General features: G+C 45.9%; 2 protein-coding genes across 3 annotated transcripts in view; one reads left to right on the top strand and one right to left on the bottom strand.

Moving 5' to 3' along the window:
* The window catches only part of HPSE2 (heparanase 2 (inactive)), a 638,895-nt gene extending 637,494 nt beyond the window's left edge, over positions 1-1,401 (bottom strand). The window contains exon 1 of the mRNA XM_084754662.1: positions 1,047-1,401. Within this exon, the coding sequence (XP_084610788.1) occupies positions 1,047-1,179 (133 nt within the window). The 5' untranslated portion in view covers positions 1,180-1,401. The remainder of the gene's footprint in view (positions 1-1,046) is intronic.
* A 12,179-nt stretch (positions 1,402-13,580) lies between these two features.
* Positions 13,581-69,641, top strand: CNNM1 (cyclin and CBS domain divalent metal cation transport mediator 1). 2 transcript variants are annotated; one of them, XM_084754524.1, is made up of 12 exons: positions 13,581-15,241; positions 38,496-38,639; positions 41,782-41,922; positions 43,311-43,480; positions 45,546-45,645; positions 46,244-46,291; positions 48,486-48,548; positions 55,894-56,057; positions 63,571-63,754; positions 63,903-64,052; positions 65,986-66,087; positions 67,390-69,641. In XM_084754524.1, exons 1-12 carry the CDS (start codon positions 13,669-13,671, stop codon positions 67,467-67,469), a joined length of 2,919 nt encoding a protein of 972 aa, XP_084610650.1. In that variant the 5' UTR covers positions 13,581-13,668; the 3' UTR covers positions 67,470-69,641. The 2 variants fall into 2 exon arrangements, with proteins under 2 accessions (XP_084610650.1, XP_084610651.1); XM_084754525.1 differs by lacking the exon at positions 48,486-48,548.
* Positions 69,642-71,663: the final 2,022 nt, after the last annotated feature.

Here is a 71,663-nt window from a genome sequence, read left to right as displayed (position 1 = left end):
TCTTCATGGCATTTGCCACCACTGGAACCTTGAGGCGAAGAATCCAGACTTAACCAAGAGGAAAATAAAGAAGCCAGTAGAGTTTTGTCAGCTGTATAATCAGAAAGTTGAATGAGCCCCTAGCCCACAGCCGTTTCCTCCTCAAGACACCTATGGAAAGACGAGCAAAGCGCAGCCTGCCTGCAGTTCCAGATTCTCTTAGAGTTTATAGGCTGGAAAAATCTTTTGACCCAAGAGATTCAAACCACACAGCAGATCCCATCTCAATATATTTTTAAATAGTGATAGAGTATTAAATGTTATTTATACCCAACATCGCTCACAGACCACCAAAATTCTAATGTTAAAAATTCCATGGGGAGGAATTAACACTAGCGGGTAGGGAGGGAGAGGCAGGGGCAGGCAGATCTCGGTAAGTTCGAGACCAGCCTAACCTACAAAGCTAAGCCAGGACAGCCAAGGGTACACAGAGAAAGCCCGTATCAAAAACAAAAAAAAAACAAAACAAAACAAAACAAAATAAACAAACAAAAGAATTTCCGGTTTAGGAACAACAAGATGGTAAAGGCATCTTGCCAACAAACTCTGGTGGCCTGAAATCCGCACACACGACCCACATGGTGGAAGAAAAGTATTGAACCCTTCAGGTTGTTCTGTGACCTCCAGAGCACAGTGTGGCACCTACACACACGAGCACATAATAGATTAAAATACATATTTCAAAAAAGAAAGAAAGGAAGAAAGAAAAGAAAAAAGAATCCCAGAAGTGAAGGAACAAACAAGCAGCCAGCGGAAGGATAATTTGAAGAGCCAGAAAGAAAGGACGGATGGAAGGACTGAAATGGTGAAGGCGAGCAAAAAACGAAATTAATGTCTGGTCTTCGGCTAAGGAAAAGGCTTGAACTGTAGCTATTTCTGTGGGGACTTTATAGTGACAGTTTGTAACCAGGGTCTTGGGTTAGGTCCCACTGTGTCCTCGTTCCTTAAAAGGGTCACCTGGCTGCAGCAGCAACTGCGGGTCCTCAAAGAGGGCGGTACTCACCTACCTTCTAGGACGTCACCTCTGTCACTGAAGGCCCAACTCCTCTCTAGGCAACCGAGGCACATCCCAACTGCTAGAAAAGGAAAATGACAGGGTCCGTGTCCTCTGTGCCCGAGGAGTCTTCCTCTCATGGACATGGAGTTTTCTCACTCCTTCGGGTGTTCCTTTTCTCTTCAGAGGGCCCCAGCCATGACGCGCCCAGCATGGCAGCCGACACAGAACCATGCTGGTCCCCCTCTCCCCCTTCAGCGCCCGAACGAACGTGGCAGGCCTGCTCTCCTCAGGAGCTTCGGTCACCTGACCCATTCCTCCCTTAGCTTCGTTGGCCTTCGAGCCTGCCAGCTCTAGTCATGGAAAGGTCAGGGCAAAGGCCAGAAGCGCGGTTCCAGAAGCGCGGTTCCAGAAGCACGCCTCGAAGACTGACCTGAGAGGAAACTCCCAACTTGCCCTGCGGCTCCTCCGGAAGATGAATGTCCCGGATGTAGAGAGGTTCCGCCAGGTGCTGGCTGAGCCCGCGCTGCCTTCCGGGCCTCCAGCAGAGCAGTGTGCCTCTGCCCTCAGACCTCACTGCCCCAACCTCAGCCAAAATACTGGCCCCCAGCAAAGGGCCACGGGGGAGGGGGGGGCCCGGGGGGGCGGGGGGCGGGGGAACGTCAAGAGCAAAGCAGCCCCAGATTCACCCTGGTCTGGGTCCCCGCCTCCTTTCTCTGGATAGGATGAAGTCTAGTGAAGCTATGCCCAGGCTTCACAGGAAAGCCAAACAAGAAGATACTAGATTCCCTTCTCCGCCCTCAATTTCAATTCGCCAAGACTCCCTAGAGTACAAAACCTTAGTCAGAAGTTTTAAGTCTGTTTGTTCATACAACACACAGCTCAGCACCTAGGGCTGAAGAAACGACGATGGGGTCCGTGAAGGGCCGGGATCCAAGGCCGTATCAGGAAAGTAGGGAAATAAACTGGCGTTTTTAACTCAGACCTGCCCTAGCGATAATGAGGTTATATCTGTGTTAACCTATGTACATTGAAAATACTGTAGACCGAAATTATTTAATACACTTAATCGGTGGAACATCAGTTGAGCAACATAGTGGACGTGAACAAGCATCATGAAGAGAATCATGCTGTTGCCGCTAGCAAGAAATCCAGATCATTCAGGAGTCATTCATTCCTGAAGTGCATCTTGAAGGGGACACCGCAGAGCCTTTGGTGGCCTTCTCTCAGTTGCACATATGTCCCAGATATCTTCCCCAGGACAAAGTTTCAGGAGAGCCAGGATGTGGTTTGGATGAGATGTCCGCCATTAGTGTCAGGCTTTTGAATACTTGGCCCCCAGTTGGTGGCGCTTTTTGGGTAGGTTTGAGAGGTGCGATCTTGCTGGAGGAAGCATGTCACCAGGGGAAGGCGTAAGGTATCAAAGCCATGCACCATTCCCAATCGCCTCTGTTTGATTTGTGCTTGTGGTTCAAGATGTGAGCCTTCAGCTTCCTGCCCCTGCTGGCGTATTGTTACTCCATTACCATAGACTAACTTTCAGGGACCATAAACCCAAATTTATAAGTTGCATTGGCTGTGGGTTAGGGGGTTTGTTTTGGTTGGTTTTTGTTGTTGTTGTTATTGTTATTGTTGTTGTTGTTGTTGGGTTTTTGTTTGTTTGTTTTGTTTTGTTTTGTTTTTGGTGGTGGTGGTGAGAGGTTTGTTTGTTTGTTTGTGGGTTTTGGGGAGTTGATTTTTTTTTGTTTGTTTCGGTTTGGTTTTTGGCAGGAATGGGGGGGTGTGGTGTTGGGATTTTTAAAAAAAATTTTAACTATTGTTATTTTGGGTTTTGGGTTTTGGTTTTTCAAGACAAGATTGCTTTGTGTAGCCTTGGCTGTCCCGGACTCTGCTTTGCAGATCAGGCCGGCCTCAAACTCAGGCTGTGGTGTTTTATCATAGCAATAGAAAAGTACCTAATACACAGAGTGAGACAATGAGTCTATTGTTTAAGCAAAAATACAAGTGGCAGTTGAAGAGAGTCAAGTTGACATGTAGTGGATGGAAGAGGAAAGCACTGAAATGCCTCAGTTGCTTACATATGTGATTTGGGGGCTTTGAAGATACCTAATCTGCCACTGATTTTTGTATCTTATAAAGTATTGCTGGTAGCTTCCTTTTTTTATATCAACAGAATCCTCTTCTTGGTGAGGAAATGTTTAAGGCTTACAGCTGCAGACAGGAGGGCTAGTGGAAATAAAACTGCTCAGAGAGATCTTTGCATATACATTGATTACATGGAGGCTTATGACATAGTTCATATGGACTTAAGACATAGTTCAGTATCTACATTAAGTCTTGTTTAAGATGTTTCTTTTGCAGATGGTCTGCCTAGTTATGTCAAAAGTCCTACGTGTCTGCAAAAAAAAAAAAAAAGAAAGAAAGAAAAAGCAAGAAAATCAGAACCTTTTTAGGTCCCCTCCATTTTCTAGATAACTGTCCTGCCTCGATGCCATATATCGTTAGTCCATAAAAATTAAAATTCAAAGTGTACTGGCCAAACATAATGTCTGTACTCCTTCCTCTAGTCCCATCACTTGGCAAATTGAGGGAGGAGGGTAATAAGTTCAAGACCAGCATTAGAAACATAGCAAGACCCTTCTCAAAAAGAAAAATCAGCCAAGTGAAGATGTGTAGCGCTTTTCACCACTATAAAGTCAAAACACCATAAACTGAACCGTCGTAGGTTAGGAGCATCTATACAATGAGTGGTAGACGCCAGGAGATGAAGGAACTGTTGTAACAGAAGGCACGGGACTTCGACTTCAACGTGAGCGAAATCACCAAAAGCAACTTGAAGAAGCCTCTAAGATGAAATCTGAAGAATACTACTAAAGTGTTTTCTTTTTTTTAATTTTGAAAAATTGCGTTTCTAACATGAGTTTATGGATAAGGACAAGAAACAAATTGCCATGTATAGAGAAGAGAGTGAGCTTACCTACCACCCCTTCAAGACAGATGGGGTGCAGTCCTAAAAGGAAAAGCAAAGAGAATAAAGTCCTAGAAACTTGTCACTTGTTAATATCCAAGTTTAAAGAGGTGATTTTTAAGCAAAATGGTAGCCAATGAGGGGGAAATCCAGGCATAGGCAGCAATATATGGGAAAACCGGAAGACAAGAGAACATTTAACTCATAGAAGAAACTAGAAAAAGTGCTCAAGATGGCTGAGTCCTCAGGCAATGAAGGCAAAGGAATTAAGATTATTGATACATGCCTTTAATGCCAGCACTGGGGAAGCAGAGGCAGGCAGAGCTCTAGGATTTGGAGGCCAGCCTGGTCTACAGAGCTAGTTCTAGGACAGCCAGAACTACACAGAGAAACCCTATCTCAGGGAAAGGAGAGAAAAAAGGATTCTTGGCTCTGGGGCTAGAGCTCAGTGGATAAGAGAATTGCTGCACTTACAGAGGATCGGGGCTCGGTCCCCAGCACATACACAGAGGAGCACATACATAGTGGCTTTATAACTCCAGCTCCAGGGGATCTGACTTCCCCTCCACGGGGCACTGCACCCATGTGACACACATACATGCATGCAGGCAAAACATTCATACACATAAAATAAACATGCTTTTAAAAAAACAATATTGGCTCTAGATGGAGCTTATTCTCAGATCCAGCCTCAGCTCTGCCACTTACTGGGAAATGGAAGGGAAGCAAAAGGCAGAGAAAGCAACTTGTGAAGACCTCTGATTGGTCCTGGTAAGTGCTTGACATTTCATTTCATGAGCATTAAAAGGCCATAGAAAGGACCAAAACGGGACAGTATGTCTATATTTTATAAATATGGCTCTGGGAATTATATAAAAAAAATGATGGAGCACGGAAACAAAAAAAGGACTAGATACAGTGAAATTAAATTTGAATAAACCAAGGCCACTATTAGTAAACTAACAATATTCCTTATAAACATGTTTTCATTCCTGCTAATCAAAAGGAAAATGAATAATAGTGGTTTGTTCAAATAATTTCAATATAAAATCCATGCTGCCATGCCTTTCTTGCTGAAATCCTTCCAGTTTTGACAGGGTATTTACAAACTTGTTCTGTATACCAGCAGGGAGCATGCAAACCAAGGTGCCATTCCTGGTGCCTCCTTCAGCAGAATATACCTTTCTGGTTTTACAACATAGGGTTGTCCTCACCTCCCATTGCCTTGCCTCCAAGACAATAGATACAGGGTCACTTAAATTTTCAATAAAATGAAAAAACCTTGGAAAGACTAAGGGCGTGGCTCCATGGCAGCTCGCATATGCATCGTACTCAAGATTTGGGTTCAGGTCCCAGAAGTTTTTTTTTTTAAGGCTCAATTTTGGAAACACTGTAGCCTGTTTTTCCTAGTTAAGCAAGTATTTCTCAATTCTCACTCCAAAATAGTTATAGGGTCGTTCAAGGTACATGCTACCAATCCTTTTACGCCATCCCAACTCTGCACTTCCTAATAAACCAGGAAATACAACTCTTGTTTTAAATGCCTCTCCCAACACTGTATCCCACAAAGCACATCTCTTATTCCTTCATCTATTCTATATCTGTTTTGGTCCCCATTGCTCTTTCCTCCACTGTATTCTACCTAAATTTTCTCATTTTTCACAATGGGAGTGACTGATAAATTCTCAAGAATGGAGAAGAATTTTTCCCAAATTCTTCTCTGGGATAAAAAAAATTAACATATAACTATACAAGCAATTGAGTTTCAGACCCCGGGCAACTCATACTGTTAAGACTTAATCCTAGCTCTACCTCCTATTTCCTATATATCACAGGCTAGTTATGACGAGGCTAACGATAGTGCTACTGCATAGGATTTCTGTGAGCAATAACCGGGTTGACTCATAAGAAGCAGTGGATAAAGTCATGAATATTGTTAAGAATACAATATTAACTAACACCACATGCTAAGCTCTGGAATCAAGACTGGATGATATATAGAAAAAGTCTTTTCTCTCCTGCGTTTATATTCTACTAGAGAAAGGGCAATAAAGAAATAAAAAATGAAAATTACACAATGTGATGATACTATAAACAGGATAGTGGAGTAGGAATGGAGACTGGAAAGAAAATGCTCACTGGAGGAAGGAAAATATGAGGAAGGAATCCACAATGCAAGAAGCAAGGAGCTTGAAGGGTTCTAGAAACAGTAAGAAGGCACGTACGGCTAAAGACTGGAGAGTTTAGGAGTGGTAGACGCTAAAGTCAAGATTCAGGAAAAAGCTACATGCAGCAGACCCCTCTGGAGCCCTGGTACACAGATGAATTTAGTTTTAATGCTGTAGGAGGCTATTGAAATTTTTAAACGGATAAATAATATTAATATTATCAAGTCTATGTTTTAAGAAACTTTCTAGATGATTGTTCAAAGCATAGCCAAAAGACAATGTGCCTGGGAATGTTGAGGTCCCTAAAAGGTCATCTCCAAAGTTCCTCCCTGTTTCAACAACCCGTGATTCAATGCTAAATTTAAAATGAAGAGACTTCAGTTTTCATCCCTCACGCTAAATGCAGAGCTATATGCCTTTATCCCTCTGCACCATTAGGCTTGAGTGGGTGAGTCATGTCTAATAAATGCTTTTAGTTGTTCCTGTTTCTTGCCTCCAAATTCCCACATGCTAATCAACAATTTTCTCTTAATGAAGTGTCCAAAACTAAAAACAGCATCCCAGGTGCTATCTGTCACCACAGGCAGGCAGACCGAGCCATTGTTTTCCCTGCTTTACGACAAGGGGCCACTGTCATATTTTCCTCACAATATTATGCAGCAATCATGTATGGGATTTGCTGTTCAGCATCACCCTCGGGTCTCTACAACCATTACTATTTTGCAGGTGTTGCCCTCCCTGTAAATTTTTTTTTCTGTCCAATTACTTTTCCCCAAGTACCTGTACTTGACTTTTTTCCAAGCTGAGCATCATTCTCTTTGCCATGCTGCTAATGTTTCCTTTCTTTCCTTCTTTCGGCTTGTCCTAGGTTCTGCAGCACGTCTTCTTCTCAAGTCATCTGAGAATTCCATTAACATATTTGTGAACAGGATGTAGCTAGAAAAGAATTGTTAAGGGATCTTCCTTCTATTTACTTATTAGTTGGGTACCATTTCTAGAAATGTTGAGTAAAGAAGAAAGAATGAGAAAAAAGAGGAGGGAGGAGGGAAGGAAAAAAGAAAGAGGGAACATTAAAATTACAGAGACATTATATGTACAACCATGTAAAACTATATATGTAAATGAACAAAAATACAGTGGACAGTACAATTGTAACATAGTAAAAAATATTATGTGTAATGGATAAATCTTGATCAGACAAATATTTACTCACTCTGTAGCTGAACTCGCCTCCATTACGAATGGAAATGGCAATGATACCTAAATCCAAAGATTTTTCTGAAAATTAAATGATTACTTTCTACCTAATGCATAGTAAGCCTTCTGTCAAAGTTGTCTGGTATTCCCACACTATATTTCTAACTTTACTTTTTATTTGTTATTTATTCCCTTATTTGTGTGTGTGTGTGTGTGTGTGTGTGTGTGTGTGTGTGTGTGTTTGTACATATGAGGTCAGAGGTCTCAGCTCTCCTTCCACCATGTTGGTTCCAGAGACTGAACTCAGGTCTTCAGACTTGACAGCAAGCACCCACACTGCTCAGTCATCCTGCCAGCCCTCTCTCTCTAACTTTTTAAAGATGTATTTATTTAGTATTATGTATACAGTGCTCTGCCTGCATGTACACCTGCAGTCCAGAAGAGGGCATCAGATCTCATTATAGATGGTTGTGAGCCACCATGTGGTTGCTGGGAATTGAACTCAGAACCTCTAGAAAATTGTAGGCCCTGCATCAGGAAAATACAGAACAAAGGGCACTAAGAGTCCATCTTAGCCCAGTCAGAAGAGCTATCATCAAGAAAAACAAGTGACAAATGATGGTGAGGGGACTTGGCAGGCGAGGGAGGGGGTATACATCTCTGATGGAAATCTGGGTATAGACCAAAGGAATCTAAGTCAGCATGTCACAGAAATGCCTGACGATCCCTGGGTTTGTGTCACTGTTCACACCAGCCAAGATATAGATCAGCCTAGATGACCGCTAGTTGATGAATGGGTAAATAAAATGTGGTATGTACACAATGAAGTATTAATTGCCCATAAAGAAAAAATAATTTTGTAATACATTGCATGTGACTGCAGATGCTTATATGAAACAAAGTAAACTAGACACAGAAAGATAAAGATCACACTTTTCTCATATGTGGAATCTAGATTTAAATATACATATACATGCATATGTGACATGAAAGAAGAAAGGAAACTATTTGGGAAGAGCCAGAAAGAGCCAGAAAGAAGGCTCAGCAAGAGCCAGAGAGGAAAGGAAAGGAGTATCCAGAGAGGTTAATGGGATGGTAAAATTTGAGCAATACGCAATAATATATATGTATGAGAATATAGAAATAAATTCATTATCTGTATGCTGATTTTTAATTTTAAATTTATTTTTAATTTATTCACTTTACATCCTGATCATAGCCCCTCAGCTCATCTCCTCCCAGCCCCATCCTCCCTCCCTCTTCCCCCCATCCCCCTCCCCTAGTGCTCAGAAAGGGGGAGCCCTCCTCCCTACCAACTTGACCCCAGCCTATCAAGTCTCATCAGGACTGCCTGTACCCTCTTCTTCTGTGGCCTGACCAGGTCACCCTGACAGGGGGAAGTGATGGACCAGCAGGCAACAGAGTCCATAGCAGAGACAGCCCCTGCTCTGTATGCTGATTTTTTTTTTTAATCACAAAAAGGGGAACTGAAGAGATGGCTCAGTGGTTAAGAGCACGTACTCTCTAGCAAAGTACCGGAGTTCAGTTCCCAGTAGCTACCTCATAAACCCCTGTAGGTCCAGGTCCAGGGATCCAACATCCTTCTGCCTCCACAGGCACTTGTACTCAAATAAACAGTCTCCTGACACAGAAACACATATGTATACACACAATTAAAAATAAATTTAAATAAAAAAATACAATACATTTGTAGGCTTTGGGGGGTGCGGGCAAGATGGTTTAGCAGATGTAGGTGGTTGCCACCAAGTCTGACAACCTTAGTTTGATCTAAGGAACCTTCACACTGAAAGATGTCCTACAGGACACCATTTAAGCACCATGACATAAATAGTCACCCATATGTGAACACACAAAAATAAACAGATACAATTTCTATTTTAACTTCTAGGCTCAAAGCAGACTCAGTGACAATGTAATCCACAGAATTACCCAATCAACCCGTTTTCTCAATTGTTATGAAGGTTATAAGGATAATGTGCTTGGTGTAGAGCAATATCTGTTAACAGACTGGCATTAGGAATGTCATTAATACAGTGCCACAGTTGTAAATGTATTATAAAAAGAAACAGAAGACAAAAGACAATACTTTTCTTGTTCTCCAAATGTGTAAACTTCTGTTTTCACTACATCTAATTTTGACACATCACTGTCCAGACTCTTCTCTATAGATGGGTCTGACGATACAATCATTTCATGTACTTTACAGGTCTCCTTAATTCAGTAAGTACGCAGTTTCTATTCCTGCCTGTCTTCTTAACAGAATCTCAGTTTTAGTGTGGCAAGGATGGCATCAACATCGAGCCCAGGACCTGGCATTTTGCCAATTAATGGCATGAGCCAAAGCACTCTAGTAAGTATATTTTGAAAAAGCACATTTATGACATTGGAGGTAGATATTATTTCCTCCCTCTCTCTCCAAGAAGTGGGGGATTGTTATAAACTAGGAAGAGAGTGCACATTTGCTTTCTGAGGGCTATTTTTGTCAGCTCTTCCTTAGGACAATCACGCTAGCTGAACCTGTCCCCGGGAATCCTTGCAGTTAGAGCAGAGCTCCAGAAACCCGGTATTTTTCCAGGACCTCATGCTCAGCTAAAGGAAAAGTACTCAGGCGCTCTCGATTGTCTTCACCTGGGGCTGATTAGCCCTTAACTTGCTGACTCATGAAGGGGTGGAGATCTGAAAACTCATTTCACAGATGAGAAACTGGGCTTTGAACACTAATTGATTTTCTAAGCCCAACACTTGTTTATAGATCTGATGCAGTATAGATCGTTCTTCTTCCTGTCCTTTTCTCTTCCTTCGCATTATAAACTTACTCTTATGAGGGGCTGTACAGTAGCTTAGAAGAAGAACTCACACTTTATATGCCTGAGGCATTGGTGCGGTGTTTGAGAGAGGGGAGGAGGTGGATAAGTAAGATATAATATTATTATTATTGGGAGAAGTTCATCTTGATATGTTAAGTGGCAGAAGCAGAGTAGAATTTTGTGTGTAACTAGAAAATATAAAAAATGCAAGTGTGTGAGTTTTTATTATTTATATGTAGAATATGCCAAAAGATTACACACTTATCTCTGGTTGTTTTGAAGCTTATTTTATTCATGCTTTTCTGTGTTAGATGTTCTTATCACAAGTGTATGATCCTTTTTAATCAAAAACTTAGGGTTGAAATTCCTGGCCTAATACTTCTGGAAGAATTTATTTTTGCTTACTGCTCCATTCTTCAAGGTGGCAGGGCAGTCAGCATTAGCGTAGGGTTCCAAAAATGTCTAGTTAGCCATTTAATCTACCCTGTAAAATGGGTGCGATTACCTCTACTTCACAGGACTCTGGTGTACGTCTACAGCTTTATAAAAGCGCTGGGTGATACTCTGGTGATGATAAAGTCCTTGGCCTAATAGAGAGGCGTAAGAACCCTTATGATAAACCAGTGTCTTTGTGTTAGAAGTTTTTATTGAGGGGTGAAATTGCAGAGAGAGACGTGAGAGATTTCAGTAAGGATGTATAATTTTGGGACCACATAGAGAGAAAAGCTAGCCATCTCACACACACACACACACACACACACACACACACACACACACACACCCTGCTCCCTCTCAAATTCATGGCCTTTTTTCTTAATATTGTTGCATATATAAATACACCTTGCTGAGTTCATTTCATGTTGCTCATATGTATACGTGTTCAGAGCTAATGGATAGGGATGTGGATAATCTACAGGGGTTCATTGTCCTCTGGACGGCCGATGATTGTCTGTGCTCTTCACCTAAGGATGGGTAGGGCCTTGTGAGGTTTTCTCCATACACGTTAGCATGTCAGTTGGTGCTGGCATTTTCAGTTTTTGTTGAGGCAGCCATATACCTAAGATGGCATTGGCACAGCTACCCAGTCACATACAGTGGATACTAACTCAGCGGTAGGCATCCTGGTCCTCTGGTGCTTACAGGCCTTCCTTCCCCTCTTCCGTGATGCTGAGCCTTAGTTAGGTGTAGGGTTTGTATTGTAGATGGGCACCCAATGCATTTTGACCATTTAATATTACTTTTAAAACTACAAAAAAATGTATTAATAGTCCTAATAATAAAATGTGTTATCATGTGTTGAGCTCTTAGGCTGTACCAAGTCCTTATCAGTTGAAAAAAAAATGAGATTACAATTGGGTTATTTTATGACAGTCACATGATTAATGGGTAGTGGAGCCCAATAAGAAGGGGAAAGTGAGGGGCTGGAGAGATGGCTCAGCAGTTAAGAGCACTTACTGCTCTTGCAAAGGACAAGAGTCTAGTTCCCAGCACCCATGTGGAGCAGCTCATAACTGTCTGTGACTCCAGCAGCAAAAGGTGACACTTTCCATACACACACATACATACACACACACACACACACACACACACACACACACACACACACAAATAGAGCCATAGAGAATCTAAAACACACATGTAATCCAAGGGGGAAAATGAAAGAAAAAAAAATCAAACTCATGGGAGGAGAGTTGAACTGTGTTTATCAGTAGCTGCTGAGGAGGCTGGCCTAGAAAGGGGGATGCCGTTGAAAGGCTACAGAGTGACAGCTCCGCTGACCTGCAAGCTGATTGCAGCTGGTATACTGAACACCTCAAACCACTAAGAGATTTTAAATGTTTTCATTTCTACAAAGATATTTAAGGTGACAGGTGTCAATGACCTTATTAATGTGATCATTCCATATCCATACCTGTACCAATTATAAGTACCATAAATACGTATGACTTGTCAACTGAAAATAAGACCAGAGCTGTAGTAGACCAAGTAACTGCTCAGCACTCAAGAGGCCCTGAGTTTAATCACCAGTATTAAAATAAATAAAATAAAAATGAAACTTAAAAAAAAATGTAACTTCAAAGTACAGGTTGGGGGGATGTGGTAAGTGGGGATCCACGGCCTTACTGCATGTTAGCTAAGCAAGCTAGTTACATGCCCAGTTAAAAATGGAAATACGTTTTACTCCGATGGGTACATGAATAAGCATCTATCTATTTACAACATTTGGGAAGGTAGATGTGCACATACATAACCCTGGAATCAGGAGTTCAAGGTCATCCTCGGCAATTTGGTGAGTTTGGCTTGTGCTACCTGAGACCCAGTCTCAAAACACGATGAAACTTATGCAGCAGTATAACAGAAAAAAAGTGAATTTTGCTACATACACTTGAGAAATGAGGCATAAAAATAAGAAATACTAGCAGATGGTGGAGACAAATAACATGAGCGATTCAGTGGAAAAATCTCCCAGATCTTGTTTGGGAAAGAGTAAGATGTGTATTTTTACTATGGTGATGGTGATTATATAAATTTAGATATGACAAAATGATAGGAGTTTTATACCAATATCAGTTTGCTGCTTTTGATGTAAACCGTGGAAGGAACTGAGCGAAAAGTAAAGGTACTCCTGTGTGTTGTTTTTTCACAACTTCTTGCTAATCTATACATCAAGAGACTAACCCTGTTGTTGCATTTCTTCTGGATCCTTCCCGTTTGAAAACTGGCATACAAGAGTGGTCTATTGCATCATCGTTCTGAACCTTACTATTTTTTTACTACTCTGGTGACTTTTCCGCATTATATATACATTGGATCTTGCACAATCTTTTCCTGGATGCACAGTACTCTATTCCATAATGGTCCCATAATGCATTTCAATTTATTGATGAAAATTGGTATCTTAACAAGAAACTGAATTTAAATGATTTGAAATTTTTTACAATATGAAAGGTTAGCCAGAACTGAGGCCAAATTTTTTCACAGACTCAGGATCAAGCACTGGGATATCTTTTAATTAGAAGTAAGAGGACAAGGAGAAAAGCGCTGGGAAATTTCCAGGGTTAAATAGAAAGCAGTGGGCCTGCAATTCGGAATTACTGCCCGGTAGGAGTTCTTCATTGGGCAGGGAGTGGAATAGCTAGAGACTGAAGGGAAAGGAGGGATCGATGTAGGAGGCCACGCTCCATAACAAGCCTCCCCAGGGCTGAGGCTCATATAAGCTTAAGTGTGTCCAGCCTTGACACTGTGACCGTGACCGTGCGTGGCCATCTCCAGTCTCCCGCAGGGGACCCCTCCCACCCAGGCGGGTTCCTATCACCACCAGTATCACCACCCCCACCCCCGCCTCCAGCCCACGCGCGCAAGGGGAGCACACGTGGTGACCTGCCTGGGGCCGGATTCCCGGCTCCAGCTCCTCCTCCCTCCAGCTCGCGCTCTGCTTGCTGCAGTATCACGTGCAACCGCGCCGGGTGCAGGATGGCGGCGGCGGCCGCGGCGGCAGCAGCGCTGGGTGTCAGGCTCCGGGACTGCTGCAGCCGGGGTGCCGTGCTCCTGCTCTTCTTCTCCCTGTCACCAAGGCCCCCGGCCGCCGCTGCCTGGCTGCTGGGTCTTCGGCCTGAGGACACTGCTGGAGGCCGCGTATCCCTGGAGGGGGGCACCCTGCGTGCGGCCGAAGGCACCAGCTTCCTCCTGCGGGTCTACTTTCAGCCCGGGCCGGCGGCCCCCGCCGCGCCTGTGCCCGCACCCTCCCTGGCCCCGGGGGAGAACGGCACGGGCGACTGGGCCCCGCGGCTCGTGTTCATCGAGGAGCCCCCTGGCGCGAGCGGCGTGGCGCCCAGCGCCGTCCCCACGCGTCCCCCGGGACCGCAGCGCTGCCGCGAGCAGAGCGACTGGGCGTCGGACGTGGAGGTCTTGGGGCCCCTGCGGCCCGGGGGCGTGGCGGGCTCGGCCCTGGTCCAGGTGCGGGTGCGGGAGCTGCGTAAGGGCGAGGCGGAGCGCGGCGGCGCGGGCGGCGGCGGGAAGCTCTTTTCGCTGTGCGCCTGGGACGGGCGCGCTTGGCACCACCACGGCGCGGCCGGCGGCTTCCTGCTGCGCGTCCGCCCGCGGCTCTACGGCCCGGGTGGGGACCTGCTGCCGCCCGCGTGGCTGCGAGCGCTTGGGGCGCTCCTGCTGCTGGCCCTGTCCGCCCTGTTCAGCGGCCTGCGCCTGAGTCTGCTCTCGCTGGACCCGGTGGAGTTACGGGTGCTGCGGAACAGTGGCTCGGCCGCCGAGCAGGAGCAGGCGCGCCGCGTGCAGGCCGTGCGCGGCAGGGGGACCCATCTGCTCTGCACCCTGCTCCTGGGCCAAGCCGGCGCCAATGCCGCGCTGGCGGGCTGGCTGTACGCCTCTCTGCCGCCGGGCGTCGGGGGCCCAGGGGAGGACTACGGCGAGGCGGGGGTTCACTTCCCGTGGCTGCCGGCGCTTGTGTGCACCGGCGCGGTGTTCCTGGGAGCCGAGATCTGTCCCTACTCTGTGTGTTCGCGGCACGGGTTGGCCATCGCCTCGCACAGTGTGTGCTTGACCCGACTTCTCATGGCGGCCGCCTTCCCGGTGTGCTACCCGCTGGGCCGCCTCCTGGACTGGGCTTTGCGCCAGGAGATCAGCACCTTCTACACGAGGGAGAAACTGCTGGAGACGCTGAGGGCCGCAGACCCTTACAGTGACCTGGTGAAGGAAGAACTCAACATCATCCAGGGCGCCCTGGAGCTGCGCACAAAGGTGGTAGAGGAGGTGCTGACCCCCCTCGGTGACTGCTTCATGCTGCGCTCTGACGCCGTACTTGACTTCGCCACTGTATCCGAGATCCTTCGCAGTGGCTACACTCGAATCCCGGTGTATGAGGGCGACCAGAGGCACAACATTGTGGACATTCTGTTCGTCAAAGACTTGGCCTTTGTGGACCCGGACGACTGTACCCCGCTGCTCACAGTCACCCGCTTCTACAACAGGCCACTTCATTGCGTCTTCAATGATACCCGGCTGGACACGGTGCTGGAGGAGTTTAAGAAGGGTGAGCAGGTCTTTATCCTTCCCCAGCTCCTATTCCCTTTCAAAGATAACTGTCCTTTCATAAACATGGGATGCTTCTGGTACCCAAAGCAGTACCTCCGATCTACCGAGCTAAAACTCCAGGAAAGCCTGCTATTGGCTCCCTGATGCTTCTTTCTGCACCTTGCTGGCAGCCGCCTGAGCCCCAGGCCTCTTCCACTATACTTGGCTCACCAGCTAAGCCGTATTTCTGATTCATTCTCTCCCACCTGTAATTCTTTCTGGGATCTACCAGGTGCCGGGTATTGTGAGACTGAGCCTAGGAGAGAGGCTTGGGAGCTTATTGCATACCTCACCACCCTCTGCAGGGTTCCCTCTACAGAGTCCCATAGCCCTTCCCTCACACTCCTGGAGCTGGAAGCTCACCATTTCCAAACAGAATTAACTCCATTGCTGGACAGCTCCAGCTGCTGACAGTGTCTTCCACACAAGGAGCAGAAACGGAAGTCTCCAGAGCTTCCTAGTTCTGCCCCTTTTGAGTGAAGTAGAATCTACACCAGGCTCTTTAGGCATTCTTCGCCATGTTTAACTTAGTAGCAGCCATCATGTGACACACAAAATGGCCAGGTTAGGCATTCAAAGTTAGCCAAAGCCGGGGAGCGTTTGTCCTTCTAGGAGCTCTTGCTCCTCACAGTAGGGTAGGCGGGGGTTGAAGGAAACCCTTCTTCATAGTGACGAAAAACTTGCACCCAACTGAATGAGTGTCTCTCAACACCTCCTAACTCCACCCCTCCTAACTCCAAGCATGGTGCCACAGCAAGCTATATGACGGTTGACTTCGTGTATGGGGTTTCTCTTTGGATAGTGCCTTCTGGGCCTGCGTACGAATTCACTCAAGAAAAACCAACCTGCATACTTTAGAGTTAGCCAGCTCTCCTGGCCTTGTGTTTGTCCCGCCCCTTGTTTAGCGCATCTGTCCCAGAACTGCGCCTGGCTTTTGTTTTCAGTCAGAGCTACTTCCGGGGTCACCATGGAGACTGTTCAAGGCACAGTCTCGTGTTTCCCTGCCTTCCTTGCAGTTGGCTGAGCCTCGGGCCTCTTCCGCTCTGCTCGGCTCACTGGTTTCCCGCAGTCTGCATTCATTCTTTCCGACTCGGTAGGTTTTTTTTTTCCTGAGACTTACCAACGCTTAAGTTTCTGCTGAAAGCAACTCCAGTTAGTTTGAGAAAGTATCTCATTGCCCTGTAGTGCCAGAAAACATCTTTTAAAAATATTTTATTATTCTTTGGTTATTTTATATAATATATTATGATCATATTCACCCTCGTTCTTCCTCTTAACTCCACTCCACCTACCCACTCTCCCAACATCCTGTCTTCTTTCCCCCTACATCCACAAGGATATGGTCATCCTACTGATCCTTCCGGCCCCAGAAGCCATCCACTGTCTGTAGCCCCTCCGTTAAAGGTGGGGTCCCCTTCCTCTCCAGGCCTAGGTGTTGACTGGCTTGATCTTGGCCAGACAACCAGAACTGCTGTGAGTTTATGGATGCAGTGGTCCCGTCATATCCAGAAGACACTGGTCCACCCTAGTCCTCCCCACGCCCTGGCTTTTACAATGTGCCTGCCCCCTCTACTGTGATGGTCCATGAACCTTGGGTCAGGTGATGATATAGATGCCCCACTGAGCACTCCGCTAACACTTACTCTCTGTGCTTTGACCAGTTGTAAGTTTCTGCCTTAACCACCATCTACTGTACAAAGACGCTTCTCGGATAAGGTCTGAGAGCTATGCTGTTCTATGGGTAGAGATACAAATGTAGAGTTCCGTTTGAGACTAAAGCCATTCAGCAGAATAATTAGCGATAGGTTTTCTCTCCCCCACCAGGGCCTGTGAGCTCTCCAACTGTGGGTTCTTGACCAGATTTATAGTTCCAGGTCATGTTTCCTCCTGTGAGGCAGGCCTTAAATCCAATCAGAAAGCGGTGTGTTGTTCCCGTAACAGTCATGCCACTATTGCAGCCATGGTATATCTTGCCATAGGTCATTATTTTGGTTATAGGGTTCACAGCTGGGTAAGACGGTAAGACTATTGATGACTCTTCTCTCTCTCTCTCTCTCTCTCTCTCTCTCTCTCTCTCTCTCTCTCTCTCTCTCTCTCGCAACCTACACAGCACCTTGCAATACTATGAAAGTAACCTGCAAGGAAGCCTCCTAGTCAGTACCAACTTGATTCCATTCATAACTTGTGACCAAAATATGTGGTGTCCTCAGCAATAGGGTGTTACCATAAAATGTTAGTGGGAAACCAGAGCAAAGCCAATAGCCTGTAGAGTTTTGGGGGGGCTCTCAAGATTGCCTCTGAACAACCCCTGGGGGGGCGTGGAGCAGGGTGTCCCACTAGGTGTACTAGAATTTTTATTTGACAGTCTCTGGCCAAAAGACTTTTTAAATGAGAACTCCATGATTTTTTTTTTTTTATTCATCTTCTTAGTATCTCTTGACACACTGTTTTCAGGAACAGCGGAGGAAAGACTGCCTTCAGGAGGTTAACAGACAATGAGTATACAAGGTCAATGAGAGCAGTATTTAGAAGCAAATGTTGTGTTCCAGGAAGATGTTCAAAGTAGCCGGTATTGATTTAGAATGAGTTCACATGCAGAATTTCCAAATTTGGTCTGAAACAAGTTTGCTCACATTCTATTATTGGGTAGGTCACTAAAGAGAAGAAGGCCATGACAACACACATTAGGCCAATATGGATATTTCTGTGTCTTTTCAGCACCTCGGCACGTCCTCAGAATGCTATCCTTGAGCCCAAAGTATGAGTCTCACATGGGAACTTATTGCAATGCAGAATTTCATGCCCTGCTCTAAATCTCCTGAATGAAAATGTGCATTTTTTTTTAACCAGCCCTTGGGTGACTGCAGCTTACATTAGAGTTGGAAAGGAGTTAAACACCCTGAGAGAGCCCTTACTAACAGGTCTTGGTAGACCTACTTCCGGTAGGAGACAAGGGATCGTGAACAAGAGGGGTCGGTTATATCAAGCTCTAAGCCATGGAACCGTGGCCAATTTCTATGGCTTATGCTTGCACCACATGTTAAGAGAAGCAAGCCAAGTTAAACTGCTTTTCTTTATATTTAAAAGTAACGTTTAAGCTAGTCTTTAATAGCTCTTCCATTTCCCTTACTTCCTCAAATCTCAAGTAACCTAACCATCTAAACAAATCCCTTAGGAAGTGAAAGAGGGAAAATGATTATATTAATAGGAGCAACAGTTGCCATTAATTGAGTGACAATTCTGCCAGGCATCACGCCAAGCCCTCTTTATACTCAGAACAGCCCTCCTGAGTAGGTATTATTAACTCCATTTTGTAGATAAAACAACTGAAGTTTAGATTGGTAGCGTGACTTACTCAGCCTTCTGTGGGTGATAATGACTGAACTGTGATTGGACTAGGTCTGTAGATGCCCAAAGCCTGTTTGTCTGCTACACCGACTCCTGCTATCCTAACCTTGTCCCTCCAACCTGGAATTTCTGCTGCCTGGTGTGGTGGTAAAAACTGGACTTTTTTTTCCCTCTGACTTACTGCTCATGGCTTTTGTCTCTTTGGGTTAGGAATGTAGCTTTAATAATTGTAATAACTACTAACATGTATATTCTACTTTAGGGTTCTACCTGCCTTTTGTTATCTGAGCCTATGGACTGACCCTAGGGTCCCATATAATTATTTTTAGGTCACCACTATGCCTGTATAACCCAGATTCAAATGTGGATCACGTGACCCAAATTTTCTTGGTCTATGTAGCATACTATCCCTCTACTTACTGGTTGCAAGTATTTAGGAATAGGGAAACAGTATTTCTTCCCACAGGACTGTGTTCCTTGACGGCAGAGAATGACTTAGTTGCCTTCCTCTTATTGTCTTCCTCAGAAGCACAGAGACTACCATGTAATTATAAATACACATTGAGTAAGTGGTCATAAATAGATAAATTTCATATTTCTAAATTTGACGGAGGGCGAGCGCAAAATAATTGGGGTCGTCCACAGAACACTGCAAATGCCTCTTTTTCCTTCAGTAGAGAGAGCACAGTCCCTCCAGTGTGCCAAGATAGAAATGTCTCCTTGGTCACCCATCCGTACCACATTAATCTCTGACTTGGTGTGCTCCTTGGGAGCTGCCATGCCCAAATACTACAGACTGAGTGGCTAAACACCAGAAATTCCTCTTCCCGCTGTACTAGATAGTAGAAATCCCAGCTCAAGGTTCTGCCTAGCACAGTTCCTGGTACAGACGCTCTTTCCAGCCAGCATCTGGCTGCTTCTTCAGTTGTCCCCACACGACCTGTCCTGAGTGCGTGTGAAGAGAGAGCAAGAAAACTCTGGTCTCACCTTTGGAAAATACCAATTACCAATATTGCACCCAGACTCTTGAACCTACGTGATTTATCGCACTGTTTTCTTCCATGTGAATTATTCATTGATTTTTTTTTCAACACGTAAATACTTTGTACCCAGGGAGTAGCCACAGTAGAGAACACTGCCAATGTAGCTCCTTGTCTATATGGAAACTTCAGTCTAACAGAAGAAATGAACATTAAACAAATGAGGCTTATATTCAGAGTAGAAGTGCAGAGCCAGATGCTGTCTTGGTACTGGTCCTGACCAAATTACTTACCTATGCCTGTCTCACTAGCTGTACAGCTAAGATGACAGTAGTATTTATTCATAAGGTTGATGTGCACATTAAGACTATTGTATTGTGATGCTTACTTAGCATCTATCACAAGTGCTAAGTGCTAGCTGTGGTTAACTATTACTCATTTGTGACAGTGTCTCCTAAGAGGTTACGCTTTCTCAAATCATTGTTTCCCTATACTCTTGTCCTCTCTAGGGCCACTAAAATAATCTCCAGGTTTTAAATCCTCCACTTAAAAGCCTTTGGCAGCCTCCACCATCCAAAGGGCTAAGCAGAGATGGGGCTGTGGGTACCCTGTGACCTGCTGTCTGACTACCTTTACATCCTCAGCACTCCCCACTCCCTGCCACAGCTTCAGGTGCCCACAGCCTTGAACTCCACCGCGGCACACTGCTGTGTCTTATCTGTCCCCTTTCTGAAACTGTGTGAGAATATGATGGGATGGATACGCACGTCCCAACTACCCAGTAACAACTCCCTCTTTAATACTCAGCTCAGGGGCCACCTTTTCAGGAATTGTCTCTTGTAAACTTCAGTTGTATACAAACTTGTTCTATATGCCTATATGCGTGCGTGTGCACGTGTGTATGTGTACGTGTGCGTGTGTGCAGGTGAGAGGATAAATTTGGGCGTCATTCCTCAAGAACACTGTCCACCCTAATTTTGAGGACAGTAACTCTCACTGGGCTGGAGCATGCCCATTAAGCCAGGCTAGCTGACTGGTGAGCCCTGGGGATCCCACTTTGCCTCCCCAGCACTGGGATTACAAGTGTGGGCCACCATACTTAGCTTTCTGTGTGGACCTAGCTATTTCAGTAGGTCCTTGGGATAGAATTGAAGTTGTCGAGCTTACAAGGCAAGCATTTTACCAACTGAGCTACCTCCCAGGCTCATCGTATGTATTCTTAAATGCATGCTATTAACTCAGAATCTCCCTGTGTTGGCCTTCTGAGTTCTGGGATTACAGGCATTTACCACCATGTCTTGCTTAGGACATCGTAAATAGGTTTTTTTGAAAGGCTGAACGGATTAGCAAGGATGTAACAGATGAGTTCTGCAGAGCTCTAGTAAATGAATCTTTAATTGTCTTTAACCTAGTAGCTTTGGACTATTGTGCAGAGCATATTAAACTTTAAATAGCTGAGGAAAACTACTGCCTATATTGTTTTTCTGTCTCTTTAGAAACAGCTGTCCCAATTATTTTTAATATTCAAAATACTGTTCTAAGACAAAGTGATGCACACCTGCAGTCACTCTGAGTTAGAGACAGAAGAACCTCAAGTTCTAGGCTAGTCTAGACTACACAAACCAAGTGTAACAGAATAACTCCCAGAAGCCAAGAGCCTAACACCAAGAATAATATTTCTCTTTGCAAGCTAGAAAGCAGGCTAACTCATCTTTCCCCCATGACTTCCAATGACACTACAATTCATGAGTCATAGCTCCTATACATAAGCCATTAAGATAAAATGCTATAACAGAAATGTAAAGACACAATAGGAACATGGAGGACAGAGCAACTGATTAAGTGGCAAATTTTGCTTTCATATAAGTTGTACTGAAGCTTATAGGTTCCTATACTTTACATAGAAAATTAGATATAAAACAACAGAAAAAAGAAATATGAAAAACATCTTTAAAAATCTCATTATCATGAAATAACTTTGATGATTTATTATTTATTTATTTACATATATATATTTATTTATTTATTTATTATATACACAATGCTCTGCCTGCATGTATACCTGCAGGCCAGAAGAGGGCATCAGATTACATTATAGATGGTTGTGAGCCACCATGTGGTTGCTGGGAATTAAAATCAAGACCTCCAGAAGAGCAGTCAGTGCTCTTAACCTTTGAGCCATCTCTCCATCCCCCTGAAATAACTTTTTAAAAGATGTACTTTTTGGCAAATTTTTATTATATTTTTTACATATACATGTATATTATTACACATAAATACAATAAACTACATATAGCAAGAAGAACCATGAAACAATCAGATATTATATTAATGTTATATTCATAGTGTTTTTGGCTATTTGTATTTGGTAAACTTAAAGAAAATATCTTTCCTGTCTTGGTGAGTCTAAAATTCTGAGTGAAAAATCAATATCCATCATATCTCATCTCTATCAACTTAAAACATCTATCTAGACCTAAAAACATCTTAACCCCTAAACAGCTAAGCTTAATTGTAAAACTAAACTATCTGGTCTTCAGCCCCATCAGAGACTTGAGAAGGAATGAAATTTAATTACTTGAGTGGACCAGCAGTGCAGGTTTAGCAGCTTCCAAAAAAAATAAATAAATAACAGTTTTCTGCCTGAACAGTCACCCAAAACTCTGTAACATTGGAGCATCTTCTTCAGCCTTCTGGACCAATATGTCTCACAGACATATTTGTGAGGCAGGAACTATTGAGGACTTGCTTACCCTATCTTGGAAGAGTTTGGCCATCAACTCTGCCTGCATTCAAGCTTGCCAATTTTTAGTCAGAATTCTATGTGTGGCAGAAATGAGAACATTTTGCCCAGTGGTTGGTTTGCCATATTTGAAGCCATCTCCATAAGGAGGTTTTTTTTTTTTGATGCTCATCCTCTTCTTTGAGGTTGCCTGGGTGTTGCCAGGAGTTAACCTGTCTTGTCAAAGAATCTTTGAAATAATAGAAACATCTCTAAATGCCATATTCTGTAGGTCTCTGAGGCTTTTGAAGACCGTGTCTAACTATTTTACCTTATATATCTATAGAATCATATCTATCTGTTAAACCTAGGATATTTATTCTTGAGATAAAAATAGACTAGTAATCAACATGAACATGATTTGATCAACTAACAATTAGCTTGTATTACTTAATTATCCTAAACAGCCTGCTTTGGTGCATTAGTATAGAGTTAAAATTTAAGATATTCTTCACACACATTATATATATTTCTACTCTAATATGAGATATTGTACCCATGCAACTCAATTATAATACAAGGTTTACGTCCAATAGCTTGAAAAGATTTACTCTTATTTTCTGTGTCTGTGTGTTTGTCTGCTTGTCTGTAGGTGCACCATGTGTGCAAGGATACCCACAAAGGTCAGAAGAGGGTGTCAGATACCCCAGAACTGGAAGTACAAGCAGTTATGAGCAACCCAATATGGGTGCCGGGAATGGAACCCAGGTCCCCTGCAAGAGCACATAACTTTCAATGCTGAGCCCCGTCTCCAGTCTCTCATGAAGTAATTCTTACTATTGCATTAAATACGCAACTGCATATAATCACAGCCTTAAATTCTTAAAAAGAACACAAAAGGAAAACACAGGACCCTGCCACGATCTACGGATCTGATGTTCTAGTATAATCCTGAGAGTGATTGTCTCATATATTACCTTTACTACAGTTTTCTCAAGATTGAGCACTGTGATATGGGAAGCCTGCTTTATAATATGGGCACTTTGGGGTTTATTTTACTTAACACAAAGTTTACTCCCTACTAACCCCGTATAGACACAGAAAAGGAATGAAACTGTATTCTGAAGTCAAAGCCCTGTGGGCTTCATGGTGCCGATGGTTAACTCTGTTAAATGATGATGTATTTCCAAACAGTAGCATGCTATTTGCAACTCAACCCACCTATGCTTGTTACTCCACCTGCAGACTAGCATGGCTATAAAGTAGCCTCTTGCTGTTTTCTGCTGTCTTTGCTCATCCATTGATACATTTAAACACTTTTGTTCAACTCTAAAGCCAGGCACTTTAATATGATCCGAGAATACAGTGGTGGTGACAGTCCAGTATAGGACTGCAAGGTACCCTCTCCAACCCTGGGCCTTCCTTCAAGGGTTTGTGTTTGTTTGTTTGTTTGTTTGTTTGTTTTTCCAGATGGGGTTTCTCTATGTAGTCTTTGCTGTCCTGGACTCACTTTGTAGACTATGATGTCCTTGACTCACAGCAATCCTCCTGCATCTGCCTCCCTAGTGCTGGGATTAAAGGCGTGTGCCACCATGCCCAGCTCCTTCAAGGGCTCCTAAGGCATTTCCAACCATCGAGGAAAAGCTCATGCCCTACTTACAGACTATAATTTTTCACTGATGAATAATTGAAAAGTCAGTATTTTTACCTCATACCCCAAATTCTGATGTGAGATATTTCAGTAGGAAAAGTGATCATTCTGTTGGTTAATTCCATAGAAGTCTGTCAAAACATGACTGCTACAGTTGGTAACCCTGGATTACGACGTTGAAGTACACTGGTTAAAATTAAATGTAAGATGTTATTAAATGGTTAGCCATTGCTAAATAATTAGTGAGACTTGGAATGAACTGGGAATCTTTGAATCACCAGAACAAACAGAAGACAAAGCAGAGTCCATCATGCACAGGGAGAAAATGAAGGGAAACAAGAAAATAACTATGTATGTTGACAAATTGTAGGTTTATTTTTCTTTCTTTAATATTTTTCAGTATGATCTTTATAATGTTTTTCTGTAATATTCTCCCTGCCCATTCCATTCTTCAACCCAGCCTGGCTAAAGAAAAAAGACCACAACATAGTCAGAACCAAAGGAGCATTAAAGAGCGTGAGTGAGATTCTGGTTCCTGGTTGTTTTCTTTTTTTAGATTTGGCATTCCTTTCCAGGCCTTGCCAGCCTTCATTGTCAGGCTGGTTTTTTTTTTTTTTAATCTAATATAAATCCCACAGGCTGAAGTTAGGTTCCATTTCTTCTTTTTATCATCTCTCTTATTCAAAAGATACTGTGTATTGGAGCTTACCACAGTTTCATGGTTTAACCCCCAGATGTACGTGGCCTGCCTCTAGCTTCTTTCAAGCCTTTGGGTTTCTCAGAGGATGCTCTGCATGCTCACGGAGTACTCTGGTAGTCTCTGGAGCTGCCTTGCCTCTTAGGAACCTGGAGTCTTCAGCCCTCTTATCTCCTGGTCTGTGTCCCTTATCAACCTGGGATTCCTCCCCCTTCTTTCCTGTCTGTCTTCTGTGTATAGATGGGCTTTGCTTGCGTGGGGCTGTAGTAACCAGGTAAACATCACTGTGGGCTCTCGGGGCTGTAGTTAAGCAGAGAGAAGAACACTAGCTGACAAACTATTACAAAACAGGATGTTATTAGAACATCCTCAGCTGGTTTGTGGGTAAGAGCAGACTCCTTATTCCCCAAATATTTGGAATGAACTCTAAATGACAGGAAAGCATGTCTCCAAGCAAGAGATCCCCAAAAGACGGCAGCAAATGTGCAAAGGCTTTGAGGGTGGCTAGGGGGCGGCAATATCCAAGCTTTCCTCTGGGCTGTGTTCTACTCACTAGGGAAACCAGCCAACCTTCCCTCTGCCTCCCTGTGACTGTCCACACTATTCCCTACAGCACTGGGACGGTCTGCCACAGACACAGATAGAAATGTGGAAACACAAAGTGAGAGGGGCCTTTATACAAAGGATGGGAAGAGGCAACCTGGGCTACAGGCATCTGTGGGTGAAGAGAGAAAGGAGCAGTAAGTCCTTGAGTGATCTGAGAAAATTTCTCTGAGGAAGTCCAATTTTAACTTGGCCTTGAAAGAAGAGCCGTGATCAGCGATTATGAAAGGAAAGGGCATTCCAGCTGAGCTAGAAAAAGAAAGGCAGCACAGAGCCGACAAAAAATCTTTATGCCGCTGAAGCAATTCTCACATGCCTGAGTCTCTTCTACCAAAGTGGGAAACTAGGAAAAGTAAAGATATTTGTCAAACATAATTTTTATTCCTCTGGATGCCAAAACAGCATGTTTTTATCATTTTGATGGTGATAGTTCTAAAATCGCTCGCACCCACTCTTGCCTCAGCCAACGATCCTAAATATAACTTCATCTTTTTCTTGATGACGCAGGATCGCAGTCATGAGAACCTAGTTATTTTGTGCTGCCTTCTAACCAGCCCTCTGTCTGCTCACCACCGCTCTCTCTGACCCCACTTGTCAGCTGTTAGCTCTCTTTGGGTCCAGCTCAGGCAAATCCTGCCTGACCACGCTCCTGGCAGAAGGACTCTTGTTCTGTGCATCAACTCACAGTTTCTGTTCAACCAAAAAACCGAGTAAATGTGTATGTGTTATAAAAACCGTCTGCCTCAGATGCAACAAGCGCTGGGCAATGCTGCTTGTTAAACAAGTGATGGATTGGACTTTGACTGAGAGCCTCAGGGTCAGGTAGTTCCTTCAGGGGCCGGATTCCAAGCTGTGCAGAGTTGGACCTCTAGATAATGAGGCTGTACCCGCTATTTTTGTACTGTTGCTTAACAAGCCAAATTGCCAACTGGCTTTGGTTCTAGTGACTAACAACTGTTTTTTCATGCCCTGGTGATGCTGGTTACCATGGTGCTCTGGATGACACAGTTGGCTTTTTCATAATTACCTTTTAGTAGCTCAACAGATTCTTCTGTGTGTGATAGAGGTGTTGATTATTATTTCTCTAAAAGATTGTGACTTCAAAATGGGGATGCAATTCCTTGTTATTTTTAACCAGAAAAAAAAGGACCGGGGGGGGGGGGGGTTAGGGGAGTTATTTCTTCAATTCAGTTTGGTTGGTGTAGGATGGGGGTGGGGGGAATGGGGACATTTTTGTGTTCTCTTCCAGATCTGTGAGAAGATGAGTGTATAGAAATGATTGCCTGTTTTACAGTAGTTCATCCTTAGCTCGCTCCAGTGGCTGCTACAATAGTAGAGAAAAATTAGGAGCTTGGAGCTCTGTGTTAACACAGACGCTGTAATTGTCGGCATGATTAAACCTCTAGGGTCAGTAAGGTGGTTCAGCATGTAAAGGTGCTTGCCACCAAACCTGATGGCCTGAGGTCCTCCACCCGAGTAGATCCCTAGGAGCCATGTGGTGGAGAATGAGAGCCAACTCCTGAGAGCTGTCCTGTGACTACTGCACAGGAAGTGTACCATGGTACACACATGCCCACGCACCTCCCTCCCCCAGTCAGTCTATCAAAAACATTCTTCTTTGTTGTTGTTGTTGTTGTTGTTGTTGTTGTTGTTGTTGTTGTTTTTCGAGACAGGGTCTCTCTGTGTAGCCTTGGCTGTCCTGGACTCACTTTGTAGACCAGGCTGGCCTCGAACTCACAGCGATCCGCCTGCCTCTGCCCCCTGAGTGCTGGTTTTAAAGGGGTGCGCCACCACCACCCAGCTTCAAAACATTCTTAAATACATACAACCAACAGAGCCACCCTTTAAAATCGAACTGCTCTTGTAGCCTGAGATTATTTAGACTTATAACACTACTTTAGAAAAAGAAATGTGATCCTGATTTTTAACTTTTAAACTGTCCTTATTTCGGGTTTTTGAGACTATGCTTCACTACATTGTCCAGAGTGACCTTGAACTCTGAGTCTCCTCCCTACCTCAGCCGGTTACATGCTGAGATTTATAGGTGTGCGCCACCATGCCTCCCCAACCTTTAATTCAGAGATAGCAAAAACTGAAGCCTTGAAAGAAAAATAATAAAAATAGCAATGACACTCCCTCTTAGTTGCAAATTCTTTACATTTGAAAAAAAAAATTATTTCAAAACAGAAACTTGGTTTTGCTCACTGTGACCATGAAGTCAGCATTTTTTAAATATCTCCATTATGTGCGGAAGGCATGTGGGACCTGTCAATCAAGTGTCTGGAGTTAGGTTTAGGGTTAATCTGGGCCAATTTTTCTCATACTCAAATGCAAGAACCACCTAGGGGTCTTAGTGATATGCAGATTCTCACACCAGGACTAGGGTGGAGCCTGAGCCGAGGGAGGAAGCCGAGGAAGCCGGGTTTCTGGAGGCCCCCAGTCTCCTGAGCCAAGGACCACACATGGAACAGCAAGTGTCAACAACAGCAGGCCTCAAACCCTAGTGTGTGTTCAGCATCTTCTGTAGAGGTCTTCTTGTCTGCACTCCCACTTCGCCCCCAAGATCCTGATTCTGCATCAGAAGTGGGGGCCCAGAAAAGTACCAAGATAACATTCATGCTGTTGCACAAAGGAACAGTGGCAGCAGGTCACAGAGTGAAGGAACGGAAGATGCTTCAGGGATGCCAGAAAGCGCATAGAGCCTCTGTGTCTTACAGAGTGAAGGCCAAGCGCGCAGCAGAGGCAGGAGGATGATCCCTGCTTTCCTTTGTTCTCAGTTACCAAGCAGTACATTCTCCCAGCTTCTGTTTTCAGTGCTGGAAACAATCACTTTACCAAAGTGCGATGACCGTTTTTGAAACAACAAGGAATCAAATCAATTATTGGCTGTTTTCTCATGGCTGAGAAAGTACGCTAACAAGGTCCGTGAAAGCTCTCTGGGGGACATGCCTAAACCATCTATAGCCCAGGATCCTATATTGTTCAAGCCGTTGAAGGTTATGTCAACTTCTTCCAATACAAACATGTAATGGTTTTTTTATTATAATTTATTCAGATTACATCCAGAATGTTATCCCCTCACTTTGTATCTTCCCATTCCCACCCTCCCTCCCTTTTCTGCCCTATTCCCCTCCCCTAGACCTGTGACAGAAGGGGCCCTCCTCCCCTACCAAAAGGCCACAGCCTATCAGGTCTCATCCCATAGCCTGCTTCCCCTTCCTCTGTATGCTGCTGGGCCTTCCCACCAAGGGGAAGTAATTAAATGGGGGGGGGGGAGGCACCAGAGTTTGTGTCAGAGGCAGTCCCCATCCCCAACAACCATAGAGAATAAGCTGTCCATTGGCTAGATCTGAACAGGGCATCTAGGTTTAATGCATGCATTGTCCTTGGTTAGTGCAACAGTTTGTGCAGACCTGCCTGGGTCCATATCTGCCCGACCTGAACCTAAACCCTCTGGGTCCTTCCATCCCCCCATTCTTCCATCCCACTCTCACCATTCCAAGCAAGTCCAGCAGTGAGTCCCAGCATCTGTCCTGATCCCCTGCTGAGTGAAGTCTCTTAGAGGACCTCTATGTTAGTCTAATATCCACTTATAAGTGAGTATATACCATGCATGTCTTTCTGGGCCTGGGTTACCTCACTCAGGACGATTGTCTCTAGTTCCATCCATTTGTCTGCAAATTTCAAGATTTCTTTGTTCTGATAGCTGAATAGTGTTCCATTGTGTAAATGGACCAATGTTCTTTCTCCATTCTTTGGTTGACGGACATCTAGGTTGTTTCCAGATTCTGACTATTATGAATAAGGCTGCTATGACCATAGTTGAGCAAATGTCTTTGTTGTATGGTGGAGCATCTTTCAGGTATATGCCCAGGGGTGGTATAGCTAGGTCTTGAGGTAGCACTATTCCCAGTTTTCTGAGAAAATGTGTAATGTAACATTTCTTTAACTACCCAAATTTCAGTCTCTTTAAAGCAGGGCTTCCAGCCTAGGCTGTATTAAATTCTGGGGCAGGATAAGTCTTTGTTGGCATTGTGGAAGCTGTCTTGTGCATCATCTGACACTTAGCTTCATCCTTTGTTTCTGCTCACTAAATGTATACCCCAAGTTGTAACAGCCAACCATGTTATGCAGGGGTAGGGAATATGCAAATCCCCCCCAGCTGATAACCCAGTCTTTAAGCAGTCTGTCTTAATATGTAGTTAACCCTTGAAGGGATCTGCCCTGTTACTTTGGATGTTGATGCCAGGTGATGGTAGAAAGTATTCAGAGAATTATCAATTCTCCCCGCATTAGGAGCACACCTTGAGTTCTGGGACAACAAAAAAAGACTAGCTGACTTATAGTAGAGGGGCATTTAATTAGCCTCAGACATGTGAAAAGCCTATTAGTGTAACACCTCAAGTCTGTCTCAGAGGTGATTGGTACAAAGGCCACAGAAGATGCCTTCCTAAATGCAGCTTCAACAGTCACCAAAAGTAACTACCCTATGCTTTGTGAGAGGATGCTGTACTTAGTTTATGGCTATAGCCATTCTGTGTAAATTCAGGAAGTTCTTCTCTTTCCTGTGAAGACAGCATCTTACACTAGATGCACCGAAAGGGTGTAGGGTTTGCTAGGCATCCCAGCTTCTTCACAGCTGTCAGACAATAACCATGGTGACACAAATCCTTCCCCTATATGGGTGTTTTAGCCTGTATTAAAATAACCAGGTTCAAACCAGAGCCCTGAGAATGAATGTATGGCTACCAGTTTAGAAGTAGGATACCAGTGAACCCAGAGTAAAATATACTTTTTACAATTCAGAGACAAATGTAGACTTTGTTTTAAGAAAGTTCATTGGAGAGGCAGGCAGATCGCTATGAGTTTGAGACCAATCTACAGAGTGAGTACCAGGCTACGTAGTGAGATCCTGTCTTACAAAAAACCGGGGTGGGGGTGGAGGATGGTGGGATGGGAGGGAGGAGGAGAGAAGGAAAAAGAAAAGGAGGAGGTTAGAGATTAGATTAGATTAGATTAGATTGGCAGGGCTGGGGAGATGGCTCAGTCAGTAACATTCCTGCCACACAAGCACAAGGGCCTGAATTTGGAACTCCATCACCCAAACGTGAAGCTGCGTGTAGCCGTGGCAGAGACAAGAGGACGCCTGAGGGTGGCTGGCCAGCTAGTCTTACTAAATTGATGAGAAGTTCAGTGAGAGACCTTGTCTAAAAAGAATAAGGTGGACAAGAATAGAGAAGGACACTCAGTGTTGGCCTCTGAGCTCCATATGCATGGGTGAGCTTATGTGGGTGCCCGCACATGCACATACATACACACACATGCACATGCATGTACACACGATGGGGGAGGGGAATATGTATTAGCATAAAACCCACTGCTTATTTACCTTTCAGCCTAGAGGTTATCCATCCATGTCACAGTTGTATGCTCAAGGGACATGTAAAAAAAAAAAAGCCTCAAATGCAGTAACTAGCAGTGAAGAGCTCTCTGCCTGAAGAATTACCTCCTGCCTCTGATGTACCGTAAGCCCACAGACTTAGCTGACTTAAAGATTGTTACGTTGCCTATTTTTAGAAACTGAAGGGGTAATTGTGCCAGGCCCCATCACTTTGAACATGGCAAGGGTGTGCAGAGCAGATCAGCCTGCTCCCCCGTCCCCCCTACCCCCCCGCCCCCCGCTACAGCTGTAGCTCGGCATGGTTTTGCTTTTGTGCACATGTTGTGTTGTTAGCAGTCGTGATTCTAAAAGAACACTGCCTGCCCTAGGAATATGGCCACCACGTGAGAGGGGACTGTTTAATGAAAGTTGAAAGGAGAGTTAACTTGTTAAAGAATATACATGGGACACCATATGTTCCAGTGGGTTCCAAAGCCAAGCTGGGGCCTATAAAATCATTTCTCACTCACTCCTTGGGGAATCAGTTCTCAGTAACGCCTCACCCATCCCAAGGATCGTCTGTACTATCTAGAAAGCCTCTGGACAAACCGGAAAGTTCTATATCATTGTAATCATCACTAACTTAAATCCTCTGACGGATACCCTACTTTTCTACAGAGTTAGGGACAAACTGAAAGGACTGGGCTGGTGTTATGAAGACATCTGACAGTCCCTAGTCAATATAGAGGTGGCCCAGCAGGTCCCAGTCCAAATTCATGGGATCTCATGGGGACACAAAAGAGGTAAGGAGGCCAATGTAAGCCACTCTGCCAAACATAGCAGCGACCCACGCAGCAGAAACAATGCAGGCTGGAGACCAGCGTTTGCCGAGGATAAAAGGGGGTATATTAGGCTATCAGAGCCCTGTTACTCCAAGCTTGCCCCCGTCTGTGAGTTTTAGGCACTTTTAAGTCATCCCTGAAAGCCAATCAAACCTCTGATAGCAGAAACGACCCTCCTAAGGCTCCGCTTTGCCACTGTTTGCTTTCAGATGCTCCCCTTCCCCCTGTGACTAAGACCATGCTCCTGTTCACCATTGTCCCCTCCACAGAAGAGCGTAAGTGGTGTCCTCTCCTGCCTCCAGTCTTCTATGGCCTCACTTATGTCCACTTTTGTCACCACACCCTAGAACACAAAATGACAGAAAATACTGCCAACCACACTCACAGGCACAGTTTCCCAGCTCCAAACCACTATTGCTCTTTAATTTTGATGCATTCCCCTTATGAGGCCGCTTCTGCCTCCCACCTTCATGTGGTTTGTAGCTTTAGACCTTACTAACTTCGTTCAGCCATGAGATATTTGAGCTTTTTATTCAGCTGGCTTTATTCAAAAGAAATTTGCATAGAGATATAATTCACATGTCATAAAATCCACTCTTTTAAATGTATAATTTGCATTTTTAGTATACTCACAGAGCTATGCAAGCATCACTGCCATCTGATTCCAGAATAATTCCTCATCCCAAGAAGAAACTCTGAGCTCAGTAGCAACCCATTTTCTCCGTTCCATCATTTCTGGCAGCCACTAGTCTATTTTCTTCCTCTGTAGATTGGCTTGTCTTGGAAATTTCTCATGAACGGAATCATAGAGCAGGTGGTCATGTATGCCTGGCTTCTTAGATTTATTATGTCTTCAAAGCTCATCTGTTTTATAAAATTACTTTATTCCCTTTTGCAGCCAAACAATACTCCATTGTATGGGCTTACCACATCTTATTTGTTTGGAAATGTGGGTTGTCAAGACTTTTAGGCCATTATTAATAATGCTAACCATACATTTTCGTCTATGTAGCAGTGGGATTGCTGGGCCATGTGATCATTTATGTTTAATATTTTGAAGAGCTTCCTTAGCGCCACAACAGTGATGCAGGATCCTTGTTTTCCGTCTCTTCTGCAACCCTTGTGATTTTTCCTACATTTATTCTAGCAGATACATTGTGCTCTTCATTTCCATTTGATTTGAATTTCCCTAATGACTATGACGTGTGTTCGGCATCTTTTCACATGCTTATTGATCGAGTTCGTATCTTCCTTAGAGAAGCACCTGATATTCAAGTCTTTTGTCAACTTCTGTAACTGAGTTGTCTTTTCCTGAGCTGTAGTGGTTCTTCATATGTTCTAGAGACATGGGACCGATATGTTTCAGTGGCCTCACATGAGACCACTTACAACATTCCCTCCTGGGGCCAAGGGCAAGAGGGATGCTGGGATAGGACTCTGAAAGGCCAACTTCTGTAAGGGAAGGAAGGACCTGAGGTGTCTCCCTGTTGAATTAGCTCAAAAAGGAGTTTTATGACTGCCACCCCCTATTTCCTGTCCCAGGCTGTCCATTAAACAAAGCTGTTTCCTTTATTTGTTTGTCAATTTCTATGGCTGTGAAGGGAAATTCTTACCTTTTATTAGTGTGTATTAATTGTACTAAATGATGGGCTTTTCATATACACATTACATATTATGATCATATCCACGACCCCCTAGGGTATCTCAAAGGCTGGTTGTAAAATGTTTCTAAATGGCTTATATCAGTACTGCATCTCAGTATCTTGATTAGCATATAAGTAAACCTTAAAATTCCTTTATGATCCTCAAATTGACCTTATAAGGTATAGAACATTTTTTTAATATATCTTTGTTAGAGTAGGCATACATATCTTCCTGTGTATAAGCACTATGACCTGTGCACAGTGGTCAGAGTACAACTCTGGATGTCCATATGTAGAAGTTATTTTTAAAACAGTTAATTCTGTTTGTTTATTTGATTCTAGCATATGAAGTAACCACACTAACTGTGGAAAGTGTGGCAGTGTTGTATGTGTTCTTTGTGCCACAGCACAAAAGGCATTCAGTTATAGCAAACAATTTTAAGAAATCGGTTTTCCTAGATTTTCCATGATGTTAGTCATTTGTCATCTGCTAGCACATGTTAGCAGGAAAGTGAGAACAGGTGCCATAAGTTTAAGTTAAAAAATCTGTTGGAAAAAATGTTTAGCATAACTAATTTAAGCTACAAAATGCTTTAGTCCAATTGGGTAGGATACAGTTGTTTCATAGGATAACTTTCTAGTGCACTGTGGGAGGGCTGGAATATTAATCTAATCCTATAGTATTGTATCAGAAATTAAAATGTCTTGGTAACATCAAAATCAGCTATGTGTTTTCACTTGGTTTCCAGCCAAGTTCAGTTCACCAAATACTTATCAGCTGTTGGGTGGGTGAAAGGGCCTGTTTAAAGATGTGATCCTTTGTCCTGAGGAAGCTCACCCTCTGAGAAAGTCCCACTAATGTAGGGTACATGAGTCACTAGTTACAAGAAGCAGAAAGGTGCGATGGCACCCAAGGCTTGAGAGCCCGAGGCAGCAGGAAATTGGTTCTGATGCTAACAGCTCTGTCTGGGAGGGCTTTTCCTGAAGCTGTAACCTGAAGGGCCACCAGAGATGCAGTGAGGGAGGCCACACTGGGAGCTATTAGAAACTTAGCAAGTGGAGTTTATCTGGAATGCCCAGAGGATAGACTGCTGGTGGCATGCAGGGCGGAGGTACAAATACGGGGAAGAGCCACAGTGTGCAGTCTTGATTTTACCAAACTGAGTGTGGGCTTGGTTCTGTAACCTTTGTGTTAGCCCCTGTGTTGCTTGTATTTGTTTCTTGTCCTGTTGCCATGGCAAGGACAACTTAAAGAAACAAAAGGTTTCCTTAGGCTCACAGTTCCAGAGACTGTGTGTGTGTGTGTGTGTGTGTGTGTGTGTGTGTGTGTGTGTGTGTGTGTGTGTTTCCACCATAGAGGGAAGTCATGGCCACAGGAACTTAGTGCTCCTCATTGGCTCCTTGGTTGGGAAATAGAAAGTGCCAGATGCTGGTGCTCAGCTCCCCTCACTGTTTTTAGTCAGTGGTTGGGGTGGGTCTCCCCATTGCTAAGAGCCTCTCTAGGTAATCTCCCACAGACGTATCCAGAGGCTTGTGCTTGCATTTCAGGTGACTCTAAACCTTGTCGAAAGTTCTTGACCCTGGCTATGACATGGCTAGAAGTGTAGACATAGGTCGAAGTTTAGGTAGAAGGTGGGAAAATTTTAGAGATCATTCATAGGTGGTAAAAATAAAATAAAATAAAATAAAATACCATCTTTCAAATTTCATTTCCATTTAAAACCCCAAGGAATAGCTGTGTCTTTAAATTTTGATAGCTGTGATGGTTAATCCCAATAGCCAACCTGGTGAAATCTGGAATTACCTGGGAGATGGGTCTCTAGGGTTACCAGTGAGGCTTATCTTGGTTGGGTCCATGGGAGTGGGGAGACCCGCCTATGGGTGGCACCATTCCCCAGGCTGGGATCCTGAACTGTATAAAGGGAAGAGCAATCCAAACACAGGAAGTCATCTTTCTCTACTTCTTGACCAAAGATACAGTGTTCCTCCAGGTTCTGCTGCTGTGATCTTCACCTTGGTGGGCTGGGACCTCAAACTGTGAGCTGAAATAAACCCTTTCTCCTTTGTTTTTTGGTCGGGTGTTTTATCACAGCAACAGGGAAATTAAATGATAGCTAATTATGCTTCTGGACCACTGACTGCCCCTCTTTATTCATGAATGGTACCTTTAACAATAAACAAACAAAGCCTGATATGGGGCTTATTTTCCCCAAAAACTAACTCATCTGAGTCAGTTATTTTTCCTTATAAATGTCTTAAATATCTCATAGCCAAGAAAGAATAACCACTCAGGTTTGCATTTTAGAAACAGGACAAGGAAATGTGTCTATATTATAAAAGGAAACAGATTGACCTGAAGGAGGGCTGTTAGAAAGAAACTTCAGCCAGGCCTGATGGCAAAGGCCTATAACCTCAGCTTCTCAGAAGGCAATAACATCACAAGTTCAAGGCCAGCTACATAACCTTGTGAGACCCTGTCTCAAAATACAATGTTTTGGGGAGGATGGGGGTTCCCATAGCTAAAGAAAGGGAAGGCTTCGGAAAGGGGCCAAATTCAGCTGCTGAGCTGCTGTCCAGCCCTGGCACGTTTAGGCTGCACAGCTTCAGGCTCATCCCTAACCCATCTTGGGCCTCGGTTCTTCGCTTTGTAAGAGGAATATAATACTGCTCTTCACCCCCAGGGCTCTCTTTAGAGGATTAAATAACTTGATGTGTGCCAAGGGTTCCAACTAGTGTCTGGCATATAGTAGGAATTCCATAAACATTAGTGGTTATTAAGCTGTTAGGCAATAAAAAACAAAATATTGGCCATAATAGTCGGAACGGCTCGTCTCTGTGACAAGTTCTTGATAATAAACACCTTAAAGGAGGATTTATTTGGCTTCTGGTTTCATCCTGTCCCCGCGGGGAGCAGCTCACATCATGGCAGACATAAAGCAGGCAGAGAGTGGCTGTGGATACAAGCTTTCTCCTCTTTCCCCTTACATGACACCTGGGCTGAGGCATGTGGAGGTGCCACAGGCACCCAGAGTGGATCTTCCTTGCTTCAGTTAATCCTTCCTGGAAATGCTTTCATAGATACACCCAGAAGGATGCTTCAATAACCTCCTAGATCTCTCTCAGTCAACCACGCTGACAGGTGATCAAGGTGACCACCCCATCTGCCTGTGCTGCTTTACAGTTTACAAAACCTGCTTACAACCCCACCAGCTGCATGGCCAGGTCATGGGCCCTGGTCCTGGTGACTCTAGTTATATTATTGCAAACAAGTCACCCCCAAACCAGAGGGAGAAAACAATCCCCGTTTTATTGTGCTAATGGATTCTATGAACTAGGCCCTAAGAAAGATACAATAGGATGATATTTCTCTACTTTACTAGGGAAGACAAAAAAAAAAAAAAAAAAACTGTGTCAACTGAGACCATAGCACCCACTCGCAAGGTGGCTTCTTGAACCATGGTGGCCTCAGGGTAGTCAATAGACTCAAAGTGTTTCTACAGCAGGAGGTGTTGTATTTTATGACCCAACCTCAGGAGTAACACCTCCTAAGTATTATTGGTCTGAGCAGCCACAAGCCCAGCCAAGTTCAGGGGCAGGATATATTAGCCACACCCTCCCATGGAGGCAGTTCCAGAGAGCCAGCAGCCTTGTTTATGAATCACCACACTTTACTAGTCCCTGATTCCACGTGAGAGACAGAAACTCAGTGGAGGCTAAACAGTTTGTCCAAAGGCAGTAACGGGTGTGACTAAAGCAGGGAGGCAGACTCCTATTGGCTTGCCCTTTCAATTAGGTTATTCAGCCTCCTTCAGCTAATGTATGCTCATTAATGTGTGAAAGTTCAAAGAAAAAAATGTAACTGGGGACGGGTGTGGTGGTCCATGCCTTTAATCCCAGCACTCGGGCGGCAGAGGCAGGCGGATCGCTGTGAGTTCAAGGCCAGCCTAGTCCACAAAGCAAGTCTAGGACAGCCAAGGCTACACAGAGAATCCCTGTCTCAAAAACAAAAACAAAAAAACTGGTTGTGGATATGTTAGATTGCTTCCCTAAAAAGAAATGTAGATATAAAAGGTTCTCAGAAGCAAGGAGAAGTGGGTGGGAGTGAGGGAGGATGGAGAGAGTTTGGATAGCAGTGGTGTGGAAGACACTGCTTCTAATGGCTCAAACCACAGTACAGCGCCGTACTTGGCAAGACGGCTCACGCATGTCTTGTACTTTCTACCTCAGGAACTGCCACTTCAGATATAGCCCCTGTTGCTTAAAGAATAGAAGACCACAAAGAATACTAAGACCACCTAGCTATCCCTGTTAAAGTACAGAATATGATTTTCAACAATTTCTTAGATAACTAATAAACAGCCAAAGCTTAGACTGACTACTATTTAAGCATAGTGTAAATACTCCATTTTTTTCAGAACAGCTAGTACCCACAGACCTGAGTCAAAAACATGATGAAGGTTGAGATGATAAACATGCCAATTAAATTACCTTGATCTGACCATTATATATTATGTAAATGTTTTCAAGTGTCACATTGTACCCTATAAATGTGCCCAACCTATATGCAAACTGAAGTTATAAAATATAATCAAGTGCCACATGTTGATGTTATGACCAACAATAAAATTGTCACCTAGTGGTGTCATCACCATCTTAGTTTACATAACTGCTGTCTTAGTTAGGGTTTCTATTGCTATGATGAAACACCATGACCGAGTTGGGGAGGAAAAGGCTTAACTTGGCTTCCATATCACACTCCATTATGGGAAGCCAGGCAGGAACTCAAACAGGACAAGAATCTGGAGGCAGGAGCTGATGCAGAGGTCATGGAGGGGTGCTGCTTACTGGCTAGCTTCCCATGGCTTGCTCAGCCTGCTTTCTTATAGAACCCAGGACCACCCGCCCAGGGACACCACCACCCACAATGGACTGGGCCTTCCTCCCAGCAATCTCTAACTAAGAAAATGCCCTGCAGCCTTGCCTACAGACCTATCATTCAGAGGCATTTCTCAATTAAGGCTCCCTCCTCTCTGATGACTCTAACTTGTGTCAGGTTGACAGAAAACTAGCCGGCGCACGTGTACTCTGTGATAGTCACACAGTGAAACTGCCTAACGGGTAGGATCTGAGAACCCGCCCCTATCACTGAACAACACACACGATGTTTCTTCTGTGTATCAGGGTTCCATTGGCAAGAGCCTGCACACAAATTCCCTATTTTCAGACGGCCCCCGGGGTGAGTTCAGTCCTGATTTTGGTCAAACGGAAACGTTGTGTTGCTTTTTTCACAAGCAGAAGTCTCCGGAAATGATCCAGATGCTTAACCGTGGTTTCGTTTGTTCTCCAGGGAAATCTCACCTGGCCATTGTCCAGAGAGTGAATAATGAGGGCGAAGGAGACCCTTTCTACGAGGTGATGGGCATCGTCACACTGGAGGACATCATCGAGGAGATCATCAAGTCGGAGATCCTAGATGAGACCGACCTCTACAGTAAGTGTGTGTCCTTGCCTATTCTCAGGGTCCCCTTGCTTTCCTGTGAGACTCCCAGGAAATGCAGCAGATGGATAAGTAACATAAAAGGGAGTCAGTGCAAGTTCCGTGCACTGGTGTGTGTCATGCCCCTCCACCCAGTGCTAGCACGGCAAGATACCCTGATCAAATCATCCCGAGTCACTGGGGACATGCTGGAGACGTATTATCAGCAGGGAACTTTCCAGAACACAATCAGAACTGGGAAAAGATAGCCTGGCTGTCAAATGGAACCGGATGACAAAGGAAAATACAGTGTGCCCGAGAGGAGGCCGAGGGGGCTCTCTGCTCTTGTTCTTACGCCTGTATTGTTCCCATGTTGGCCTTGTCTACCTAGAGGCAGGGCTCAGCTATTCTCACACCTAAGCACCAGTGAGCAGTGAGCGCTGTCATGGCCTTGCCCGTTGCCCAAGCCAAAACCTTAAATGCCCCTTGTTGGATACTGTTCTTGTCCCTCGTGCCTTTCAGCAACCCTCCCAAGTTTCCCAGGCTCTTTCCTGCTCTCTGTATCAGGTCTCTATGTGTCTCCTGTTCCTGCTTCTGCCTTTGGACTCTTCCTTTCCCCTCCACCGACCCCCACCCCCACACACACACCTCAGGAACAATATGGACTTCTCTTTGCAGAGAGTGACAGCTTTCGGCTCATCAGCCTTATCAAAGCTTTGCATGGCAGCAGTACAAGGGCTTGCTTTGTCTGTGGAGTTGGAATGTTATCTAAATCCATGGGAGTCTCTGGCCAGGGAATGTTTCCTCCTCAGAGTTTCATCTCCTAGGATAGCCATCCCCTTCCCTTCCCAGGGAGAAGTCATTAGAGATGAGCAGCCCCGGGTTGCCAGAGCCATCTTCCAGACCCTGCTTCCTCACAGAAAACAGCTTTGATACCATATGGCAGTGATACCTTTGGGCCAAGGAGAGATCAAATCTAAAACGTGAGCCAGCCCTCACGGAAAACAAGCTCAGTGTCACAGCACCTCCTTTCCGGGACCTGATAATGCTGTACTCAGCATTTTCAAACAAGATGGAGCTCAGAAGGGGTCTGTCCCATTTCAGGCTCCCTTCTCTACCCACTACCCTTGGTCTAGAATTCCCAGGTATCTCTAAATGTAAATTGGTGAAGACTACACTAAAGTGTTAGTGGCTGGTGGAAGGCTAAGTGAGTAGTCTCTTCCTAGGGTATTGATTTTAACAACCCTAATACTTCAAATGCCCACAATTATACTCAAAGTAATAAGGGGAGAGATTATAGGACTGTCTCTACTAGGAAAGTTTAATGACATGATGACAGACACATAAACAAGAATGTCATATAAATCAGAAAGCCACTCGCTAGTGAGAGCAGAAAAAAAAAATGGGTCCTAAATCTCTACTTGATGCTCATTTTCTGAATGAGCCTCTTTCTAGAGGAGAGGGTCAGGGTTCCCGCATGGATCCCTAAGAGCCATGAAAGGTGGAGGAGCCTAAAATACTGTATCTTCTTATGTGACTGTGACTCCTTACATACTCTGGACACTCAGGTTGGAATCTTCCAACCTTCTCAAACAAAGCAAATGTAGTGTTGAAGCAGGAGCCAGGTTCCTTCAAAGGTCCAGAGTTGGAGGCAGGCCCACAGGAGCTGGGTAGGTGGGAGAAAAGGTCTGGAAGAAGCAAGCTCTAAGAGAAGAGCTGGGGGACAAGGAAGCTAGATTCTGGGGTCTGGTTTCCTGCTGTGGGGACACGTCCGTTTGGTTTCTAATGTATCTGGTCCACTTGACCTACAAGTCCCCTGCAGCCCTGTTGTTTTCCATTTGAGGAGAACAGAAGCACATCTCTTTCCCTTCCCCTCAGTGTAAGTGAGGACGTTATCACTTTCAGTGTTTTTTCAACACTCAGGGAAAGCGAAAGAAAAGCAGTCAAAATAAACACTTCCTCCATTTGAAAAAAGTATATGTATATGTACGTGCATATGTATATGTATACACATATGATGTATATATGTACATAAACATGTAGCTATGCATGTATGAACATATGTAGGCTTTTCATTTTAAAAAACAAGAAAAAAGTAAATTAGAACAAGTCAGTTCCTCAGTGAATTAGCACATGCCCACTGTGAAAGATCTGAGGTTCCAGCCTCTACCTTGGTCCTCATCTGAAGAATCTGCTTTTTGGAAATTATATGTGCATTCTTCCTCCTTTTCCTTTCTTTTTCCTTGTTTTTCCCATGATTCTTTCTCCAGAGGGTCTAGCGGGGGGAGAAAAATTATGAGTGGTAAGAAAGTGACACACCTTAGGTACCACTCACAGCATGGTTTCAACTCAGAGGAAAGAGACTAGGTGAGCCCAGCTCTATGGCCTGGAAGAGGACAAAGGGAGAAACCAAACCCCTTAATGCCAAGAAAACCAGCGGTTTATGTTTATATGACTCTGTAGAAACACTGTCATGTATAGTTGCCTATTGGAGTCTCGCAATAACTGCATAGGTAGAAAAGCTTATTAAATATAATAGTTCTCTCGTATGGATGAAAACAATAAAAAACTATGATGTGTGTTGTTTTAAAAACACAATCCTAAAAACCATTAAATCTTACTAATAAAGACTCAGGAGCCAGATATTGGAGTGAAAGGCAGAGAACGCACTCAGCTGACCTTTCTACTCAGCCAATGAAAAGCCCCTTCTCCACGGAGTCTTAAATTCCCTTCAACTCAATGTCCATCCTTCCTGTGTTTGCTTATGTTCACCCTGTAGACTAGTTGCTTACTCTGCCTCTTGACCTATGGATGACTTTACTTAGCTCTTGTTTATAGAAAGCTCTTGGATTAATGGTGTGTGCCAGGGCTAAGCCACACCACTACTTGTTTAGAGTAAACAGAAAGCTACCAGGCTAAAGGTATGTGCTAGGGCCAAGCCACACAACGACAAGAAACAGGTTTTTTCCAGTTCATATTCATCTACCACCCAAGCACAACACCGAACCATCTGCTGCCTGCTGTCTCCTACTGGGAGAGAGTTGGTCACGCCTCCAACAATTGGCTCTGCAGAACATGTGTGGTCCCAAAGAATCTGTGTAAACATCCAAAGACCAACAGTGATCCTGGGTGTCTTTTTCCCCATGTGACCCTATAGCTGACAACCGGAAAAAGCAGAGGGTCCCACACCGGGAGAGGAGACGGCATGACTTCTCTCTGTTCAAGCTTTCAGACTCCGAGATCAGAGTGAAGATCTCGCCACAGCTTCTACTGGCCACACATCGCTTCATGGCCACAGGTAGGACCTGCCACACCCACACCCACCTCACACACCGCTTCATGGCCACAGGTAGGACCTGCCACACCCACACCCACCTCACACACTGCTTCATGGCCACAGGTAGGACCTGCCACACCCACACCCACTTCACACACTGCTTCATGGCCACAGGTAGGACCTGCCACACCCACCTCACACACCGCCTCATGGCCACAGGTAGGACCTGCCACACCCACCTCACACACTGCTTCATGGCCACAGGTAGGACCTGCCACACCCACCTCACACACTGCTTCATGGCCACAGGTAGGACCTGCCACACCCACACCCACCTCACACACCGCTTCATGGCCACAGGTAGGACCTGCCACACCCACACCCACCTCACACACCGCTTCATGGCCACAGGTAGGACCTGCCACACCCATCCCTACCTCACACACCGCTTCATGGCCACAGGTAGGACCTGCCACACCCACACCCACCTCACACACCGCTTCATGGCCACAGGTAGGACCTGCCACACCCACACCCACCTCACACACCGCTTCATGGCCACAGGTAGGACCTGCCACACCCACACCCACCTCACACACCGCTTCATGGCCACAGGTAGGACCTGCCACACCCACACCCACCTCACACACTGCTTCATGACCACAGGTAGGACCTGCCACCCCCACAATATATATTTATTGAGGATATAATGAGTGCTAGCTAGCACTGTTGCCGGTGCTAAAAGGTGAATAACCATAAAGCAGAGCCTCCTTACAGTAGAGTTTTCAACATGCAATCTTGTTGTGAATTTAATAATTCTTTTAGTCATGGATCAACTTCCCAAAGCAAAGCAGCTACACCTGCTTAGTATAATTCTGCAAGTATCACTATATAACACCTATTAATAGTTAAGCATAAATGATGCTATTAATAACATCACTAATGGCAACTTATTATTTAAGTAATTGCCTGTCTCCGGTAACTTGGGATTTCATTTCATCCAGCAGGTGAATGCTACCCAATAAGCCAGACTCGATTCTCTGTGTGTATCATTCTACTGTAAAATTAAAGACCTTGTTGTGTCCATGACTTAGTTGTCCAGGTCTGTCCAACTCTAAATAAACTCAAGGAGAAAAGTCATAACAAAACTAACATTTCCCAGATGGCGACCTGTTTCTCCTAAGATGTCAATGAAGCAACAGTCATCCCCAGAAGGCATAGGGAAGGTCCCAGGATGTACACTGGGGATTAAAATCCCTCAATCATTTGCAGAACCCCCAGCCTACTTGAGGGTGTTGTTCTAGCTGAAACCCGAGCTGCTGCACTCCCCTCCTGCCAGCTATTGCTGCTGGAATGGAGGAGGTGCTGAAGTGCCCAGTGTCCATCCCCAACCCCCTGCTGCCTTCCAGAAGTGGAGCCCTTTAAGTCTCTGTACCTTTCGGAGAAGATCCTCCTCCGGCTTCTGAAACATCCCAACGTGATCCAGGAGCTGAAGTTTGATGAGAGGAACAAGAAAGCCCCAGAACACTACCTCTACCAGCGCAGCCGCCCTGTGGACTATTTTGTGCTGCTTTTACAGGTGAGTGTGAAGGTCAGGGAATTTCCAAGGCCAGAGGAGGGCACCTGCAGGGGAAACGGAGTGGCTGGGCTGTTCCTCTGTCAGTGAAGAACATGGCCAATGGGAAAGCCACGGGCATGTAAGAGTGGTGTCCTGGGAGCTGTAGTTTCTTTGATGGTCTTTAATCTGAGCACTCAGCATGTTTGGGGACAGTGACAAGGCTGTAAAGGCATTCTGCTAATGAACTGAAAGGGTCCTGTGGGATCCCGGTATCTCTGGGTGTCTGCTTGAGTATCCCCACCCCCACTGCCTCCTGAGAGGGAGATGATTCTTGTTAAGCCCTCTCTTCTCTTGACTCTCAGCATCTCTGGCTTCCACACTGGTCCTTGCTCTGCCTCCTGGAGCACGCGGAACACATTCGTTCTCTGTGCCACACTTCATGCTTTGTGGTTCCCTGAGACTCTGCAGAGGGACCGGGAAGGAAGGCTGAGACATCTAAAGGTTTCACCTTCCCAGGATTTACCTAAAGACAGTTGCCTCCCCTGGGCACCTGGACAGGCTTGTCTTAAGCGTGCATCACAGCCCAGCATGGCAGCACAGGCCTGTAATCCCAGCAAAGGCAGGAGAAGTAGCCTTGAGTTTTAGGACACTCTGATCTCCATACTAGGTTGGGGTCAGCCAGAGCTACTTGGCAAGACTGTCTCAAAAAATTTAAAGTAATTAATTAATCAGAAGTGTCAGGCATGGTTCCACGGGAGCACAGCTGTGTCCTGTCCCGGCCCCCACCATGAGCTCCGTCACTGGCTCCATGTCTCTTCCCAGCAGAGTTTTATAGACCCTAAACACAGTGATGGCTATGTCTCTTCCCAGCAGAATTTTATAGACGCTAAACACAGTGATGGCTTTAAGATCCTACTCAAGATCGCATTGAGCTAGAACTAGCCTCTGTCTGTGACAGTCCACTTCAGCCTGTCCTTTTGGACACTGCGATTTGTCTCGTATATATCACTCCAAGTAACCTCAATAAAATGATTGTTCTCTGCCCCCCGCCCCCAGAAATGGGGTCATTTTCTTCTCTGTTAGAGGCAGATCCTGTTACATTGTTTACATAATGCAAGGACACGTGCAATCCTTCATCTTATGCTTAACAAAAGTTTTCCAATAAAAAGCTGAAGGGAATAAAACATGCTAGAAAGAAGGTAGACTTGAGAATTTGAAAGATTTTACTATTAAAATGCCATGTTTTCTATTTGCTAACAAACCCTAGCTAAGCCAGTTAACCTCTGTGAGCCTGGATCAGTGCCTCTTCTACCTAAACATAAAAGTGTTATATGTGCCAGGCAGTAGTATTTATTTAAACATTCTATTATAGAAAATTAGCCAAAAAGTAGGAAGAAGAAAAACATAACTATTTATTACCTAGCTTCACCAACTGTCAACATTTTGTCAAGAATTCATAATCCTCCCATTTGAAAACCTCAAAGATGCCAGGCATGGAGACACAGGCCTTCAGCCCCAGCCCTCAGGAGGCAGAGGTAGGCAGATCTCAGAGTTCAGGGCCAGCCTGACCTACAGAGCGAGTTCCATAACAGCTAGGGCTACACAGAGAAACCCTGCAGGGCTGACCGTGAGAATCGACAAGCTGCACATAACAGTATCAGCTGCATAGACGTAACTACACTACACTGTACAATGACGAATTCAGCAAGATTAGATTCTATCTCAGCCAGACTCGGAAATGGCCTCATCTGAGAGACTAAGTCAGGGATGCCGCTTACAGGGCTCTGACTTAGCGGGCGCTTCAGACCTGTGTTCTGGAAAGGCCGTTACTGTGTGTCAGGAAAACCTGGTTAATCATGACCAGGCGCTACCTTAGGAGTAATGATGAGGCAGTGAATTCCCTGCAAGGGCTTCCAAAGTGGGAGGTTCTGCTCCTACAGTGTAGACTGGGCAGAATTAACACCATCCCGTGATGATGTGGGTCCACTGCTCACGCACACGAAAGTCCTCAGGGTCCGAGAGAATGCAAGAGCCGGAAGTGCCCATCACAGCCCCACTACCCTCCTTACTCTCCTTCTCTCTCCAGGGGAAGGTGGAAGTGGAGGTTGGTAAGGAAGGCCTTCGCTTTGAGAATGGAGCCTTTACCTACTACGGCGTTCCAGCCATCATGGCCACTGCTAGCTCAGGTATTCCAGCTCCCTAGCCGGGAGTTTATCAGGGAAGGGATGGGATCACCAGGAAAAATCTAGGCTCAAGACATGACTCTTCTTCTGACTCCTGCTAAAGACCTTCAAAATAAGCTGCTTAGCTTCCTTGGCTCCGGCTTCCTTCTGTGCAAAATGGGCACAGGAATAGCTTTGCATTCAGATTTTGTTTAGCTTTAAAAATAAGCAAATAAGCCGGGCGGTGGTGGCGCACGCCTTTAATCCCAGCACTTGGGAGGCAGAGGCAGGCGGATCTCTGTGAGTTTGAGGCCAGCCTGGTCTACAAAGTGAGTCCAGGTCAGTCAAGGCTACACAGAGAAACCCTGTCTTGAAGAGAGGGGGGGGGGGAAGTTGGGAGGGGGGAAATACTCACGTAGTGAGCATTAGGGATGCAGAATGTATTTTTCAGTATGAAAAGACAAGTCGCTTCCCGTTCCACCCCTCTTCCCTACCCTCCTGTTCGATTGCCTGATTTCTGCAGGGTTAATTGGTGCTGGGGTAGAGTGGAAGTGGAGGTTTCCCATGAGAAGTTATGTTTTCTGAATCACTTCTGAAACCCACTGCACCCTTCTGTCCTTAGATAATGACGCGCGGAAGGTGGGAAGCCTGGCTGGATCCTCTGTCTTCCGTATGTATCTCGCAAACACCCCCCCCCCTCGCCCTCCCTCCCCTGTCACGGCCCTGCCTCAGCCCACCGTGGGAACCTGGACAAGCTCTTTGAACATGGGCTGGGTTGACACGAACGCTGGCAGCTTCTTTGTAATGCTCTGCCAGGAACTGCCTCCCACCAGGTACCCACAGAGCATGGAGGCTTAAGTCCTGTGTGTCTGCAGTGTGTGCTGTGGCTTCTCTCTTCACACACGAGTGATGAATGGCAGGAGAGGAGAGTCAAGTGTGTGCTAAGGCGGGGGTGGGGGTGGGGGGGGGCACCATGAGTTGTCACCTGCTGGGAAACGCTGGCACTTGATCTGCGTGCCCTGGTGGCAGTGATAGCGCTGTGATTTTTGTCTGTGATGTTTGTCCTGGGGGGTGGGGGGGGGGGAGGTGACTGTGACATTCAGTGTTGTAAATCAAGGCCGGTGCAGTCTGTTGCTTAGCTGCTGCTCTTTCCTTGCATAGCCTCTCCATTGGTGACAAGGTGGCTGCCAGCTGGCCATGCATGCTGCTTGGGGGTAAAGGCTGGTACAGGGCTGGTAGCTGGCTTGATCTGCCCTTCTGTGCTGTACCTTCTTGCTAGATTCTGTACAGAACTGGTGTGTTTGTGTGTAGACGGCATGGCTTCTCTTGTGACCTAAGTGTGATCCAGAGAGAATTTTCTCTAGATTTCCTTTAGATTCATTGGTTTAAATTTTGCACTGCAGTGGCCACTTCAGTGCCAAATGGGGCATTTCCTTTCATCGTCAAAAGGATTTTACATAGTGCTCTATATTGGAATTTGTCAGAGGGCTTTGAAGCTCCATATGCTGAGAGCAGCAAAGTAGATGTCACTTCAGAGTGATTAAAAAAAAATAAAAGGGCAGAGTGTATAGAACAGTGGTCAAGCAGTTGTCTAGCATGGGCAAGGCCTGAGTTCAGATCCCAGCCCCACAAGAAATAGATAATAAGTTTATTAATTCAAATTTTAATAATAAAAGGTAAATAAATGATTTGTTCCAAATCACCCAGCCAGCTGATGACTTAGCCTAGATGGACCCATGGCTAGTTCACACAGCACAATGAATACAGATTTTAGATCCATCGTGTTCCAGAATTCAATTGCTACATCAAAGTGATAGAATAATTTACCATGTAATTTTACTTCCTAGCCCACCAGAGGGCTGAAATGAAATCCTAAGAATCTGTTCTACACACACAGGAATGTAGAATTTGAGCTGAAGGAGATCTGTTTTTTAAAAAGAAAGAAAAAAATATGATATAATAGGGTATTTATGTCAGCCAATGACTGTCAAGCAACCTTGAGAAAAGCATCATCAGTCCTCAGAGGAGCTAGCTGAGCAGGTGACAGGCAGTTTCCAGGACCAGGTAACAAGTAGCCCCTCACTTTCAGAAGGTGGTACCCACGCAGCACACTGGAAACTGCTCTTAGGACTCTAAAATGCTACCTAGAAATCCTGGCTCCATTTTAGCTCTTTAAAACGCGCTTCTTAAGTCTTGCCATCCTCCTCCCTCTCCAATTCGGATGGCCTTCTTTAAAAAGAGGGCCAACAGGATGACTGAGACGGAAGCCTGAGTTTGGTCCCTGGAGCCCTCATTGGAAAAGGGGATAACTGGCCTTCACTCACATGCTATGTCATACCCACCCACACATACATATACACACAAAGAAAGAAACAGACAATTTCAAGTAAGAAGACATTACCTGACTCTTCCAAGAGCATGCGCTTGCCTCCCAGGCCTCTGAATGCCTGCCCAAGTGCTCTCCTGTAGTTGAGCAGGCTATGTGAGAGGACTGGGAAAACAGAGGGCTGGGGACAATGCTGAGCTCTAGCAGATTTGCTGGCTTAAGGTGGGCACCTCAGGGCCAATGCTGCTTCTGTGCCCCCTCCAAGGGCACCAGCTGTGCTAGTCACTGGCACCTGTGATTCTCGCTGAGATAACTGCATCTCCTTTTGGAAGACTTTCAGTGAAGTTCATTTTACTTTGTCTCTCAGGAGATTGGCTCCATCAACATGCAATTCCTGTGTTTATTTTTGCCAAGAAATGTGAAATTGTAAAGGACCGAGAACAGACCGTCTCACCATTTTGCTCTTTGTCTCTATCCTCCCTTCTGATACTCACATATCCTTGCCCCACCCCCCCCCCCCCACCCCACCACTCTTTAGTGCCTGTCTCTGTGTCTCGTACCTTCGCCTTCAGCAGAGGGGACTCTCTGGCAGGCTCCCCAGGTAAACATGCATGAATATCTCAGGGCTCTGTAGGTTGGTCGGGTTAGCAGGAGGCATTTGGTCCCCATCCCTGTCCTGCGTGAGAACTGGCCTCCACCCGCAGGCACGCTGATAACTAAAGCACAGTGCATCCCACAGCTGCCACTCATTTGCATCGTGCCTGTGAGGGATTTTCCTGCCAGGATAGATCTGTGTCTACTCGTGGGAATAATGGTTGAGGTGAGAAATCGTGTGAGTTCTTCCATATAATCTGACTGTGCTGAGTGGAGGGATTAAAAAGTACAGCAGAAGAAAATGCTGGAGCACTGTCCTCCCTCCTTCCCACCTCTTTTTCTTCTACTGTTGCTTCTATGTAATTGGATACTGATCCATTCCCCTCCTCTTAGTAACCTACTGAGTGATAGTTGCATTTCCTGTGGTTCTGGTAATACAAAGGCTACTGTATATAAAGATGCCCAAATAGCTTTTCATTAGGGTTAACCACTCATGTTGATGAAATAAAAGTTGATGGTTTTCTTTTTAAATCAAGTAAAGCCTGCTAGAGCACTCAACAGCCCAATGGCTGAGTTGAGCACAGTAAATCTTAATAGTTAAATAGCTGCTTATCTTGTTTCTATCTTTAGAAGTTGCTCTCTTAATACCATGGAGTGAGGACCAAAGCAGGAATTTGTTAGATAAATTGTCCTGCAGTTAAAAAGTCCAGTTTCCTGTGGTTTCCTCATCTATTTTTCCCTAGCCACACCCACCATATCCTAAGTTATCCAAAACCCCATTGTGTCTGGTCAGTTGACCTTCTCCATTGGAAGGGGGTGTCCTGAGACCCCAAACCTCATAGTCATAACTTCTTCAAACATAGTTATTTTAACTTCTCTCCCAAATCACATTTTCCCATCAAAAACCATCTGGTTCCCATGTTTATCTGTTCAAGACAAGTTAACCACCTTCTCAAATTTCACCAAAGTTTTCTCTCTCTCTCTCTCCGTGGATGGTAATTTTCCACTAAGAAATAAAGCTTTCCTTGCTTTGTGAGAGTTCATGCCTTCCCGATGGCTATAGGCTAGAACAGTCAGAGTGAGATGCCAATCTGGTATCCACACCAGCGCCGTGGTCTAACCCTGCATGCCAGCAAAATTAGAAATGACCACATCACGGACCTTCAGATCTTGGAGAATGCCAAGAGCGCTCTGTGAGTGTGCTGCAGAAAGGGAGAGGGTGCATGTTTTCACAGGATTTCAAACCAGAAGAATCAAAGCAGGCACATATTTTTCTTTTTAATTAACCCTCGACTAGCCAGACAACCCAGTTAGCTGCAATTTCCCAGGGTAAAAAGATAGTGGTGGTTCACGATATTTGCAGTGGAAAACTTCTGCAACCCAATGCCAGAGAATAAACAAATAGACTCTCTCTAGATTCGTAGCCCTTCTCCCCGCCGGAGGCAGAGACTTCTCCTACCCTGGCTGATGTGTGCCCCCAGAGAGTTCTTCCAACCTTCTTCCCATTCTCCACGACTGTGGATGTTCAACCCAAAAGGGAACCAGAAATAAACAAGTTGAGAACAAGGCCGTCCTTTTCCCGGCCTTGGCTTAGCTCTGCAAGGTGGACCAGTCATAGGTGCAGCAAGAGAAAGCAAGAAGCAGCCAGTAGCATCTCCTTCTGCTGCCTCCACCATTCTGTGGGTGGTCTCCACCTTTGGACAACTGGCAGCCTCCACGATACCTGGGCGGCATTCTCAGGACCCTGCACTACAGTATTACCCCAGCCATTCCCTCCTGCTTCTGTCCCATTTTAGCAAAGAAATCTCAGAAGCCTGGGAGTTTTCCAGCAAGAAACCATGGGTTCCTCCTGGCCCCAGTCTTTATTTTTGCTCCAGAAATATAAATGTATATACATATTAAGCCTTTACCTGTCTTATATGGGGAAAAAGATAAGCCCTAGAAATTAATGAGTTTAAAAAGGAATCCGGGTACAAGAAAGAAAGGTCAAGAATTAAGAGCACTTGCTGTTCTTGCAGGGGACCCAGGTTGAGTTCCCAGTATCCACATAGCAGCCTACAGGCCTCTGTAACTCCAGATGCTGGAGATCCAGTGCCCTCTTCTGGCCTCAGTGGGATACTTGGTATTCTACACTGTGTGTGTGTGTGTGTGTGTGTGTGTGTGTGTGTGTGTGTGTGTATGTGATACACACACACACACACACTTGCACACAGAGAAAACACTTATACACATATAAGTAAATTTTTAAAATTAAGAAGAAGAAATTTCTTAAAAGAAATCATCACTTTATCTTACCCAACACACACACACACACACACACACACACACACACACACACACACACACACAGAACCTCTTTGGGAGATGGGCAGGAATTGTTATAGGAAGACAGACTCACAGAAGTTAATCCATTTGCTCAGTCTTGTTTGTGTACATAGGAAAAGAGATGAGGAATCCAGGTCCCTAGATCCTGCTTTCTCTTGCCTGGGACAGTCACTGCATCTCTACATGTAGGCATTTTGCGCCCCCTAGAGGGCATCCTTGTGTTTGCATTAGCCATGCTAATGAATATGGTGCTCACACTGGACTGAGTCCAAGAGTCCTTGTACCAAATATTTCAAAAATACTGGACATGTGATTGCAAACCATCTTCCACAGGGCATTTCTTTGAGTCTGAAGTAAGGAGAGCTTAGTCGTCCATGGATCACCTCCAGAGAGCAGTGCAGCTAGCTAACTTTACAGGTGCTTTTGTTTAAAGTTGAAACTTCTCATTGGCCCTTCTTCAGTTAACATTCCCTCTCACCAAGTTCATTCCTCCATTCTGCTCCTGATGGAGATAATATTGACTTTCCCATGGCAAGCCTCCCAAATCTTCTAAAGTGCAGAGAAAGAGACATCACAATTGAGACCAAAGATGATGGCATCTTCTCCCAGAATATACAAGAAGTCCCTAAAAATAATCTTACAGCTTTGTACAATGTGGCAAGTGGAAATATTCCTTGGGGTTGGCTCTTGTGTAGTAAACATTTGGGAACCATTAAAACTCCTTGAAACGTGAGCAAGTTCATCTGGGATCGTAACTTGGGCTGACTTGCAGAGTTCACATGGGGCTTGACGGAGGGAGGGCTGGCTCTTGGCATTTGGTTGTCTGATGTTAGAAAAACTACCAAGAATGATGAATTTTAATAATCTTAGTTTGTACTCTCATAAGCCTGTGTAATTAAACCCTACCCCCATCCAATTTGGGGAACACAGATGGCCTGTGGTAGTAACCATGACCAAAGGAAGCCATTGCCCCCTCAATCCCTCTCTGATGATGCAAAAGATGTAGGCAGGCAGGCACAGAGCCCTTCTGTTCCCCAAATCTTCATGCTGCAAAGGGGAATCAGGCATTACACTTGTGAGTTTTGGGTTTTGGTCTCTGAATAGGATTGTGGAGGATCCCTGGGTAAAAGTGTGAAGCAAGGGCCCCAGAGCTATGTGGCAATCTTCAAGACTCCTGTATGTTAGTACAGACTGAAGGAGATCCTATCCATCGGTTGCTGTGTAAAATCTTCTCCCATGCCTTCCTCCACCTCCCACTCACTCCAAATTTTACTTCAATATGTTCTCCACTAAACCTCAGTCACTCCAAGCTGAAAGCCAGGACAGACACTCTTGGAGGATGACCACACACCGGCTGCAGAACGGAGGTCAGCCATGGTCCTCCAAAGCACTTAGTGATGCTGAGGGGACAACATTGCTCCCTTCCACTGCGTCACCCTAGAGCCACCTACAAAGTATGAGATGAGACCAAAAGCAGGCCAGAGGCACGCTGGCCACTTGGCCCAGCCCCTGTTGGTATCCCTGTGGTCAGCAGTGTTGTGTACTTCTGTTTGATCTGCAGACCTCCTCGCACCCCACGTAGGAAGTTCCACATTGCTCCATCCCCCACGCTGTGCCTCTGTGCTCTTAGGAAATGCCAGGGGGACTTAGACAACTTGAACTAGTTTGCCATGCTGCTGGGACACTCGTCTGTTACTGATTTCTTCTCCTTTTTTATTAAAAGCATTTCCATTTCCATTTCCCTTGCTCTGAAGCCTCAGAGTGTATGTGCCCAATTACCAAAATGCCGAGTCATCAGCATCCTACCTATTGAGGGATGGCAGGCTCTGGGGCACTAAAACAGCCATCTTGCACACAACATTCAGATGAGCTGGGAGTCTTTGTCACGAAACGAAGGGTTTTTTTTTTTTCCTTCTCTTTCTTAAAAATTCCTTTCACAAGAACATTGTATCTTTTGGTGTTGAAAAATCTTTGGGATTTTATAAATAAACATCCAATGGTGTGTTTACTTTAAAAAAAATTTTTTTTAAACCATGTTTCCTTTTACAACACAACAGTGACATACATAACTGTGTTTGACATGTGGGTCCCTGAGTGAAAGCAGGGTGACCTTATTCCAGATGCTCATGTATGGGGAGAGCTTTTGGGGGCCTAGGATGGATAGTTGCCTCTGTTCCCTCCAAGGGATGGAAGTGATTCAGACAGATGCTTCTGCACATGGAAAAAGCTCAATAGATAAGAGAGGGGCTGTTTCCCTGTCATCCTTTCCAAATATTATATAGAAACATGACCTATGATAAAGAGACGAGGCAGAAGCTGTGAGCTGTGAAACCCATTTGGTCAGGAAAAGTGGGAAGTACAACCATCCTATCTTGGGGTAGCCGAAGCCACGGGCGGAGCTCACATCTTCTCTCCTGAGTTATGTCCAAACTGAGTGGAAGCCAAGACCCACTGAGTCAAGGTTCAGTCTCCCAGACCCTGACCACATGTGGTAGAAGCTGCCTTCCTGCAAAACTACCTGCTACTCCCATAACTACCCCAGAGCTCTGGCTTTCTCAGTCAGCTTCCACCCCAAATAGCTACGAATAGATTTAGCGAAGCCAGATGACCAGGGAAGGCGAGGTCTCTACCCTCACTGAATTTAGGTTAAGCAGATCTAATGAATGTTTAACTAATTCTTGTAAAAAGTACTTTTTGAAGGACTCGAGACAGGCAGTAACAGTGAACATGAGGGAACTTCTTAGGGTACCCAGATGAGGTCTTCAGAGAAGACAGAATCTCCAGAGACAAAGAGGCATTAAGAAGCCTTAGCAGGCAGGGCTGAGAACCAAGAGACTGGCATCTTCTTGAAGACAGGCACTTAAAAGACTGAGAATGCCAAGGACGCCAGAAGCCAAGAGAAAAGAGGGGGGCCCAGAAGGAAATCAGTCAGGAAAGTAGGGATCAGCAAGGAATCTGGGCTTCCTCAGATAAAATCAGAAATGAATTTATGGAAACAGGTCTCAGTGGTCTCCTTTTATGCATACTTTCGCTTTTTGTGATTTCAATTGCCCACGATAATCAAGATCCATAAATATTAAATTGAAAATTTAGGACATGGGGAATTCCTGATGTGTAAACAACTTTTATTATAATGCATATGTTAATGCTATTTCATTACTTAATACATAGTGATAAATGACCTCTTACTGTAAGTTGTAAGTTAAACTTCATCATACACGTGTTGGGCGAACACAGCGTATAAATTGCACTTGTACCACTAGAGTGTCAGGCATCTGCTGGCATGCCCCCCACAGTTGGGAGGCTGCTGTGTGAGATTAGAAGTAAGGAGACCAGACTGCGACCCAAGCAAAGGTGATGGTAACTGTCCTTGATTTGTGAGAAAGGGAAAACAGTGGGGCCCTGTGGGTTAAAGCCAATGGCAGGTCTTGATGTGGTCCCAAGGGAGCAGGGGACTCGCCGCTGATCCCAGGAGCCTGGGGGTCAATAGCTGCAAACAAGTAAATGGCATTTGCAGAGACGTATAAGACAAAGTGGGATCCTCGGTTCTATAATCACATGAAAGCGATGGGTGGTTCTTGTGGTTCTAGAGAGAGCGTGATTCGACCTATGTTTACTTTAATATTTCTGCTGTGCTATAACAGCCTGGCAAACAGCCAGGCCCTGAGACTCTCTGGCTCACTCCAGTGGGTGTTAATCAGACATCTCGATTGACATGAGCACCATCTCAAGGGGCAAAATTAAGTCCCTAAGTTTCTACCCTGATAGAACTTTGAAGATTTTTTGAGTCTTCAGTTGAGCTCTCTGATTTAGAGCTGAGTGAGAAGCCAGAGCCTCCTTAGCCTCTTGGGAAGATGTGCAGAGTGGCTTCAGTTGGAAAACAAGGGTGACAAAGGTTTTTGCATTCTCTCATTAGGCTTGTCCCCTGGCCAAGACAGTGCTTAGGGTCACTGTCTGCCTTCCTGGTCCCTATTTGTCCTAGGGAAGATAGATCACCATCCATTTCAAAACCAAATGGCACAGTCTGCACTGAATTTAAAGGAGCTATGGAGATGTTTATGTCTTTGGCAGAAAGTCTGTGGATTATTTCAGGCCACATTTATGCCGGAATGAGCCTTTCTGTGACCCACACTTTCAAGGACCACGGTGGCTTTCCTCAGTTCCGCCCTCTAGATGAGGCAAGACACTCAAATCACAGCCAAGGGGCCATACCTGCCCCGAGCCCACGCTCTTCATGCTATGTGTACATCTCAGACACGCAGAGTCTTAGAGTCCCACAACCAAACATCTGAGAGGTACTAAATCTGAAGCACCAGGACCAGAGCCTGGCTCACCCCACTCAATGCTGTTTCCGCCACAAAGCTCGAGGAATTGAGCCTTGCCTCACAGATTGGTATAAACAGCTATGAAGGACAAGGATAAAACTTTAATGGTATACGAGCATGCTGCACAACTTGTAACTATCTAGTCTTATGGCTCGTGGGCTTCCGGTTACATTCCCGACCCAAGGCCTGCCAATGCTGAGACAGGTCAAGTTACCCCCATTAAAATACGGCGGTGGTGAAGTGGCAGGTGCTTCTGGAAGACAAACCTAAGGCCTTGGTCTTCCTAAAAGGGTGTGTTGTAGCATTATATGCAGTGCCTTGTCCCAGCGGAGGGGACTCTACTGTGCACTGTGTACACAGACTTAACCTTGAATATTTGGGGGTCCTCCCGAACCTAACTTAAAGATGATAGCCAACAGCCTCCTATCTCTGCCCACCATCTAGGGAAAACAAGCGCTCTGGTTTCCTCCTGGGTCAGGAGATGCTTCACAGGGGACACCAACAAGCCACTCCCTTCTTGGGCTCTAGTGGGGTGTGGCCTCCTGTCCTTGCAGTACCACCGCTGCCTGGTAGTGCCATGGGACCTCAGTAAACAGCGCCTTTCTTTCTCTTCCTCCTTCCTCTCATCCTTCCTGTCTTCCCACCTGCCATTCCTTGTCTCTCCTCTCCTTCCCCTCCCTCTTCCTCACTCACCATCTGCAGTAAACCGGTCCCCTTCTCGCTGCAGCGGGTTGAATCGCTCGGAGTCTCCAAACCGAGAGCGCAGTGACTTTGGCGGGAGCAACACGCAGCTGTACAGCAGCAGCAACAACCTCTATACACCCGACTACTCGGTGCACATCCTCAGCGATGTGCAGTTTGTGAAGGTAAGTCCTGCAGGAGGGCAGCTAGTGGGGGGTAGGGGTGGGGGTGGAGGGGGTTGTGGAGACGGGGTGAGGGTGGGGAGACCGTTCTCCTTCGGCATAATACACATCCCCTCCCCTGTCCCATATCGTGCCGGTGGGGGTCCCGCACTGGCTGCACAAAGCCCCGCCTCTGGTACACCTGACTGTTAGAACTTGTTATTGTTGTTGCTGTCAATTCTTTGTCACAGTCAAGACTCCTGGCTCCTTTATTTCATGTGGAGAAACTAAGGCACAGATTAAAGGGAGATGAGCTGGCCTGAGATATGTTTCTGGCACAACTGGCTCTTTTGGACCCCTGCCACTGGCACCAGAGTGATTTTATCCATTTCTTTCAAGGTCAGTTGGCAAGGAATAAATAAGCCAAGCATATAGAAAAGCCATGGTGACCTTCTACGATAGTATATTGACTTATATGATAGTATTTCTAAGCCATAATAGTAAAGTGGGTCACCGAAGAACCACTCTGAACGTGCACCGCGCAGAGGCAGCCACACTCAGTGGTCAGTGCTTCAGAAGAAAAGCTGGGCTCTCTCTTTCCTTAAGGTTGCAGGGCACACAGGTCTTTTAAGTTTTCTCCCTTTCTCTTACTTTACTGGGATTTATTATGTTTTATTTCCTGACATCCAGAAAACAATTATAAACTTGGCTCTGAGACCTTAGCTAGAGCCCCATTTTCCACAGCCCAATGGACTATCCAGCAAGTAGACGTGGTAACTGGACCAGCCACTGAAATCACACCCCCGTCATCTCCTTCTGCCCAGAACACTGATAACTCTGGGGTGTGCTGGCTGGTTTTATGTGCCAGGCCTCTGCAGACACTTTTCATGATGGCCGTTACCAGCAGAAGGGGCAGAACGTGCCAGATGGGGCAGGACAGGATTGCTGGTGGAGGGAGGGCACTTTGCAAGGGGCTTTACTGAGTCCTTGTCTGGATCGCATGTTCATCTCACCCCCCTCTGAGGCGGTGCTATCGTCTTTCCTGTGGTGCAAACCGGAAGTTGAGGCTTGAGCACAAGCTCATCTGGCTGGAAAATGAGCTTCAAAGCTGACACTAGTCTGCTTCTGAAGCCTAAGCCATGAGATCACTGGACTTCAGGGAGAGCTACGGAAAGTTAGCCCAGGGAGAAGCAACCGTGGACTAGCTGAGCACAGGTGTGACTGGGCATCTAACAAGCCCATGTCTCACAACCCCGGCAAATCCAAGTGTGATGACAGAGCCATGGCATAAACAGGTTAGGCAGAGCTGGCTACTTTTGAAGTGGCCATCTGAGTGGGCTGAGGAAAGGACGCTTGCTGAGAACTGACAACAGAGGGAGGGAGAAAACTCAGAATAGAAACCATGGCGGTGGCAGTGGGGGTGTCTGGGCACTGGCCTGTGAAGAGCAGAGGCGGGCAGTGGTGTGAGATGGGAACAGAGCATCAAAAACAGAACCCCTGGGCCCTCTGGGGAGGCATATGGAATTTGGGTTCTATTTTTAGCGCATTGCCCCAGCAATGGAAAAAAATGTTAAAGTAGGACTAGAAGTTTTCTGAAGCCACAGGCTTGAAGAGAGTTTGACTAATGCTCTAATTGGCCACCCTTCTCAATTTTAAAATGTTGGGGGGGGGAGGGGCGCAGTGCTGATTTTGTTTTTTCTTGGGTCTTCCTGTTCACCTAAGTCAGTTCAGGCTAATGTCACAAATTACCGTAGAATGCACAGCTTACACTGCTATAGCCTGAGAGGTCCAAGGACAAGGGGCCAGTAGATCCAGTGTGTGTTGAGGGCCCACTTCCTCCTGGCCCTCAGATCCTCAGACATTAGACAGCAAAGAAAAGAAGCAACCCCCGTGAAAGAGAAGTCACAGCATCCTAGTCCCCAAAGCCCACTCCTGAATGCCATCTCCACAGAGATTAGATGTCAGGGTGTAGTGTGATTCCGGGGTCACATGGCACCGTTTTGTTTTTGTTTTTGGCTGAAGTTCAAAAAAATCAGTGAACAGAGCCAGGTGTGATGGCACACGCCTTTAATCCAGCACTCGGGAGGCAGAGGCAGGCAGATCTCTGTGAGTTCAGGAAGGAAGGAAGGAAGGAAAATAAATCAGTGAACAGTTCTGTTTGCTACTTTGGAGTGAATTCTTTACCCATGAGCTGGGCAGCCAGGGGCTAGAGGAGTGTCCTAGTCTTGAATAGGCTGGATAGGACAGTGGGATGTGGGTTTGTCAGCTCTTCAGGGATGTTCTGAGATGACCACCTCCAACAGAGGACATTTGTAAAGGTTTTCCTAAAACTTGCCCCACCCCTGGCGCTAATGAAAAGCAACTTTCCACGAATGACAAGGCAAGCTCTTTCCCAACCTGAGACAGTGGTGCCTGGAACCTGAATCTAAGGACAATTCTCAGGAGAACTGGGAATGACATGTTCTTTTTGTCACACCAGAGAACCCTGTTCTGGTCCAGGCTGCAGGGAAACGCCATAGTCTCTTTTTTCCCACCTAAACGGTTTAAAATTGAGAAGGACGGCTCATTAAAGCACTCGTCAAACTCTCCTTACACCAGTGGCTCCAGAAGACTTTTAGTCCTCTCGAGGGGCACTTTTCAAATTCAAGACAAATGTGTTGGGAAGCATCTTCTCCTCGTGCAGGAGATGCTCAGGGTCCTTGCTGAGGCAACTTCCCCCAGACTCCTCCCCCAGCTCTGACCTTCTCTAACCAGGAGAGTCTCTGTGCTTTTTATTTTATTCTGTAGTGCTAAGGGCTGACATGCCAAGCAAGTGCTCTACCACTGAGCCTGGGGACCTAAAGGGAGCACTGCATGGAAAGGTACTTTCACAGGCCCAGCCCCCACCTGCTGGCTGCAAGAAAGGTCCTCAGTGGCGTCCTTGTCCAATAAACTAAAGTTCCCAAATTATTAGGTTCAAGAGTAATATGATTTCAAGTTTAAAGTGAGCTAGAAAGGCACATCTTATGGCTTCCTGGGTAAGGTTTTACATTATAATGAAGTACCCAAAGAATCCTTGTGATTTGTTTCTTTCTTTGTTTGTTTATTTATCTGTCTTTTCTGTAGGTATCATTGTTAAGCTAAGACTGTTTGGCAGACAATTACAGTGTGGGTTATGTAACTTTGACCAAGATCCCTATCACCATCTAGTGGTGAAATCCCTAATTGCAGGGTCCTGTTTTGAAAGCTAGTAAGCCATGCCCAAGTCTCAAGTTCATAAAATGGCAAGAGACATCCACTGGCCTAAAGGTTTAACTTCTGGCTGCGTTGGCTGCGAAGTCAAGATGCCCAAAAGGGAAATCTTACATTTTGTTAGTTTCAAGATAATAATTTAGGACATGCTTAGATTGTGAACTGGCCCAAGTGCAAAAGACAATCTAAGCTCAAGCTAGGGGGGAGAATAAAGAAAAAAGTTGTCTTTTGAAATTTAGTTTCCTTAGCTCCATCAGCCAACCAATGGGTATTTCTTGAGCATTAACAATGTTCTTTGGGTACTGTGTAGTGTGTTAAATATATTTGAATATAAGATTACAAACATGGGGGCTGAAGCGATGGCTCAGTGATTAAGAGCACTGGCTGTTCTTCCAGAGGACCTGGTTCTGATTCCCAGAACCCACTTAACAGCTCACAATCATGGGTAACTCCTCTTCTGACCTCCATGGGCACCAGACATGCTCCACAAACGTACATGCAGGCAAAACATGTAGACTCGTTAAACAAAAATTTTTAAACTAAAAATTAGTTAAGAGGAGAAAGATAAGTTAAACAGCAATGACCAGCGCAGGCCACTAAACTATGTGGCATTTTTCTGACCACTAAACTATGTGAGTTTTTTCAGGTCACTAAACTATGTGGCTCCTCCCCCCACCCACGCCACTAAACTATGTTGCATTTTTCAAGCACCATATTGTCTGGAGAATATCTGGACCTTTAAAAATTGGGAGGGAACCAGAGGGAGATTACGTGTCACATGGAACACTCCCACAAATGGGTATGGAAGGCCAGCAGATTTAGTGCAGTGAGCCGTCTTTGAAGAGTCTAGCAGCCCCAGTTCTGGGCTGGTAGCCCTGAGAGCTATTGACCACTAAGGCTATGTTTCACCTGTTTCTCTTTTGTTGCTTGTTTTTTTGTTGGAGACAAGCTGTCACAATGTAGCTTGTTTCCGTTTTCTTTAACCTCTAGGCAATCTTTCTATTTAACAGTAACATAGTAAATTGAGCCTCCTCAGGGCTGGGAGTGTGACTCAGCAGTACTGCATGTGCCTGGCAAGTGCGGCTCTCTACTGCCCCAGCACTAACAACAAAACTTATCCAAAGGGAGAAAAATGATGAGCAGGGATAACTGAACCTGAGTCCATTTTTCAGAACAGAGCTTATGTCAATAGTTTATCTTTCTGTAATTTTTGTAACTAGTTTTATTTTATGTGTATGAGTATTTTGCTCACATATATATCTGCCGTGTGTATACCTAGAAATCAAACACAGGTCCTCTGCAAAAACAAGTGCTCCTAACCACTAAGCCATCTCTCTAGCCCCTTATGTCAACAGTTGTTGTTGTTGTTGTTGTTGTTGTTGTTGTTGTTGTTGTTGTTTTAAGGTCATGCATTAGCACAGCCACAGCAGTACTTTAAAGTTTAAAATATTTGTTCTTAGAACTGTGTGAAAGCAAGTCTGTGAGAACATAAAGAGGTAACAATCAATGGCACCTTCCCTTTTCTACAGCTACCCACTGACATGCAGACGCTCCCCCAAACTCTACCCTATACCCAGGGCCAGCTGTTCCCCCAACACATACCGCCGTCTCTCCTAATGTCCTGTCTAGCTGTAGCTGTCTGAATCTTGTTTTTAGCAGACATCTTAGTTGGGGTTTCTCTTGCTGCGCTGTGAGACTTGGCTTCCATTTCCACAGTCAGGATGTCTTCCTTATCCATTCATTAGCTGGCACCTGGCTCTTCCCGCTGTCCCCGCTGCCTGTGCTTTCTTACTGAAAGCTTTGCTCAAGCAAGCTTGGCTTCCCAGCAGCACCAGTCACGCTGACTCTGGGGGCAGAGGGCCACTGCCCCTCACAGCATGTCATAGACAATGTAGGAGAAATAAGATGGTGAGTTTGACTCTTATCTTTGAAATGTGTGCCTGTTACGAAGTCAGCTTGACAGGTGTGGGGGGCGGGGGGAGTGTAAGAAGTTTCTCCAGGCGTGCTTTACAAATTCAGAGGGGCCTAGTGCTACTGGCTCAAAAGTGGCAAAACCAAGACTTGAGCCAAGAGTGCTGAGCAGGCAGCAAGTAGCCTGCTGTAGTCTCTGGGTAAAGGATCCTTTTGCCTTATTCAGCTAAAGTAGAAGACAAATCTAAGTTAATAGTGTAAAGAACACAGCTGGGGGTTCCAGTTGAGACCACGTGCTCCTCTTCCAGTGGACCTGGTTCCCAGCCCCCTTGTGGAACAGCTCAGGACTACCCACGACTACAGCACCCTCTTCTGAACTCTGCAGGTGCACATACACACACACACACACACACACACACACACACACACACACACGGCATACACAGACCCACACACAGACACCACATAAATTAAAATTGAAGAACAAATAAGATGACAATAATTCTTCAAAGAACATGGCTATGGGAGGGCCAGCTGCTTTCTTGGGCTTATCAAGTACCATGCAGGAAACTTACCTGTCCTTTCTGGAACTTAACTTCAGACTTCCCAGTGAGGGAAGGCAGGCGCTGTGGCATGAGGTGTTCTCAGCAAGAGCCTTGAGTCCCTTGAAGCTTTGGGCAGACGGTGATTGAGACCCATATTCTCACTTTGTAAAGCACAAGGAATAATTCTCACCTGAAAACTATGGAAGCTGGTTGCAAGCACAGTGATGCTGTGACCTTAGGATGCTGTGTCCTTGGGATGCTGTGGTGTCCTTAGGATGCTGTGGTGTCCTTAGGATGCTATGTCCTTAGGATGCTGTGGTGTCCTTAGGATGCTGTGGTGTCCTTAGGATGCTGTGGTGTCCTTAGGATGCTGTGGTGTCCTTAGGATGCTGTGGTGTCCTTAGGATGCTGTGGTGTCCTTAGGATGCTGTGGTGTCCTTAGGATGCTGTGTCCTTAAGATGCTGTATCCTATACGGGAAGTAAACTTCGAACCCATACCCAGATCTAGCCGATGAACAGGACATTCTCCACCATTGAGTGGAGAGTGTGGACTGACTTTCACACAAACTCTGGTGCCCCATTTTTGATGATGTCCCTTGATGGGGAGGCCTGGTGGCACTCAGAGGAAGGATAACAGCCTACTAAGAAGAGACTTGATACCCTATGAACATATACAGGGGGAGGAGGTCCCCCTCAGTCACAGACATAGGGGAGGGGAGTAGGGGGAAAGTGTGAGGGAGGGAGGAATGGGAAGATACAAGGGATGGGCTAACAATTGAGATGTACTATGAATAAATTAATAAAATGTTTTTTAAAAGATGCTGTGTCCTTAGGATGCTGTGTCCTTAAGATGCTGTGTCCTTAGGATGCTGTGGTGTCCTTAGGATGCTGTGGTGTCCTTAGAATGCTGTGGTGTCCTTAGGATGCTGTGTCCTTAGAGCGCATCCCAGGGAAGGAGCGGGCACTGAGCAGGACTATGCCTCAGCGTAACTAGGTCTCAGACAGTGGGTCCCAACGTGCCACTGTATCACCAGCTTTACATGGAACTGTCTAGAAATGCAAATTTTGTTTTCAATCCTGACCTAGTCGATTGGCAATGTTCAGGACTGGGCCCAGAAAACTGGTTGTAACAAGCCCTGACACTGAGGTATGAAAACAACAGTTCTGTGTGATCCTCATCTTCTGGTTTGGATATGGTTTGAGTGTGTGTGTCCCCCCTACCCCCCCCCCACCTACCCCAAGGTTAGCAAGGTCCCCCAATGTAACAGTATCATGAAATGGATCTTCCAGAGGTGGAACCTAGTGGAAAGCGAGTAGGTTATGGGGAGCTCCATCCTCAAAGGGGATAAATACATTTTTTCCCAGGACTAGATTGGCTTTCGTGAAATCAGGTTGGCCTGTGTGCTCAGCCCCTTGCTACAGTCAGCTAACTCCATTTATGCTTCGTTAGCGTGTGCTACAGCCAGGGAGGCTCTCACCAAGCACCAGCTCTATGCTGCTTACACTTGTGAGCCACCAGGATCTTGAGCCAAATAAACCTTTTTTCTATATAAAGTACAAGCCTCAGATATTTTGCTACAGCGACACAGAGCAGGTCGGTGCTGGTTCTTCTCAGTGCACTGCCAAGTCTAAAACTGACAAAAAATGAATAGTGGGGATTGGCTGCCAGCAAGTAAAGGACCCTCTGTTGTCCCGATGCTGGGCTGAGTGCAGCTTGGATAGGACTCCTGCTTTGTGCCCTCAGGCCTCAGGGCAGGTGCACCAAAGCAGCCAAGCGGAGCTGTTTGTGAGCTCGGGAAGCTAGCTAGGTGAACAGAGCTCCCCTGATCCGCTGTCTGCTTCCTTCCAGATCACACGCCAGCAGTACCAGAACGCGCTCACAGCCTGCCACATGGACAGCTCACCCCAATCCCCAGACATGGAAGCCTTCACTGACGGGGACTCCACCAAGGCCCCCACAACCCGGGGCACACCCCAGACTCCAAAGGATGATCCGGTCCTGACACTCCTGAGCAACAGGACCAGCTTGCCGTGTGAGTCAGTCTGGTGGATGGGTTGGGTTGCCGTGGGATAAGAACCCTACCGTCCTCCTCCACTTCTGCCCCAGCAGCCATCTTGTGCCTCACAGAGCCCCGGATCTCCTCCAAGGCCCAGAGGTAATGTATTCATTGTCCTCCATAGGCAGCCGCTCAGATGGTCTGAGAAGCCCTGGCGAGGTGGTGTACCTGAGGATGGAGGAGATAGCCTTCCCCCAGGAAGAAATGACCAACTTTGAAGAGCACAAGACGCAGCAACTCTCGCTGTCCCCTGCAGCTGTTCCTACAAGAGCAGGTCAGGGCTGGGTCCAGAGCAGCAGGGGAGATCAACACTCTTAGACAAGCGTGGTTCAGAGCAAACAGGCTTGAGGAAGCCCTGAGACTCCAGCTCCTGTCTCTGTCTGTCTGTCTGTCTGTCTGTCTGTCTCTGTCTCTCTGTCTCTGTCTCTGTCTGTCTCTCTTTCTCTCTGTCACATACACGGGCGCGCGCGCACACACACACACACACACACACACACACACACACACACACACACGCACATTAGGTGGGGGGGGGCTGGCATTTACCAAACACCTATCATATATATAGGGCCCATCTAGTTTGTCTTTCCACATAAACTTGGGCAACGGTAGGAGCTATTTTCTGTCTGGATTCAGGCCCTTCAATTCAGGATTTTTTTTTTTTTTTTTTTTTTTTAAGATAAGGTTTCTTGTAACCTGGGCTGGCCTCAAACTTACTTTGTAGCAGAGAATAACCTTGAAATTCTGAACCTCATGGCTCCACCTCCCAAATGCTGGTGTCACCGGCATGCACCACCATAGTAGGTTTTTAGGAACTGTGCAGTGTAAGCAGATTACTCAAGCTACAGGTCAGTTTCCTTATCTTAATAGGTAAGCTTCCTTGAGTAAGTTGATAAAGATAAATAATGGTAGTTATACCATAAGTCAGCTTCAAGTATAAGTGAGATAGTGTGTAGATGGGGCACACCAGTGTGTGGCACCGTGCTCCATATTAGAACCACCCTATAGATAAGAAATCTGGCACCAGCCGTTACCCTCACCAGAAGGGCTCTTCCTTCCTCTGGGCCACAGAGCTGGCCAGAATTTCTGGGACCTTCCCTGCATTTTCAGATACCTTCATTTGAGACACCGTGCACTTCTGCCTTGACAGCAGAGTTTCTCAAAGCTCCCCGTGTCCCAGAAGCAATGAGATCTGGTTTGCCTCACTTAGGTAAACAGCGCCAAGCTTATGGCATTGCATGTATCTACCTGCCAGGCCAGTAGTTCCTCTGCCCGGTGTTTCAGCCCCGCCTGCCTCATTGCACACCAAGTGTACAAAGCAAAAATGTGGAAAGGCTCCTAAGTTTGTATGACAACATGTGCCAACCCCCCCCCCAAAAAAACTGGGCCATATTGTCACCAGTCCAGGATTTGGACTAAAAATAATGAGATCTTTTTCTCCCACACACATATTTAGTAGCTGCGCTAACGCATGTGGCTGGGAAACAGGGTGAAGGGTTAGCTACGGAGACGGGGGGGGGGGGGGGCAGGACTTTGGGGAACTTCCAGCTCACCTAGTAGTGTGATACAGAGGAGCCATGAGGCTGACAGAGGGGAAATGGCTTGGCCACACCCAAAGACCATGTTAGGCATGGACTCCACGTCAGGGCTTTTGGTGCAGGTCAGTTTCCAACATACCGCCCTTCCTCCCAGGATCGGTTCTCAGTTGGGGTGAGGGTTGGGTCCTTTCTGGGCTCTGAGATTCTAAGAAGCCAGGGGCATGTGCCCTGTTGTGGCTGAGCCCTTGGTTTTACGGGTAAAAGAAAGTGACATCAAGTGGCCTTAGATGTGCTCTTTTTGTCTGGCACAGACACACTAGGTAGAACACACAGTATTTTCTCCCTCTCTCTTGCCAGATGGTATTTGAGGAGATGTAATTCTTTCTGACTTTGAGTAGACTATTGGATTACAGCTCCTGTTGTCTGCCTGCTCCTTTTGTGGCAGTAAAATGCCACTTGCTAACTAATAAGCAACACCTTTCAGGGAATACACACACACACACACACACACACACACACACACACACACATACACACACACACACTCTGTTTGACATTATCACTGAGAGGCCCCACCCTTCGGCCCTGTCACTCAGAGAGGCATCACTCAGAATCTTCCCACTTGATCCTGACATCTCAGCTGGAGGCCTGAGTCTGCTCTCCTTTCAGCTTCAGATAGCGAATGCTGTAATATCCACCTGGACCCAGAGGCCAGCCCCTGCAGCAGCGACTCTGAGGAGACCATGGGCAAGAAGCTGCTGAGAACCCTGAGTAAGTATCTTCTCTCCCAGACCAGCGCTCCTCGCCAAGCACGTTAGGTCTTCCTCCCAGGGGAAGGTCCTGAGCCAGGGCCACACCTGTGATACTGTTCCGGTCTGTCCCATTGCGTTGGTGATCTCCTAGGTCAGAGGTCTACAAACATGTCTTGAGGTCAAATTCTGACCTCCCTCCACCTGTTTTTTACAGGTAGAGAGACCTTTGGGTCATAGGCTCATTTGTCATATGTGACCACAATGGCAAGGTTGGACAATTATGACAGAGACCTTAAAGCCTGCAAAACCCATATTTACTATATAGTCCTTTGAAGAAAAACCCTGTGTCCAGGAGACTACAAGAAAGGAAAGCAAGGACCAGTAAGATGGCTCCACCGGTAAAGGTGGCTTGCTGCCAAACCTGAGGACCTGACTTTGGTTCCTGGGAGCTACACGGTGAGAGGAGAGAACTGACTCCCACAGCTGTCTTCTGACCTCATATGCACACCATGGCACCTATACAACCACACACACACACACACACACACACACACGCACACACACACACACGCACACACACGCGCACACACACACACACACACACACACACGCACACACACACTATTCTCTTTTTTTTTTTGCTTTGTTTTTCAAGACAGGGTTTCTCTGTATAGCCTTGGCTGTCCTGGACTCACTCTGTAGACCGGGCTGGCCTCAAATTCACAAAGATCTGCCTGCCTCTGCCTCCTGAGTGCTAGGATTACAGGTGTGCACTACCATGCCCGGCTAAAATAAGTATTCTTTCAAGAGAGAGGAGAGATGATTATCCTCCTTAGACAGAGGTCAGTGCCAGGGGGAGCGGGATGAAAATGTCCTTCCCAAAAGCTGCAAGAGCTGGAAACGGTATTTCTTCCCTCTCTGAGGGCATTTATACAGTCACTATCACCTGGGCCAGAGGAGGTGGGACACTCTGAACCTGAGCCCCTGGGAATGGCTCCCCGCTCTCACCACCAGCTGTGGCCCATGGGACATCAAAGACTGGTGTCTGGCTGTCCCTGGAGCTGTGGCCTTCTGGGGAAGGGAAAGAAGGCATTTCAGGGCCTATCACAATCTGTTCCATGAGCCCTTTATCATAGGCTAGTGCCCGAGACTGTGGCTTTTCAGAGCTGTTCCTCTTTGGGGAAAGTGCTTCGAGGTGTAACTGTGCTCAGGTTCCATTGCACAAAGCAGGGCTTTGTTTGTGTTGAAGAGTCCCCAGACTGCTGAGACTGCATGCATGTCCTCCCGAGCTACAGATGGATGCTGACAACCTGCTTTTCAGGTGGCCGGAAAAGGAAGAAGTCAGCAGATGGAGAGCGAGCCTCTGAGGAAAACTCCAATTTAACACCTCTGATCACATGATGAGGGAAGACCTCGTTGGCTGGGTGTGAGACTCCGAGGCTTTGGGAGAAGAGCCACCCTCCCATCACTTGCTTCCCCACCCCCCAAGGCCTCCCACCAGTGACAGAACACTCCGCCCTCCATCTTTCACCCCTTGCAGTCAGTTTGGCAAGTTTTACCAGTTTGCCCCCAGTCTGACACAGAAGGAGATGCCTGTAATTGGAAGATGCTAGAAATGGTCTTGTCTGCAGGATAGTCCAGGACTGGCTGGGGAGGTGACCCCAAGCTGGTCACCATTCTAAGGCCCCCAGTGATAGTCTTTATTCTTTAGTGTCCCTGGGCCACAGGAGACCCATGTCCTGGAATTCACCACTCTTTCTTCCAGAACAAAACAACCCTTCCTCCCATAGTTCATGCTTAGCATTAGCTCAGCCAGTGACGTGGGCAGAGAGGTGTGTTAGTCCAGAGGAGCAGGCGTGAGGATGGACAAGGATTCTTCAGAGTGTGGGACCCACTGTCAGTGAGCCAGTGCTCTCCACAGCCTGGGGAATGGAAGAGAAGAAGCCTTGAGTCAGGACGTGTCCCGCTTGGGCTTACTGTAATTAATCTCTCAGGAAGCCTACTTCGGAAGAGGGAGGTCAGGGAACACAGAGACAAAGTTGTGAGCCAGACATAGAACTTCAGGTTTTAAGTGAAAAATCAAAGCAGGAAAAAAAAAACTTACATGAAAAAATTGTAAGTTGTGATAGTGAGTGTGTAGCCATGATAAACCAAAGAGTGCCCAGGTCAGCCAGGAAGGATGCTCCGTGCTGTCACGGGACTCCAGTGTGCTTGACACAGGAATGTTGAATGCTCATCTTTCTTTTGCACATACCCCCCACCTCCCACCTCTTACCACATCTCTTACTGGTCAGCTAAGTATTCCATTAACCTACCTGATCCAGGGATATTGGAGCAGGAGCAATTCCAATCATAACCACAAGATGGCAGAATGACCATGCATATCTACTCCTAAGACTATGTAGGTATTGGGAAACAAAGCCAGCCTAAGGGAAATATTTTTAAAGTCAAGTTTGAGTTCTGATTTACTTCCCACCCCATCCTTGCGCCCTTCCAGTCAGTATCCAGAGAGCCAGTGCTGCCTGCTGTATCTCCAAATCATTCCCTTGCTGCCTCACCCCCAACCCCCCAACCTCCCAACCCCGCCCCCCTCAGTCACAGGCAGATGGATGAGATTTGTGTCTCAAAGGAAGACTTGCCCACAGGAACTTTAACTCAGGGGTTGTTAACTTGGGGCCATTATCCCAGGGGAGTCTGTAGCTTGACTCCAAAGGGCTAAAGAGCCCTTAAAACTGTCGGAACTTAGTGTTTTTGTGTGTTTTCCAGAGACTTGAAGCTTTCTTAGTATTCTCAAAGTTTCCAGACCCACAAAGGCTTTTTAACAGTTTTAAATAATGGAACTTTTAGCCCAGTGTTTCTGCAATGCAGAGTGAATATTGGACACTTTGAGAATAGTGTTGAACTATATAAAGGGTCAAGCACTCTTGTCAGTTGGGGGTAGGTTGGCACCCACCAAGACAGGGTCCTCCGAAATCCTTGGCACACCACACAGTATAGTTACAACCTACGCCCCATGTTTCTTTTGCCCACTGTCTACCAAGCCACAGTAGATATTGCCAAGAGGCCCATGGACCTTGGGAGGAAAGAGTGGAGCCAGAGATGCCTCTTATGCGAGTGTCACTGACTTCACCCGCCCCTTGCTTAGCCTGGCTGGCCTGAGGCTCAACCATGCATGTGTTCTAGCTAATTCCATAGCCAACACTCCCTGCCTGCTCCTACCAGTCAGAATAGACAGTGCCAGCCCTCAGTACTTGGTGTTTCGGACCTAGGCCAGTAAGTGACAAGTTTTGAACAAGAACCTGCAAGGGAGCTGAGCAAACAAATTTCCCTCTCATTAACCCTTAGGCCACCAGGCTCAAGCCACTACTGTTGCATTACACCCCTCCCTCTGCAGAACCTCTAAGGGACCCGTCACCACTCCTTTCCCTAGCTCCCAACAGTCCCCCCACCCCCACCCCTTAGTTTTCTTCAGGTTAAAATAAATTTTAAAAAACGATTTTAAAATAAAGCATTTATGAAGGCTCAATAAATTGTAAATAATTTTTAAAATAAAATAAAAATGTGTTTCCTGGACTACGGCCGCTTTACTTGCCCATGGAATTTCGGCATTCTGAAGTGGTTTCGTTTGAGATGTGTGTTGGACAGTGCACACACAGGTATGTCATCCCACCTGTGGCCCCCGGCCTGCAAGGGCACACTCCTCTGGAGGCAGGTGTGAGGCCGAGGCAGGTGTGAGGCCGAGGTAAGGTTGCAGGAAAGTACTTGAGTTTGGGAGGCCAGATGGGTGAGATTTTATAGGGATGAATGGCAGAAGTGGGATGTAAAACAAACCTGGGTGTAAATGGAGACAACGGGGTAGTAAGAGGATTAATGAGAGGGGCGGACAGCTGCTGAGCCCACGGGGACCATGAGAAAAGTTCTAGACCTTGGGGGCCAGACCCAGATACGCCCGAGACTCTGCTGGTCACACTCGCTGGCTTCTTCGGACCCTCTGGAAAATCAAGATGGCCCAATTCCAGCAGTCTTCTAAAGCAAAGGCTAGAGACAGGAAAGGAGAGTGGGCCTGGGGACACAGGCAGAACAGCCAAGCAGCTGGCGAGGTGTGTAACGGAACCGAAGTGGGTTATGCCAGAACAACTAAAGTTATTTTCTGGAGCCTCAATAGAGTCTATTCATCCCCGATTAAGGTAACAACTGTTTTGCTCCCGGCTTTACTTACCAAGTGTTGTAATATGGAGCCATTACATTAGCTCATTTCTCAAAACTGCCCCTCACAGGTGCTGAAATTACCAGCCTGAGCAGTTGGGTAACTTGTTTGAGGTTGCTCTGTGAGGAACTGACAAGTCTGAGTGTCCTGTTTGTGAACTGACCAAACCTGTGCCACTAAATTCCCCCTCAAGGCATGTACCCGTGTCTGAGAGGCCCTGCAGCCTTCCCTAAACATCCCAAGTCCAGACCCAGTACAGGACACACTAACCCAGACATATAAACACACAAGGCCAGATTCCCGCTTCAGTTCATTTTCTTTAATACTAAAAGCATTTCTAGCACTTTGGGACTGGCATGGAGACTTAAAGCCGTTTCCTTAAATAGTTTTAGCACTTCCTCTGGGGGGAAAAAAAATCACCTTTCCCTAAACAAGAAAAGTTATATACACCTTAGTTAGAATTTACTGAGGGGGACTACATTTTGGAGGGCCACAGTGATGACGGTTTTTTAAAGATTTGTGTGTACACCCTAGTCTATGTAAGTGCCACTGGAAGGCAGAAGTGGGTGTTGGCTCCCCTTGAACTGGAACTGCAGGCAGCTGTGAGACTCTGTGTGGGTGCTGGGAACCAAACCCCAGCCCTCTGCAAGAGCAACAAAGGATCTTAAGGGCTGAGGCAGCTCTCCTTCCAACTCAAGACTCTTGCTCTCAGCAACCAAGTCTGACCCCATGGAGGCTTATGCCCCAGCTAGGGAGAGCGACAGGAAACTCAGGCCACCACAGTTGCCTCACCCTTACTCACTGCAACATCTTCAAGTAGAAGGGCAAACACTTTAATAAAGGGCACAAGTGGAAACAAAGACACGGCAAGCTAACATCTAGTAACCTTTCTCAGCTCTGCCAGCCCTGGGCTCCTCCAGCGAGAGTGCCAGCCAGAGGGAAGGGCCGGTGCAGCCACAGGGAAGAAGGGCAGCCCGGTGTCACGCAGGAAAGCCAACCAGGAACCACCACTGCTGTTTCCAGTGGTAGGAAGCCATCTGTTTCAGGACCAGTAGACTGATTGAAAGAAAGCAATGGGGAACAATGAAAGTAGACCAAATTCAGGCTCACAGGAAAAGATTTTTAACTAAAAGGCCATACTAACAAAACACAGTGCTTTGGCAAGCTTGGAAAGAATTCCTCACCACACCCAGATGAAACGGGGTGACTCAGGGACAGCATGAAGCAGACTTTCGCTCCGGGAGGGATACCTCATGCGAGTCCTAGGAAATGCTGAAGAACCGCTTTTAAATGTTGGGACACCCCACTGGTTACCCTGTTAAAGCAATGTATAACCAACCTTACCAATTCCCAACAGCCACCATTCGCAGAGTGCCTGGATTCTGGAA

Source organism: Acomys minous (genome assembly GCF_964271855.1).
Source record: "Acomys minous genome assembly, chromosome: 2".
Taxonomy (NCBI): domain Eukaryota; kingdom Metazoa; phylum Chordata; class Mammalia; order Rodentia; family Muridae; genus Acomys; species Acomys minous.
Note: the sequence above shows the minus strand (reverse complement) of the source record. Positions and strands in the feature narration are given on the sequence as shown.

What these genes read in the sequence shown, in the direction of transcription:
- CNNM1 (XM_084754524.1), top strand. Translation starts at nt 13,669, where the DNA reads ATGGCGGCGGCGGCCGCGGCGGCAGCAGCGCTGGGTGTCAGGCTCCGG. An exon ending in ATTTTGTGCTGCTTTTACAG is followed by an intron (nt 43,481 to 45,545) that starts GTGAGTGTGAAG and finishes TTCTCTCTCCAG; the next exon opens with GGGAAGGTGGAAGTGGAGGT. An exon ending in AGCTGTTCCTACAAGAGCAG is followed by an intron (nt 64,053 to 65,985) that starts GTCAGGGCTGGG and finishes CTCTCCTTTCAG; the next exon opens with CTTCAGATAGCGAATGCTGT.